General features: G+C 37.4%; 2 protein-coding genes across 8 annotated transcripts in view; one reads left to right on the top strand and one right to left on the bottom strand.

The window, feature by feature from the left end:
* Positions 1-5,180, bottom strand: part of LOC115924572 (solute carrier family 15 member 4-like) — a 5,809-nt gene extending 629 nt beyond the window's left edge. The window contains exons 1-5 of the mRNA XM_030987044.1: positions 4,760-5,180; positions 3,912-4,098; positions 3,169-3,369; positions 1,867-1,998; positions 1-591 (exon numbers count right to left, since the gene is read on the bottom strand). The exon at positions 1-591 is cut by the window's left edge and continues 629 nt beyond it. Coding sequence (XP_030842904.1) covers positions 326-591; positions 1,867-1,998; positions 3,169-3,369; positions 3,912-4,098; positions 4,760-5,146 — 1,173 coding nt within the window. The 5' untranslated portion in view covers positions 5,147-5,180 and the 3' untranslated portion in view covers positions 1-325. The remainder of the gene's footprint in view (positions 592-1,866; positions 1,999-3,168; positions 3,370-3,911; positions 4,099-4,759) is intronic.
* Positions 5,181-19,989: 14,809 nt separating this feature from the next.
* Positions 19,990-69,308, top strand: abcb4 (ATP-binding cassette, sub-family B (MDR/TAP), member 4). 7 transcript variants are annotated; one of them, XR_004064286.1, is made up of 27 exons: positions 19,990-20,115; positions 38,466-38,691; positions 40,071-40,131; positions 40,865-41,143; positions 41,787-41,920; positions 42,751-42,827; positions 47,735-47,829; positions 48,422-48,546; positions 49,040-49,156; positions 49,426-49,594; positions 50,614-50,850; positions 51,872-52,075; positions 53,268-53,438; positions 54,166-54,346; positions 54,743-54,873; positions 55,373-55,537; positions 57,700-57,879; positions 58,259-58,342; positions 60,375-60,578; positions 61,392-61,492; positions 61,982-62,122; positions 62,642-62,798; positions 63,362-63,559; positions 64,126-64,329; positions 65,456-65,602; positions 66,378-67,717; positions 67,983-69,308. XR_004064286.1 is itself a non-coding variant. In XM_030986486.1 (27 exons), exons 3-27 carry the CDS (start codon positions 38,564-38,566, stop codon positions 66,582-66,584), a joined length of 3,897 nt encoding a protein of 1,298 aa, XP_030842346.1. In that variant the 5' UTR covers positions 23,166-23,299; positions 27,101-27,291; positions 38,466-38,563; the 3' UTR covers positions 66,585-69,308.
* Positions 69,309-72,089: the final 2,781 nt, after the last annotated feature.

Genomic DNA, 72,089 nt, shown 5'->3' with positions numbered 1-72,089 from the left:
ATTTTCCTTCAATGTTTATTACTTATTCAAGCACATTAATGAAGAATCAAAATTACAGCATAAAACTATCCTCTTTTGTTAATTAGAAGTTATATGAAAATTAAACCTACTTTGTTCTTAAATGTACATAAAATTAAAACACTCGCAAAGAGAGAAACCAACTCGATAAGTGTCTTAAACGCAAATCGAGAGAGGAATAGAATATAGGGAAGAGAAAAGGATTTTAATAGAGTCAAGAGGAAACGAGGGATAAAGAATTTTGCCAATAATCGATAGCATGTACAACAATATCTTGGAAAAATTACAGTGTTTTTAATCTTCATCATCAGTCAGCCGTAGAAGGCGTCCCTGTCGCAGATTGAGGAAGCCCTGTTGGTGCAGTGGTGGTCGTGATGTTTGCAGTCGTCGTTGTCATCGTACCGCCCGTCGCCCCGTCAACCGTATCTTCATTGCATAAATATTTACCCGCTTCTTCGTAACCTTTCTCTATGAGACAGAAGATGATGAGATTGGCCAGGCTCATGCCGGTCAAGACGAGGAAATAGTAATTGAGATGTCCATCGTTGATCTCGGGTGGATACCATGGGTCAGCTAGATTTTAGAAATTGAAAGTTGAAGAAAAAAATACAATCAAACCTGCATTTAGTGGAAAACTCTGTATAAAGGCCATCTGTCTATAGTGATCACCGATATTGTCTCCCTCTAGAAGGAAATGTGAGTTGAAAAACCTTTCATTAACAAAATTGTTTTTCCCTCAGGCTGCCTTTATAAACAGGCTTGGCTGTAGATAACTAGGGAATGAAATAGGTGTTCTTATCTGGAGTTGCTTGAAAAATACCCTACATGAGATCTTGTAATAGATCAGGGGGCGTTTCACAAAACTTATCATCAGTGACAAATAACAATTTGTGTTATAAGCTACTCAAATCCTTGCTTCTGATTGGTTATCAGATTTGTCACCGAATCTTGATATTTGTCATTGAAAAAAAAGGCTTTTTGAAACGCCCCCTGGTGAAGCGACAACAATACGAAAGAAACTGTCTAGAAGCACTCGGGGAATTATGATTTTAGAATGATCACAATGAACAGAAATTCTCACAAAAGTCAAGTATAATTCACACATAAATGTAATATGGTAAATAACCACACATGTGGCATGAGAGTTTGGTTAAAATTCTTGGAGTAATCCTGATGCACACAATGCGTTTTTCATTTCAGTAAATTATGAAAACCGGGGGGGGGGGGTGTTTCACAAAGATCCTAAGTTGAACTTATCTCTAAGTTGGACTTCACAATTATGGACAGCCATTAGCATCCTTGAAAATATTTGTAAAAGTTATTTTAAAAGGCATAAATGTTGATTCAAATCATTCATATTTTTTATCATCATGGGAAATTTCATGTTCTTGATGTGGAATTTATGAAAAGTCTACAATATTTCAATTTTTTGCTTTTGAATATATTTCATTATAAGACTACAAATGGCTCTCCATAATATTTAAGTCCAACTGAGAGTTAAGTTCGACTTAGAATGTTTGTGAACCCCCCCCCCCCTGATGATTGTTATGCAGTAAACACAAGGTCCCTACAGATCGTTATGACTTTTGCCAGAGTTGTCACACAAAATGTTTTGTATACCACGTTGTTTTATTGTTCATTTCCCCACTTATCTGTAGTAGTCTATGTTGCCTTTGTAATTATATCTTAAAATGCTACGCTATTAACATGAAAAGCACAATAAAAAGACGTTTTAGGATAGTGCGCTGTATAAGAATTTACTGAATAGTATAGTGTTTGAGTGGCGCAATTGCAATAACGCCTCGTGTGCTTCATGAATTAGCAAGACTATATTGGAATGAACCTTACCTGCCGTGACCATGTTTATAAGTGGTACGAGGAGTATGCCCAAAATTTGGCCGATGGTTGCATAAAACAAGAAGATTCCTGTCACCATAGCTTGCATGGTTCTTGGGGACTGCCTGAAAGCAAATTCCAGACCTGATAAAAGAAGATGACACGACATAAAAATATGTTTGGATCACATGTTTAGGAGCGGTTCTATATAGTAGAAGTTTGGTAGGCGGGAGGCGAAGATGGCGCTTTTGTTGTGGTTTCGTCAGAGCCATCTTTACACAGAGTTTGGCCAACTTGGTTTCACTGGGTCACACATATGGCTCCGTTTAGTCTCATTTCACGACGCCCCCTATCGTCAGAGCATGGTCAGCGTCAGCAGCCTAACATGTTAGCCTATGGACGTTTTAAAAAAAAAATCGTTAAAAATTCATTTTTTGTTTAAACGAAAAGCACATCCACCCCGACGTACGTTATCACTAGCTCTTTCATTTGAGCCCTCATGTCTCATTGACTTTTGAAAGTTCACCAACCGTAATTTTTCAAAATAGGTTGCAAGCTCGCCATTGCCTATAATACACATGTGAAACAAGTCTAACTTTGGACTCAGTTTACCAAGCGATTTGAAGATTATAGGTCCAGCACACGAAACATAAAACGCATGAATTATCATAGATCACTTCTGCCTATTTCATTTTGTCCATTTCATCCAACCCCCCACCGTAATTTTTCCATTTAGTAAAAGCAAACATTTTGCCGAGTTTAGCAAAAACATGAATATTCATGAACGGTCAGACAATACAGCCTTTTAGTACGTAACGTATAGTGAATGGGAATGTGCGATGATCCGTTCAGGAGGTAGAGGTCAGTGGTTTGTGCTGGCAATGTTCACGCGAGCGAAAATGAGACAATCGGAGCAATATGACATGGCGTATATTCTTTTTATTTTGTGCTTGCCCAACAAAGCAGTAGTAGTAGTTGCATCCAACTCGAACCAGGTCGGCCTAACTCTGTGTATAGGCGGCTCCGGGTTTCGTCACAAAAAGGCACTTCTCTACTTCAAAGAACTAAGAATGTTTGGTAAATGGCAGTGTGCAGAAATAAGCTATGACTGGAACCTTTTTCAACAACGGCACTATTACAGATATACTGACTGCTATGTGAGACCTGGCTATTTTTCATAGGCTCTAGATTTCTAAACAGAGGTATATAAAGGTATTGATAGGGTCAGTTGCAGTTCATACGCCAAATAATGAAGAATAAAGACATTATTTTGATGCCTGATTCCGCATTTGAACAACGAACGACGTCACTTACTTGCGATATATATGAAGATATCAGCTCCACCCATCAGTACATACTGCGGTATCAGTGTACCTATTGTAAGATTCGAAGCGACCACGGTTTGGTTGTTGACATCCTGGTCGAAGAACTGGCCTCGGTGGATGAACGTCATCCGAGCCGTCTCCACGAAGGCGGCAAATAAAACCGCCAAGGTGGCAAAGACGATCCCAATCTCTGAATTGAAAACATAACATTTTATGAGAACATGGCGGCTTCTTGGGGGCTGACCTTTTTTCGACAATGAAAGCTAAACCCTAACCTTTCTCATTCTTTGGACGGAGGACCGATGAGAGTTAAAACTAAAGCAAAAATTGAGCATGGAGGCAAAACCGACAAAAAAGTTTTAAAAGCCTTACGGGTGGTAGGACCATAAGAACAACGGGCTAGTGGAAACAAGGACCACAAGTTTGACGGATAATGGTCATGGAACCATAAACCGGATCTACTAATAATAGGTATGGACCAAACGTACGAAGGGTTTAGATGTGTCAGAAGACCAAACGCATGAAGGGTTTAGATGTGTGAGAAGACCAAACGCATGAAGGAAGGAGTCGGGTCTAAAGGATAGCAGGGCAAAACAAACTGATGGCATACATGTACGTCATAGGACCAAACGTGAGAAAGACTAATGGGTCCAGGGCCTAATGGAAAGCGGAGAAACGCCCTCTACGACACCCCAGCATTGTGGTCAAACTTTGTCGAATACGCGTACTTACTCATTCGGTTGGGCATCGTCATTGTAATGAACCTCTTACTGATGTAGGGGTAGATGTAAATTTCAAAGACTGGAGCGAGTGCAATACCAAGCAGCGGAAGATATCGATGGAGGAGGGCGGGATCAATATCTTTTCCTAGAACCGTCGGCCTCATGCGTTCAGCCTGACTGATGAAGGATGAGGAGATCTACATAGTATACAACAATAATGATGGGCTTAACAAATATGTCACTGTTAATTATGATTATAATTATGATGAGGGTGATAACAAAAGAGTCGAGATAAAAATTATAAAATTCTTTTTGAAAATGATAACAAACTTACCACAAAAGAAATAACAAAACTAGAATGGTCTTTTTTTAAGGTAGGTAAAAAATAGAATGGTGTGTTATTGATCTACTTTACACTTTAATTGTTGTTTTTCAAAATTTCCATTGAACTTAAAAGCTGAGATGCCGTCTACGCCAAGAAAACCTAAACGAAATTCCATTTTATCTGGCTCCGTTGCATTTACTCTATCTGGGCAAACGCTAAATATCACAAGGTAACGATACATGAACAAAAAAATCCTAAGTTAATAAGTAGCAGCGCTCCCAACATTTATCCTTTTTTAAAAACACTTGCAGGGTTCATTAGGTATAAGAAAATAATTAATCAGCGAATAGTGAGTACCGTCAATCAATTCCGAACTACTGCATGCAGAATAAACATAATGAATTAATAAAAGGTTCATGTTAGGATTATGGAGTTTAGGATTAGCGTTCAGCCTAGGACCGGGGATAAAGTTGGTTGTGTGGAGGGGGAGGGGTATTCTGCGGTTTCCAAATTTAGTTTTCTCAAATACCGACCTGATAACGCAGGATACTGTAGGGCACTTGGCAGGAGAGTAGCAGAATGGCGCAGCAGACATACAAGGCATGGCTGGCTGTTTCTGGAAGAACTTCTGTTCTTTCCTCTACGCTCACTTCAACAGTAGAGGATGTTTCTACGGAGGCACCTCCCGTTCCCGAGGGGTTGACAGATGTAGACAGAACCGATGCTTTCACATCAACAGTCCCGTACGAGGTAGATGTTGTAGCTGGATCCGTGGTCGAGGCTACCGAGGCACTTCCAGAGGGGCCGGCTGCTGTAGACAACTTCGTCAGTGTTTTCTCAACAGCCACAACCCCTGCCCTGGTCGAGGAGATGGACTTGATGGTGCTCTGACTAATCAGCTCCATGCTTTCTTCCTCCATGGCTTGGACGGAAGAGCGGAGGTTGGTGCAGCAGGGGCAAATTATTGACAGTTTGGTCATAATGGCACCGGCTGCTTCTCTCGTCACCTTCGTAGCTACTGTCTCTCCTGAAAATCGGGAAAATGATTAATCAGTTAAATACGATTAACCTAGATACTACTCTGCATGTTAGTTCGGATTCAAAGACACTAGCACACTACCTTTGCTCTTGACTTGGCAAATTCAACTGCTCTGATGTAGCCGTCTGTCTGCGTCTCCTCACACATTCAGGTATTGTGGCTTTGTTTCAGAGTCATAAAGCAAAAAGAACAACCTTCCCGTTCGTTCTACACCCATGCGGGATGAAATAAATCGTTTGTTGCCAGCTACTTTATAAATGAGTACCCAAAAATGAAAATCACTGTTGTACAAAGCAAGCCTGCAAATTGTTTAAATTTATACCTAGAACTTTCTGTCCATGCATTTTCTTTCCAGATTTATAAAATAGAAAATGCACTAATGAAAAGAATATCGGTGCCAATTTTGCAAATCTGAAAAGTCCTGCATGTGAAGAAAATGGTAATAACATGATATAAACCTCAGATGAAGATAAAGGATCCGTAAATCTTCAACTCATTCAAAAATAGAAAACTTTAAAGCATGGAGGCATTAGACCTCCCTGCGAGGTCACTGGCAGGTTGTTATTTCATCAAATCAGCTCTCAATTAACTTAAGAAAAGGGCATCATGGGGGATCAACGGGTACAGCTTATGCATGATTGGCTGTATAGAGAGCGCAAGTAGCTAATATGATAAGTAGTGCAATGGGGCTTTAATTTGGTAAACTCACTGTGATCGGTGTTCAGATGAAATTTCTTTCGGCAGTAGAACAAGCAGTACATACTGAGGAGTTTAAACGCCAGGGTAGATAGGTATCCAGAGAAGAAGGATATGTTGAGTTGGATGAAGGCTAGGCTTGTGACAGCAAGCAGGTTAGCACTTCGTACCGCCATGTAAATGCTAAGGAAGGGGTGAAAAGAAGTAATTTGATAAAACCCAGGGATCAGATTTATTTTTAGATATGAATTAACTGTGTTTTTTCCCCCTGAATTAGAATATGTTTTTTTGTTGTTGATTGAATTGATTTCTGCGTTCAACAACGGAATACAAATAATTGAATATGACAGAAAAATATACAAGTCATGTATATATCAACACATCTTTAGACATTTAACAAATAACTTTTAAACACATATAGAAAATACACCTGTGGGACACTAACATTCTTTGCAAAATTTGTGAACAAAAAATGTGGGCTAAAGTGAAAAAGAAAAGAAATGATAGATGTATATAAAGTAACTGTTCCTTATTCTATGATCAGATATTAGTGAAAAGATAGAAGTAGGTCTCATACATTATATTGGTTATACAGACTGAGCTGTTGCCATGTCAGGCAAATCTCAAATAAAGCACTGCCCCTTCGTCTATAACCAAATAAGAAGAAAGGTAGACCTATGTTTCAAATGTAACTGGCATTGGGACTGAGCTGTTGCAATGTCAAGGAAACCTCATGCAGTACTCACTAGTGAAAGCAACTTTGGACGCTCGCCTTACCATACATCTGAACCAACCTGCCTGCCAAGGGTGGGGCCGTGGTGTTGATGCCGGTGACTCCCAAACTGATAATGACTCGAGCTGTGTAGAAGACGATTCGACGAATTGGGATGGATATAACATAGGAGGGGCCGAAGACGGACCAACTGTAGGTAAGCAGGGGTAAGATGAGGGTACCTAGGAGAAGAATATGCTTTTATTAAATTATTGTTCTGGTGTACTGGAACTCATTGGACATGTCAATCAAACTGCTGCCCAATTTAAGCACTTTTAAATATCACTTGAAGATAAACTTCTACTTCAGTATGAAAATGCTTAAGAAGGTCATCATGATGGAGTTATCATCACTCGTTGTTGGCTGCACCAAACACCCGTTTTTGTTCTTCTTCAGTGTTGTTTTTCGTTTTTATATATTTTGTAACAAATGTAGGCCTATTATATACAGGTAACCTTAATCAAAGCATAATGTTGATGCTGCAGATTATTGTTAGCATCATTTGTATTTAATTACTTGCATAAAATCATTTATTCTGTCGAATATATGTACATGTTTTGTTACCTTGTATATGCGTTGCTTTGAAAATTCTTTAAATATGCAGTTAATGTGGAAATAAAACCTTTAAATATATATATATATATATATATATATGATTTTAGTTCCCAGGGCAACCTCGTTTGTTATACTCCTCGTCCTGAAGGTATTGCAATTGCTATTATGGCAGTTTAATAATTGAAGAAAACAAATGTCATCCACCAATTTCGTATTTAGGACACCTTGAATTGGTCGAGAGGGACAACGTGGGTAAAACATTTTGTCCAGGGGTGTAAGCACCGAACACGCATCGAATTCCAGATATCTCGTATGAAGGTAGAGACTCGAGAGCCCTCATCAATTGTGTTCTAGTTTGTTTCCAGTTGAAATTGGATTACTTATCGTCATTTAAAACCTCTCTAAGTGTTGAGAGCCTAAAATTTGTCAACAAAGTATGACAACAAAAAAACACATTTTAATTGTATATTGATGTAAAAGAGGATATCATTAAACACACCCTTCTGCAATGATTTTCAAAGCAATTGCGTTTGAAGACGAATATTGATGAAAAAATACCATATTTAGGTTTCGTGTTGTACGCAGAAAACCACAGTTTTGTATTTGTTCGTTAATATTCATCTTCAAACATATTTGTTTTAAAAATCCTTGCAGAAGTGTGTGTTAAGTGATTTCCTCATTCGCATCATTATACAATTTAGGTGTAATTTTGCCATCAAGTTTGTGGGGGCTCCCAATATTTTAAAGAGGCTTTAAGATTGTATTATTACAAATAAGTTTCATTTCTATTTTATCATTTGTTGATGTTTTGAATGAGTTATGGAAATAAATTTATTTGAATTGATAATTGAATTAAAGTGGGGTTTCCTCCCGCCATGCCTCCAGTTAATAAAATTGATTGACTAAAAACCCCAGCTATATCTGTCATTCCATGGGTTATTTTACCCACTCCAATCGCAGCATGATCTAATTTTGTCGAGTCGCCCAAACATGAATGATGAATAACCACACGTGACACGGCTACATGACCTACGCTACCCGCAACATGGGATAATCTTTACCACTGTTGCCAATTGAAATATCATGAGAGAGTAATCAATTACGACCGTCAAAACTAGTCCCCTGACGAAATGCAAGACAAGCACGCAGCTGCTCTTGGCATCCTGAAGCACTCTGAAAAAAAATGGGTAAAACTGTTTTACACGGCATTTACGCCCAATTAACGTAGACAACGTTTTGCTCAATCACGCTTACATTATAGCCATATAAATTGAGCAATTAAGTTGGCCAGATTAGGGTATAGTTTTTTTAATTGAATTGCCCAAAAGCTGCCTAGATTATATTTGGCCTGCGTTTAGTCTACGGAGCCCGTATCCTGCCCGTGTACCCTTTTCCGTGCAGCCTCCGTGCAGGAGGCAGCCCTGAGATATTCGTACGGATTCACGGACTCCGCGGCCTCTACGATTTTATTTTACGGGAAGTTATACAAATTTGAAAAATCGTAAGCCCGTAGCCCGGAGACATGTCGTATGTGGCATTGCACGATCCCCGCACGGGCATCCCGCGGAGGTCTCGTGTTGAGCGTGCAGCAAACGCATGATTTTGGGATGAACATGGGGGCAAAAAATCGCTCAAAAACGGCACGGCGGCTGCACGCTCACCGCGCCTTCTCGCGCAACCTCTGCACAATAGCGGCACGAGCTCCGTACGATTCAGTCCGGAGGCTGCGGATACTGCACGGCTACTGCACTGCAATTGCACGATTTCCGTACAATCTCCAAGCAGCCTCTGTACGAATAATCCCCGGCCTGCCCCCGAGGGCCAATACAAGAAATGGCACGATGCTCGAAGATAATGAAAGCACAAACATCGTAGCCCGTAGCCTCCTACGATGCCCTAAAAATTGCACAAAAAATCGTAGACCAATTTATCGTACGGCGCCAGGGGCAAATGTAATCTAGGCATTAGCGAGCCTTTAGGGACTACAATAATACAATTTACTCACATTTTAAATTAAATTTCTTCTAGATTTTTTTTTTCTGGGGGGGGGGGGGGGGGGGTTGTGATTGTAACAATCCTATGACAGATCGAATTTGCCACTGTTTTTCTTTGGTTTCGGTATAGCGTAATTACAAAACAAATGTCTATTAAAACAAAAAATATAAACGTTATTGTCATCATAATCCGATAATGACATGTTTCTTGCAGAACTGGTAAAATCAATATATGTTTTCAGTAGAAAGATAATGATTTTGAGCAATATTGGACAAAGGAAAGACTTTCATGGCCCTATCGCAACAAGTGCCCCTCAAGTAGATCACTCCAAAGAACTACCCAAAGCTTGCCAAATCAATGAAGAATGTATAAGTCAATATGTAGGCATGTTATTGATATGTGTGAAATTATGATGACATTTTCTCATTGATTCGTACTCACGTATCTATTCCAGTTGTACTATTTCCTCTACTTTTTCGGAGACTAATCTTTACCAGTGCAACTACAGCTATTTTGCACTCTTTTAGTTTGTAATGTCTTGTACACGTCTTGCATTTTGTTTTATTGTGAATTTTAATGTTTTGTATTTTCCACATTTGTCATTTATGTTATGGGTCCACCCACTTCTCTCAAGCCATTGGCTTTATCGGGTGAAAATGATCCAGCACAATTCTCAATGTAAATATATTGTATGTGATTTTTTATGAAATAATAAATTGAAATTGAATTGTCTCTATTTTGATGTCTTTTCGGATCTGATTCTATGGCAAATGCTTCGGTAGCAATTGCTCAGCGGTCAGTCTCGAACACTAATTAACCTAATTACCGATTTCCCAACTTCAATTCAGGACCAATCACTATACCCTACCCTAACTCTTCACTTATACCCAACCCACATCCCATGATCTTCGACGAATTAAAGTCGTTATAAAATAAAATTTAATGCATAAATCTGTGTTAAGTGCCTCGTTTAAATAATTTCATAATTGTATTTCAATAGTCAGAATGGGAACTGCGTACATTTCGTGCTGTTAGTTAGGATGAGCCATAGTTGTTGTCCTACCTAGCAACAATTAGTGTACGCAAACATTCGCACTATTAAAATGCAAATATTCATGACAGGTAAATGAAATAATTTGTAACATGGCGCTTAAAGTAGATATTCATTGATTTTAAAAACTAACTTTATTTTCATTATTGCAACATTAAAACTTTGATTCGACAAGGTTATCAAAATTCAATGCTTGGAAGCATTCGAAGTAATGATTATTATGAATTACAAAACGCTTAAATACAGCCCCGGCATAGCACCTAAAGAGCTCTCCGAACGCTGCTGAGATGTGTGAGATCACAGTATGGACATGATTTGCACAAGCAGGCGATATCCCATGACATCTCACACATTTTCAGTGCCTGTGTTTTCATCTTCTCTTGAGTTCTTTCTCTTACTTCACTACCGTCAGGCTAAATGTATAATCTATTGCCCCACTCTAAACCCCGTGCATGGTTTTATTTTGATGACAAATGCAACGATACAAAAATAAAGGAATCTGTCGCTTGTAAACAAAATAAGACGCCATTGTATATTCAGCTGCACACAACGCGGTATGTTCGGCGTTTCAAGAGGAAACAAATGCTGTCCTTAATATCATTCCGGGGGTTTTCAATATAAAAGTCTGGTTTCTTTGATTATTATTTAACCCCTATCCTGTGTATTTACAAGCAAAAGATTTTAGTTATCAGAATCGGGTCATATCCCCTTCTGAATGGTTTGTCATGCCATTACATTAATATACACTAAACTCATTATAATTTGACAAATAATAGCTTTACAATTATGTTCATTCTTATGGGATGTCGTCTGCTTGGGCAGTATTGGTCCATATAGTGACGTCATTAAACATCGTTATTTTTCCGGCGAATCTCTCGTATATCCCAGCTGCTATGGAGGAGGTTGTATTTGTATATTTATAAATCACCCGATATGTGGTTGACCTAAAACTTGTACGATGGCCATCTGTTCGCTTACCAGTTTGTAGTGATACATTAGTTGACATATTTCTGATTTTCTATGTATTTCACCTTTAACGAAGATGTATGCATTAAATTTGAAGACATTACGAAAATGGTCTATTGCCGTCAGAGAAAATATCGGGTTCCCCCTCAATGAACCTACCTACAAGACAGATTACACTGTAGATATGAAGGGCTCGATAGTACTTTCCATAAACATCCGTCAAGCACCCGTTCAGCAAAAAGAACGCGGCATCGACTCCGGACATAATCAACATCGACTTATCGAGCTGGGCGCGGTCGTAACCTAGAAACTCCTCTCCGAATTTGCCGATATTGACGAGGATGGCGAAGGCGATGAAAGTCGCTGTGAAGTCGGTGAATATGACGCATGCGGTGGCCACCATGGTTTTCCTTGGGATGGTCTGACCGTCGGCCGTTGTAAAGTCGCTGTCCAGCATGTCGCCGATGTTGCCGAGGGTGTTCTTGAGCTGTCCTCCGATGACGGGAGGCGTGGTCACTGCAGCCTGGTCGACCACGGGTTCGTTCTCGTCATTGACATCGCCTGATGGCTCAACCGATGTCAACGAAGAGGTAGCTTTGCCTTTTGCAGTCGCATCAAACTCATTCAACATGGTGGAGGATAATGATCCCTGTTACTCCTTTAGCCAATCGATGATCAATTCTAGGTCTGGTGAATTCGCCTAGCGCCACTAAAGTCCTTTCCTTATTTCAAATTTCTATCCTCAACCTTGTCTCCGTCAAATGAGATCATTTAGATACCTATCATTTTTTTAAACTAACAATTCGCAGATATCAATCATTCACACTTGGTTTACGAGAGACTATATTCATTCGGAATATAATGTTCCGCTGAGACTACTTCTGGCTCCTCTAGATTCCTCCCTCACAAGTTGTTAAAAAGGTGGTATGAACTCCTTCTAAGAGCACGATTCTTTTCTGTCTAGGTTTGCGTTCGTTGTCTTTTCCATACCCTTGTCCATAAAGGCAGACATCTCGGGTCTTTGACGGTCTTTCGTCAATTTGCCAGAATCTACATCCGAAGAGTCCGTCGACTGCTATGTGTTTTTGGCTAACATACTTGACGTGGAATGAATCGATCATGTGATGTAACACCTGCAGGCCCTCACAAGTATCTATGTTATCGAACTCTAGAATACCTAGGGGTTGTATGAGCCTGACCTAGTAGGCATACTCTTTATGCCGACTATACAACCAGGGGGTGTTTCACGAAGATCCCAAGTCGAACTGATCTCTTAGTTGGACTTAACAATTATGGAAAGCCGTTAGCATCCGGCAAAATATTTTGTAAAAGTTATATTAAAAGACTTTATATTTTGATTCAAATCATTCATATTTCTATTATCAAGGAAATTTCATGTTCTTTATGTGGAATTTATGAAAAGTCTAAAATACTTCAATTTTTGCTTTTAGATACATTTCATTTTAGGGCTATAAATGGCTCTCCATAATGTTTAAGCCCAACTTAGAGACAAGTTCAACTTAGGATCTTTGTGAAACACCCCAGGGATGTCCTTAGAGAGTCGAACACCGCCCATTCCGAAAAGACTGTCGGCTTTTTTGCAACCTTTGACGGCAAACCTTATCTTGAAACTCTAAAAAGATTGTCTACTTGTTATTTCCTCTTTTAAATCGAGCCGCAAATTTTTCGGCGTATGATGTGGTCTAACATCCCCACCCATCAAAATATGTCCCCAAAATGCCTTTATTACAAAAGTACTTTCACTTTTGTTTCAGGTGTAAATAACAGCCTCACAAATTAAAGTACAGTATATATATACCAGCAAAAAGAATAATCTTCAAATAATGTCAAGTGGATAATAACTGTAACAATAACCCGTAATCACCCGGAAGGTGAGAGGGGTAGAGGGAGAGAGAGAGAGAGAGAGAGAGAGTGAGGGAGGGAGAGAGAGAGAGAGAGAGATTGCATCTTGACCGCATTGACCTGTCATTGAAAATCGAAAAGTGTCCAACGTTTAAAAAATGATGGAAAAAAAACGTTGTCCTCACGGCATCAGAATCGCAAAGAGTTAGTAAATTATACTCTAAGATCTTATGTTTTGATCGAAGTGTGAACGAGCGTTTTATTTTCATGTATGGTATATTTTTACCATCAAATATGTTGGGTAAATCCCTTTAGGCAAGAAGGGAACAACGAAGATCTTTTTTCTTGGGGGGGGGGGGAAAGAAAATTTAAGATGATTAGTGTGGTTATTTTTAAAGATAGAGTTAAATCAAGAAATTTTCATTTTCAATCTTAAAGAAAATTAATGTTTCATTCGTTTTATTAAAAATAAATACACATTTAATCCTGAAATAGCAAATGGGGGCTATAACATGGGCCATCCGAAATTTTCGCGATTTCTAAATTCTATAGATGCTCTGGTCACAGACCATAGATCTCTAGAATCTTTCAGCTCTCACGGCGAAAACTAAATTCGTGGATTGCGCCATCTTTGTCGTGGAGCAGGTAGGGGATGTTCTGGAGAGATTGTGGGCTGACCAACGCCCCCCGCTGCATTGACATAGAGCCTGAGCCGCCGACAGGATTATTCATAACAAATACAAGGCACAAACCGTACAAACTGTACAATCGACGCGGTTTTATTAACAATTAAAATAGGCCTGTCGGTAGAAAGCCATGTGACCCTGCGTGACGTAAATGTCAGTCTGATAGTACAGAATTTATGAATTTCTGTAGAGAACGAAAAGAAAAATGTATTTTGACTTGATCTTTGTAAATCACGTATCATTTCAATCGTCATGTCATCTGATTTATCTGATTTGTAATTGTCATCTGATTTATCTGGAAAATAACTCAGACATGTATCAGAATGAAAGCCGAGTTAAAGCAATACAAAACAACGAAAAATATATCGATAAAAAACAATAGAATATGTAAAAGATACAGAAAACTAATGAAATATATAACAATGGCAAAATGACTTGATTATGTGCTTTAGCGTAGTTAATTGAGAATACTTTGATCAAAAAGGCTACTCTTCGAAAGCTGTGTTCAATCAAATATTAACTTAAGATTGTATGACTATATCTTGTTTAGATTATGCTAATTGATACAAAATTTAGTTATTATTGAAAAGGTGAAGGGGGAATAAGATAATTAATAAATAGTGCGGTATTGTTTTAGAGCCAGTGGTCAATTGGCGGACAAAGTGTTCTTGGTGATGGCACTAAAGGGCCATCATGTAGTTTGCAAAGTCTTAATTCGTTCTGCGTAGAGACAGTGTCTGTACTTGTGACTAGACTTTGACGGCATACTGCCTAAGTTCTTCAGAGCACTGGGTGCATGAGCGGGTGCCTGTTTTGTAGTTTTAAGATATTTTATATTATATTGTTGCTTTTACTCTGTTAATTTTTCAGAAATAACAATAAAAACAGAAGGAAAAAAAAGTTCTTCAGAGCACGGACAGGGACTGACACAGCTAGGCTCTGCTCAAGGTTTTTATTGAGGTAAAATTTAAAACCAGGGTCTGTGCCTACAGACTAGCCACCATACATGTCAAACCTCGCGAGTGTAGACTTTGAACCCTCATATAAAGCCTTTGTGTCCGATAATTTTATTTCATTCATTTATGATGCCCATAGACGATAATTATTGTTCATATTTACATTTACAACCTTGCTACATAGTAATTTCACAAGTACAACATATCATTGAGAATCATAAGTACTTAATTAAATACATGTGTAAACAATTGTATTTTTTGTCATTAATTCTATTTAAAGGTACTATGTCCCTTTTGCAGCCAACCTCAAATTCTGTAGAACTTTGCAGGAATTATGAATATGTCTTGTATGTCATATCTGTGAAATTTAAACGTTAGCAGTGTCCTCATATTCAAATTATGCAAGGAAACCCGTTTACTTGCTAAACTTCACTGTCAGACACTATTGAGTGACTGACTGGCTTTTTTTTCTTCTGTGGTAATAACATATCATGAAAAGAGTTGTAAAGGGTACATGAGCATATGTCTACATCAATAACCCACTTTGTGTGATGGCCAAGATTAAACTCATTGAATCATTGCGCAGCATAAAACGTATGACCGTTCGGTACAATTGTCTGAAAATCAAGACTATTACTTTAGGGCTCTATAGCTCTAAAGTCGATTTGACAACTAATAGTCGTTATTTTCCCACTTTAAGACATTTTTAAGCCCCACCTTTTTAGGGAAGTTCTAAATTAGTATTATCTTTCAAATGCAGTTGGAATTTAACTTTTTCATTTTTTGGCCTGCAAATGGGACATAGTACCTTTAATCTCTGAACTTATAATGAAACATGTAATCTTCTGATGTCTCATTATGTACATAGTTACGGTTTATAATTACATGACTTTTTGTATATGAACAATTTGTATGCAAACGGAAAGAAACAAAGGAAGCCCTATCTACCCACCCCCTAAAATGGTATTACGAAATAGTTCATGAAATCACCAGTCTTATTGAATTAACAGCCATTCAAGTAATAAGAGAAAAAGAGAGAGGGGGAGAGAAAAATAGAAAGAGAGAGAGAGAGAGAGCGCGCGCGAGAGAGGGAAAGAGACAGAAGGAGAGAGAAAGAGAAAAAAGAAGAGGGATGAAAAGGTAAAAAGAGAAAAGAGGGAGAAAGAGAGACGGAGCGAGGAAGAGACAGCTGGATAGAAATAGAAGGAGAGAGAGAGAGAGAGAGAGAGAGAGAGAAAGAGAAAGAGAGAGAGAGAGAGAGAGAGAGAGAGGTGGGTGGGTGAGAAAAGATAACGTAACCCATAAGCGATAAGTCGGTGATAAAAGAAATACATTGATCCCCTCGTTACCAAGTATGTCGAGCTAGATGGAGAGTAATGGTCTATAAATAGAACATGACGTCAGGTGCATTATGCTAATTGATACAAATACGAATGATTGAAAAAGGAGGTGGGGAAGAGAAAATTGACAGTGTGGTATTGATTCAGAGCCAATGGTCAATTATTGACGGACAAGATTTCCAGGGGGGGGGGGGGCTGATGTATTTTGCAGGCACAAGGCATTATCATTCATTTTCAGGTGTCAATGAAATATGGCCTGCACATATTGTATGCACATGAAAACCAACTACCATCTTTCTCTAACGAAGAGATCGATCATAAACCTACACTGACATCAGTAGATATACTGCAGGATATTCGTTTCATCATGAGTCTAGACGTACTATGACGGCTCTGTACATCGGGCACGCCAGGGGAGTATTTTATCAACTAGAATTAATTTCGATTTTAAAAATCAATTCAAGGCCATTAAAATCGATCGGATCGACTTTAAGATCGATTTTAGGGTTTAGTGTAACTCCCCCGGGATTGACAGAGCTAGGCTGTGCTAAAGGCTTCAGGAATTATGGTGAAATTTCAAATCAGAGTTTGTGCCTGCAGACTTGCCCACATGCTAGACCTCCAGAGTGTAGACTTTGAACCCTCATAAAAAACCCTTTTCTTGTCATTAATTCTACTTAATATGTATCTCTGAACGTATGATGAAACATCACATGAAGTCATGATTCTTCTGATGTCTCATTATTTACATATAGTTACGGTTTATAATATGAACAATTTGTACGCATTGAAAGAAACAACTGAAGCGTTAACCCTATCTACCCAACGCCTAAAAATGATAATACGAAATATTTCATAAAAAAAGCCTTTTTGTTGTCATTAATTCTACCTAATATGCATCTCTGAACGTATGATGAAACATCACATGATTCTTCGGATGTCTCGTTATTTACATAGTTACGGTTTATAATATGAAAAATTTGTATGCGTTGAAAGAAACGAAGGAAGCATTAACCCTATCTACCCAACCCCTAAAAATGATAATACGAAATAGTTCATAAAAAAAAGCCTTTTTGTTGTCATTAATTCTATCTAATATGCATCTCTGAACGTATGATGAAACATCACATGATTCTTCGGATGTCTCGTTATTTACATAGTTACGGTTTATAATATGAACAATTTGTATGCATTGAAAGAAACGAAGGAAGCGTTAACCCTATCTACCCACCCCCTAAAATGGTATTACGAAATAGTTCATGAAGTCACGAGTCTAATATTGAATAACAGCCACATACAAGTAAAGATAGAGAGAGAGAGAGAGAGAGAGAGAGAGAGAGAGAGAGAGGGGAGGGAGAAAGAGAGAGAGAGAGAGAGAGAGAGAGAGAGCGAACGCGAGAGAGAGATAGAGAGAGATGAAAAGAAAGAAAGAGAAAAGGGGGAGATATATATATATAGAGAGAGAGAGAGAGAGGGAGAGAGAGAGAGAGAGGTGGGGTGGGTAAGAGAAGATAACGTAACACATCAGTGATAAAAGATTTGCAAGGTCTCCTCCACGTTGCCAAGTATGACGAGAAGGAGACTAATGGTCTATAAATAGAACATGACGTCAGGTGCATCACGCAGGCTTCTGTCCACACAATAGTGCATTCATATCAAGTAACGTAGTCTACCTACGAGGCTCGAGTTGCTTCTTTCCCATACAGAGTCGCTCGTTTCACCAAAAAAAAAAAAAAAATACACAATGTTTTCCCAGTGGCAGTGATAACACGCATGTGAGTTTTAACATTCAAACTTCAATGGGGAAAGTGTTGGGACAATGATTTCTTGAGAAATGGAATGTTCCAACATACGTTTCTTTTTGAAAAGTAATATCAATATAAATGTTCACCAAAAAAAAGGAACCAAAGACATAGGTCCTTGAGAGAATTTCAACTTCCATGTTTTTTTCTCGGTAGACCATTTGTCTAATTGAATAATTTAGAGAAATGACAAACTAGGTATATTTGTTTTGTTTTTGTATTTGCTGTATAAAACTTCATATTAGTTAAATCGTTTTGCGTTTATTTGCATGTATTCTTTTAAAATTCTTTTGGAGAGTAATTAGAATGGGATCTAAAAATATATTTAGAAAATCAAATGTTTATAACTGGTTATGCTAACGATTTTATTCGATTTTTATTCCTTCAAAGTATGATCATAATCATATAGATCAATTAGGAAAGTTAAAATAAAAGTGAAAAAGAAAGAACCCCCAACATCCACATAGGGTCCATAGTAGGCCCATAAACAATCATGTTCATCATAATAATTTATTCTTTCAATAAAATCATCGTCTTTCTTTATAGATAGATAGATAGATAGATAGAAATGGTTTATTAAAAAGTTCATCGCAGCCAACGGCTGAATTGCGATCCATTTCACAAAGATACAATACAATTGCAATTAGAATTAATACAAAATATGACCGTATATGAAAAATCAAACATATAGACATTCCATAAATTTATTGATCAAATTAATTTATTTTTAACTAATTAAAAGGAGAGGTGTAATAGGGAGATAGATAGAGAGAGAGAGGGGGGGAGTGAGAGAGAGAGAGAGAGAGAGAAGGGGGACGAAAAAGAGAGAGAGAGAGAGAGAGAGAGACGGACAGAGAGAGAGATGGAAGGGACAGACAAAGGGGGTCCTTATATTACAGATGAGGGGAGATGGCAAGAAACATTCAGAAATGCAGAAAATCGAGATAAAAACCATCAAAAATCATTCATAGTCATCCTAGTTTCTCATACGAAAACGTTCTTACGAAATATTTTGAAAGTATGACGCATCCTCGAGAAGAACGACAACTAAAGAAGAATAAAGATAATCGTGTTTGTAAAACGATAAAACCGAGTTGAGCGGAAGTGTAATGTTAAGAAAGGGTATTAAGAAGTTAGTGGGATTACGTCATCGGATAATTTCGAGTTTTCTCTTCACAAACGTGAGGCAGCCGGAAGTTATGAATTTGGGTCCAAAATGCTGTGAAATGAGATCGCATTATTGCTTTGGAATAATACTAATCCTCTAACATTGATGTTTTTGAGGCACTCATATTTTTCCCTACCGTAAGTGCCTTCCCCCTTGGGGCACTACCCAAAATATATCATGGATAGCATATTTTCATGTAGGGCCTCTAAAGAGCAAAGACTCTTCTGAGTCTAGATCGCGTTATTTACACTTTGGTGTTCATAATTATGTTTGCTGTATGGTCAGGCTTTTGGTCACTCTGACCATGCTTTGACCAGCCAGTGAGTCATACTTTTACTCTTCTGGCAGCCTGCCAGTCTTTTTCGGGGATTCCCCGACGATCCGGTTTTAAGGATGACGCAATTATTGAAACAACAAATAATCAAACAAACAAATTGATAGACAAAATAAAACTAAACAAACAAACAAACATCGGGAAGAAATAATTCATGTAGTATGCGTGTATTTGAACAGCTTTTCATAATCATGTACAGCAAGAAGGAAATCTTGGCTCGGCTTAATCCCATGGAGGATAGGTTTGACCCTTTCATATTTTTTTCGGGGAATTAAGAAAGTTGTATGACCTATAGTTGAGATGCAAGTTTGAATAGTGCTATTACTTACACCTATTTTTCATTACAACTTTTTTAACCTCGACCTTTGACATGTGTCATATGGCGTGAGCCGTTCTCAGTAAAACTATGACTCATCAGTCAAACTGACCAATAGCCGAGCTCCTATAGGCCAACGGGGCCCAACCCTCTTCTAACATGTTGCTAAGCAATATGTTATAAAGCGACGAATGACATTTGAGGACACAGACTTCTCGAGAAATTTGGAACTGATGGCCCCTATCAACATCTTCTTTTCAGCCAGTACGAATTCTACGCCTAAGCAGACTAAGTGATATATTGAAGAGAAGGTTGTTCAATGAGTTTTTGTAAGAGGAGAAACATAATTTGTAAGTTTAAATTCTTATACTTTTAGCGCTTAGAGACTTCGGTGGTAGGCGCTTATTAGCACCGTTTTTATATTTTATTATTATTATTATTTTATTTTATAACTATATTAGTAAATTTTATTTCTTTTTTTAGTGTGAAAGATTATCATGAAAAAAGTCGGATGAAAGGAATCGCTCTTCAAATGCCCGCATATTCGAAATAAATTATTACAAGGAATATAAATAATGTTTGAATACATTCCAACCCCTGCATGGACTTATCTTTATGCCATATAATTATACGTGTATTTCCATACACACCTCTGTGTTTAGTCAGTACGGGGCATGTAAATTTCAGCATATAGGCCTAAACAAAAGAGATGTATAATTGCCTTTTAGGTGCCCCAAAATGGGTCGGTCGGTCGGATTTTTTTTTTTTAAAGCCGACCGTAGATTTCAATGTTTGGGGGTCGGTCGCAAAGGGCAATACAACGTCTTTTTTTAAGGCCTTAGGTAGATGCTTTCAGCTAAACTGAATCTATTCCTAATCACTGTCTTGATGATTAAAAGAACCTCAAAGTGCTACTGCTACACGCCCAAACTTTAATAACAATCTCTTCTAGACAGGTTACTGTTAAAGTGCAATCGCATGACCAGAACTCAAATTTATCCTCATACTTGCATCGGCATGGAGAAAGCATCAGTATCATGATTGATTGATTTGTTTTATTTTATTGTTTTTTCAATACTTTACCTTAGCTTTCAATCTTACTGTCTTTAATAGCGCATGCAGAGTATGGTGGATATCCACTCGTTCAAGAGTCATGTTCATGATATTGGGGGTTGATTTATGTTTTGATTGGTTGAATCCACTCCGAATTATAGTGGAATCCACCCTGAAGTAGTGGTTTGAATTTCTATTTTAGGATTGGATTCCACTGAATTCCTTTTTTTTTTTCTACATTAAATTTATTTATAAGTAAAAAAGTAAAATTGTATTTCAGCATGATAATAATTTTATATTTGCTAAGTGGAGTCAACAAAGAGCAATAACTAGTTGAGGTTTGCCCCCAAAACGGACCCATTTTTAATGGTATTTTTGTTAAAATGGGACCCATGTTTAGGGATTTTTGTGAAAAAGTTACCCATTAGAGCGACACCCCCCCGTATGTCTTAATATGCGAGTACCCCCCCCCCCCCACCCCGTTGGATACACTATCTATGATAATAAATAAATGACTAAGCTACATGTAAGAGTAATCATTGAAACATAAGAAGTAGAATTATATATATAAATATATATATATATATATATATATATATATATATATATATATACATATGAATAATAATTAAAACAATTGAAATTAAAATCTTTGAGAGGGAGATCTTTTTCACTATGACCGGTTTCAATTTTATTTCTTCAGATCACGAATTCAAACTTACAAATTACAAACAAGTGCAACGAACTGTTATACAAACAATACGTATAATCAGCGCATTGTGCTAAAATGGCGCAATATCATTTCCTAAATGAGAGTAAACATATATCAAGATGTGCAAAAGGAATAAATCCAGAATTTGAATTCGTACCTTTTTATATAAAATGACGGACAGAAACTGAAACTTGGCGTTGGATTAAAGAAAAATATTTCATAACGCATTAGGTGTACATATTTTGTTGCATTTGTTTGTAATTTTTATTTTAATTATTTTGAATTCACTATCTGAAGAAATTAAAAATGAAACCGGTCATAGTAAAAGAAGAGAACTCTCAAGGATTGTTTCAATTGTTTTAATTATTATGTGTATACGTGACGGAGGATTATCAACATTAAATTATTTATAAATACACGTATATATACTAGAGGTAATAACTCAAACATATATATATTATTAACATTAAAAGTAGTTGTACCCTCTGATAATTCTGTTAATATTATACAATTTTTTAATAAACGCATTAATAATTACATGTGATTGAAATTGAAGCATATTCTTCAAGAATGTTTTAAAGTCAATGTGGTGTTCCAAAAAAAAGTGATCATAGTAATTATGACTCCTAAACAGAGTAGATTTTCACTCACGTTGACTGCGTGAATATGTTGCTCGATATTTTATGTTATTTGTTTGCTTGATCAATGTTCATCAAACTTTTGAATAATTTTTTTGTCTCGTGATATCAACGCTATAAATATCACTCCTTGAGCATGGCCGTGTATGCGCATCTATTGATATAATGTTACAGGTCAGACACAATCTTTTTATTTTATTTATTTACTTCTGATATTTATACAGGGTGGCACATATCACCAAATTGGTGGTCTTCCATGAGGCCCTGTTTGGTAATGATAAAACAAATAACAGCATCAAAAACAAAATAGATAAATACACAAGTATATAAACAGGTAAAATACAAATTAATTGGTATCGCCATGAAATATTTACTGATCATTCAAGAATCATCCTTGATCATTTACAAGAAATATGTGAATGGAATATCCAAATTAAATACAATTTTTAAAAACGTTCATAAGTATTATGATCATAAAAAATGAGAGATTCGAAATGTGTCGTAGTAATTGCAATATTTATCTTTGAAAGCTAAATAAAAATGCATGTTCTATTGGTCGGTTTATGATATGCGAGAGTAAATACGTTTCAATTCACCGATATGTATAACCATATATACGAGCGAATATCAGGCAATACTTTATTTAGTTTGAACTTTGGTCAAGCCCGGTCTTACATGCAGACTTTGCAAGTTACAAGCCAGATGTAACGCCGGGAAGGGCTATTTACATTGTGCAAATAAAAGAGCGATAACTCGACAAATACCTTCATTTCATTCGGCATTACATCTCATTTTGGCAAGGTGATAAGGTATATTATCTCACATGACCCTGCCTCTGCACGATATATTTTATCGTGCATATTATCTAATCTGTATTTAGATTGTGACCTATAGCGACTGCGCGCGCTTTTGGGGAGCAAGTTAGTATGACCAGACGATCCTTGTTAGTGACCACATGATATCGATAAGAGTTTAAGACGACATTTTGTGCCGCATTGCATAAGTTTATCCCGCGCTTTGACAGTGGACGCATTTCAAAGGAGTTGTACATTATAGAAATTGGCATAATTTCATTGAATGAACAAACAGGATCGCATTTTTAGCTGTGCATAGCCGAGGGTTCGAAATAAGGTAATATCAATATCATATTTTGTTTCACAGTAATTGCTACTAGTAAAGATGCAGTTATTCTGAATTCTGCGAATTATTATTTTTTTGAATTTCAGGTGTAACTGGTTATTGTACAGGGTCAATCGTCATATTGTGTCAATCTATCTTTCATAAATCCATAATGATAAATGCTACGCAGTTTAAACTTGACATATGAATAGACCATAATGGGAGAAACATTTAGTTATAAGATATGAAATCTTGAACATGCATCCTTGATGTAAAATATGAGGATACGTTATTAGTCGAAGCGATGAATTCAAGTCTAGTTATTTGAATTTGAATTGTTCTGCAAAACCAACAAATCAAATTACATTTCAATGATACAACATAATTAAACAAAAATATCATATTTTGAACGTAAACATAATATAATAGTAATGGAAATGTTGGCATTAATACAAAACGTAACTGATAACACACTATAAGAATTATTCATGAATAACTCTTAAAAAAGAGGGGCTATCATAATAAGCATTCGCTTGATAGCGTGATAGCCCGGGGGGGGGGGGGGGTGGATGATTAAAAGAATTTAAATAAGATGATGGTGGTGATGATGATGGTGAAGATGTTATCAATGCTAATGATGATGAGAATGAATATGAAAATATGTTGATATGAATTATGTCTGGCACAGAAATTACAGGAGTTATGAAGTAAGGATATGGATGCTTATAGACATCTGGAAATAATATTGAATATCTTATCAGCAATGGGAAAAGACCAAACAATGTACTCTGACAGAAATGTTTTGAATTCAAATGAATTTAAGGTTTAACATTATTTCATTGAGTTTGGGAGTGCATAGATCTGGACCATGATGTCTTATTATCATCCATGGAAATCGCATCATTGTCATATTTCATAAATATTTTGCTTTGTAAAGGAAACATGGCATAAAAAGATCATACATAATAATTTTGATCAAAGAAAGTTGAAAAATGTATTCGCAGCAACCGTGTGTTAAATTATAAACGCGTTTTAATAAAGAAGTTGTTGAATTTCAGTTTTATGTTTCAAATGTCACAATAAGTGATTTATTTAGTTCTTTAAAGCCCGTCTGTACTACTTTGGCCACGGGGATTATACCTCCATGCAAGGTCACTGACAGGTGGTTATAATATCAAATCAGCTCTCAATTAACATAAGAAAAGGGGATCATGGGGGACCAAGAGGCACCGATTAGCCATTGTTTGCTATATAGAGGGCGCAAGTAGCTATATAGTGCATTGGGGATTTAAAAGACTCGAACAATCAAAAACATGAATATAGAATAAAATGCATGTATCAAAAAGACATTAGGCTTTAGTGCCGCCCTTGTTGGAGAGGTTTAGATGAGATTTGTTTTGTATGTAAATAAACCTTAGGCTACAGAGAAGTAAACGTTATGCCTCACTTGTATTTTTTTGTCAATCGTATATGAATCTAAATGCCTTCAACTTGGCGCATATTTGTATAACAGAGCAAATTCATGACAATGAATATTTATGACTACGTCTGACAACGTTCGTAGTGTCTTCCTTATAGGGTATGACAGATGGCAGCGCTTTTCCATATACGGTTATGCCTATTCTTATACTTATTTTGTATTTGTTTATTATTTTTTGCTTATATCATGAATATCCGAATACAAACTATAATTTTTATATGAGAAGGAATATAATATATGGATATGAATATGATAGCATACCGGTACCATTGCATTTTTTTATATAAGAAATCCCGTAACTAACATATTTTAAGCCATACGATAATACCTGTAAGATCATATCTTAAACACTGTCCGTATCTCTCTCTCGCTCTCTCTCGATCTTTCTCTTTCTCTCTCTCTCTCTCTCTCTCCTCCACTCTTTCTTTCTCACATCTCCCTCTTTTTATGGATATTATCTCCCTACCCTTCCCCTCACTGACCTATCTTCCTACATCGCCTTCATCTCTTACCCCCTTCTCTCTCTAGTCTCTCTCTACCCCCTCTCTCTACCCCCTCTCTCTCTCTCTCTCTTTCTCTCTCTCTCTCTCTCTCTCTCTCCATCTCTATCTCACTATCGTTATGGACAAGGGACACAATATTTAGATATCCTTAGCCTTTTCCCTCCCGTTTCCATCCGCATGATCCGTCAATGTTATTTTTTTTAAATAAATTGTTATATATTATTGTAGGGAACTAACATGGCATTACATTTCCTGTATCATCCGTTTTGGAGCAAATTAAGAGGAAATAAATCAATAATTAAATAGTTGAATAGATGAATAAATAAATAAATAAAGAAACACGTGAATAAATAGGTAAAAAATAAAATAAACTTATTAATAGTCAAATAAAACAATAATTTCCCCCAAATCAAACCAATAGTGGCGATACCTGTCCATGTTGATAGGGCATAAAAACATTAATCGGCCGGGTGGCAGAAGGGCGCTAGCGCGCGAGCGACTCGAAAACTACTTTTCGAATTATTCGCATTTAAAAATTTGTTTCATATTAAACTACTTTTCGTCCCGAAAATTGGTTTAGAACATAAAAGACTGATAGAAATGTTGTAGTAGAACACGGACACAATTTTTTCTCGGAAATAAGTCAGTTTTATAAAAGTTTGAGGCGATTTAGTATTAACGCCCTTCTACTTAAAGTTTCATTATTGACCTGAAATTCGAGCTAACGCCCTTCTGCCAGCCAGGCGATTTATGCGAGGCAGGTGTCTGAAAAGCAAGACTAAAGTGAACAAACAAATAGGCCTAGATACGCTACGACATAAATTCGTGTATGACAGTTTGTATGCACAAACCTTCGTCAGTCCGTACATCAGAGAGTCTGCGCTAGGAGACTAGATTACAATACATAGGCTTTGCGCTGTAGCCACTATGAACATAACGACAAAGAAAGCGGACAAAATATACAGTTCCTCAGGTAGACAAAGGAACATCCCTTCACTGCTATTATGTAAAAAGGTGAATATGCATGTGACACCTGTTCTACACATTGTTACATAATGGCAGTGAAGGGATGTTTCTTTGTCTACCTGAGGTACTGTATATTTTGTCCGCTTTCTTTGTCAGTCATGTTCATAGTGAGCTACTCCTGACTGACATGACAAGAGGCTGACAGAGTTAGGCTCGGTTCAAGACTTTATGGAATTGTATTAAGTGTCAAATTAGAGTTTATGTATGCAGACTATTATTTTGACTATGTTCTGACAGTGTATAGCACATTTCAAGACGCAAAACTGAAAATAGAGAAAAATTGAAGTTTCTGAATTTCGATATTTTTTTGTAGGCCTATAGTTTTTTAGTTTTTTTTCGGAAATATTTCATAAGAGGCAGATGACTGTCTTTGTACTTCGATGCCCCAAAACATTTATCATAGTTCCTAATGTGTGATCTTTAATAGATAAAAAATATAGGCCTATTAATAGAACAACACAATGATCTGATTCATATTTTGATGTGCTCAAAAGAACGACTAATGATCTAATAATCCCTCAGTCAAAATGAAAGTTGTTGTCTTTTTGTTGTTGTTTTCCTATATATATGAAACATAACTGAAGATGCATCTGGTTGCTAAATGTCCAAATATGGTCTGAAATTTTAGACTACCATATAAGTGCTGGGGCATCGATATTTGGAAGCAATACAAATATTACGTAATCAGAGAGATGGTTGTTTCCCCGATCCTGCGTGTGTGCATAGACGTCTATGGTGTGTGGTACGCTAGCTACGACACACAAAATAATGAACGATGCGATTTGTGTACCGTTATATACCCAGGTAACTGTATTTCAAGACAATGAACAGCATTCGCTCGGCGCCGCAAAGCAGCTTTACAGTAACCATCGGCCCCGTACAAAATAGACGGAGACTGCACATAGTCAATACGCATGGACAGTCGTTTTGTGAGGATTATATAACGACTATAGTCTTCAAAGCCTAAGTCTTGGCTTAACTAAAATTATATGAAGGTAAGTGATGTCTAGATTATTTGGGGAAATGGGGAGGTCGAATGGAAAGTGTCTCCCAAGTCCTGGTGAGAGGTTACATTTATGTTGTTATCTTCATGAAGCTATAGACCGCGCACTGCCAGTAGGCGTACATGACGCTGTACTCGCTTCGAGTTCTAACTTCGGAGAGATAAGGCCAATTTTCATTTGCACTACCCTCAGCTCAGCACATCATCATGTTTGCTTCACGTAATGACCATTTTTATTATTTTGGGGAGGAGGTTATATTGTATTTATTCGAAATTTTTAGACCAATAGAGACATGTGTATACCCGAATTGGTCAGTTTTTTTTTTCCCACTGGTTATTCCGGTAGCCTCAGCTCATTGGTGTGTAATCTTATTGTACTCTCTCTAAACAAAAATCGAGTGATCACGGACGTCACTCTTCTGGAGAGTGAAAATGTAGTGAAAATAGAGTGAACATTCACTCTTTTCTTCTCAGAGAGCACTCTAAAATCAATCGATATTCACTCCTAAACAAGTGATCACTGACGTCACTTCCAAAAAAGTGAAAATAGAGTGAAAATTCACTCTTTTTTTTAGAGAGAGAGAGAGTATGCCTGTATATATCAAAATGATCCTTATTTTTCTACCGAATATATATTACCCGATATATACATGTATAGCACCATCGCAAGTATATAGGAAATTTCAACATCCTAATTGTAATCTTAGTATACTACGGTGCCAGACGTGTATGCCTGTATCAAAATGATCCTTATTCTTCTACCGAATATATATATTACCCAATAAATACATGTATAACCCAATCGCAAGTACTTAAGAAATTTCAACATTCTAATTAATTGTGCGTCATGATCATCAATTGAAATTTGCGATCATTAATATGACTATTCGTATGACGTAATCTGAACATGACATCTATGGGACATTGAAACTGAAAGTGCCATTGAGTTGATTTTTCGGAAATAGAATGATGCGATGGCATTGTATATTTCTTTGCTTGGAAATAAGTATGAAGTCTGGTGAAGGCGTCCAGTGTGTGTCTGCAATAATGGCGCAGGATTGAGTAATTTGCATCTCGCCTTTTGATTACAATTCATATTGGGCTCACTCATTACACGACAACCAGATGCTGGTGATTGTACGTCACGGACAGATACAGATACAGTACAATTTTTACTCGCACGCAGTTTAACCAAGAAGTAACTTCTTGGTTTAACTGTACGTTTTATCATACATTGCACATAATATTACATCTGCATTGTACCTCAACAGTACGACAATACACCTGACAGCGGCCTGTAGTACTGCTACTGAAGAAGAAGAATAATTATACGGCTCTCTGTGTAGACAGAATGCTAGCCTTTTCTATGTAATACAAACAAAATACAAATAACAATGCTGGGTTCTAGATAGCGCTCATCAGACTTGACGCTCTTGGTGCTACACAAATACCCTGGCTCTAGCATCATGCTGCCATTATATGGCGCTCTAGCATTTCAAGGAATTAATTCCTGCCAGTCGACACAGTGTATTTCAACAGATTATTACGTAGAATAATGATATATTACTCTCATAGGTCAAATAGATTATGTTGGTAACTTTGTGGTTTCGCTCCTGCACTTTTTATCCAAGTAAAGCCTATAGACATAATTATTATCAGAATATGAATCTTTGCTTGTGATGATTGATAGATAATACAGTTTGATCACATGTACTGTAATAGCGAAGAGATATCACAACGAGCTCGCTGTGATATGTCCTTGGTAATACCACTGTAAGCATGCAGTTCCTTATGATTATTGGCCTACTTTGTACATAATGATGAAATACACCACAACTAACACATCATTTATATAAGTGGTATCATCAACATATTCTTTATAATATATTAAGTGGTATAATCAATATGCTCTTTATATTATGTGGTATGTATAATTGCGTAAATAGTAAGGAAATAGATACATTCGGTTGACATACTTGACTTGCATTGCCTATTTGCCATTGAATAATGGCATGCCATGACGTAAAAGTCTATTGTAGCTAGCCGTGGTATATGGGCTGATGGACTCATAGAAATGATAGAATTGAAATCAATGCATGAATAGTCAACGTCATTTGTGCTATCATCGCGCTAGATATTGCTTTTGAGAGTATGCCAAATGAAAACACGCTTTTCCCGCATATTCGTGTACACCTGTGCCGCGATATAGATTTGTTATTGCTGCGAAGTGCAATGCTATTAATAGAAATAACACAAGGTTTGTCAATGGTGTGTGTCGTGTTGTGATGTCCAACTTTCACAACCTCTTCCACTAAAGAGAAAAAGAAGAGTACACCCCCCCCCCTGGATACGGCGCAGAAGCAAAACAACATTAGTTTTTCAAATAGAAGAAAGGAATATTCCGTGCAACGTTCCCTTTTTCACATATTTCCTGCCCCAAAACTGAAGATTTTCGAGATATAATCACTTAATGATGGCACTAAGTATCACTTCCATTAGTAATATAGTGTAGTCATACCAGTTATCAAGGCATTTTCCATTCATTTATAGAAAGGTGTGTCGTTCAGGACATAACTGCACGGAATCCAACAAAAGATCGTTCAGACTTCAGTATTGGCATGAATACAAATGTATTTTTTTTTTATGGTTTTACAGTTGCGTACTTCACCTACTTTTCTGTTTGGGGAAGACTAAAGAAAAACATGTTGTATTGCCCTTTGCGACCGACCCAAAACCTTATAAGGAGGGAATGTTAATTCATTTTAGAGTGCTCTCTAGAAAAGAAGATAGTGAATGTTCACTCTATTCCCCCCCCCCCCCATTATCACTATCCAGAGGAGTCACGTCAGTGGTCACTTTATTACTATTATTATTTTAGATTGAGAGAGAGAGAGAGAGAGAGTGGCAGATTTGGTTTGATCAGGGGAATGGGGTGGGCGGTCCTTCTTCCGTATTATTGTTATAAAGTTTTATAAAATATGGTAATTTGACAATTCATCTTTTAAAAAAATAATTGGCATGTATATTTGCTTATTTAGGACTCATTGTCAGAAAGTACGGCTAAATATATTGAATGTTTGTTATATTACCGGAAGTTGTATATGGAATACAAAAGAAAATAAATCAAACCAATTTTAGATGTTCTGTGATAATATAGGCTCATCTGTACAGACTCTACAGAGATAAAGTTTTAGTTGTGGTTCCTATTATTATTTTTATTTTTAGAGGGGGGGGGGGGGTATGATCAGACACACCCCTACATCCTTCCCATTTATGTACTCGACGGATTCGTAATTCATTCACTTAGCAACACTGAAAATCGATCTTAAAATCGATCAGATCTTAAAAAAAGAACATCGATTTTAACTTCAAAATCGATTTGATGAAACTGTAGTTTGGAGGAAATTCTGTATGGGAAAGAGGAGAGAAATAAAGGAAAATATCAATTAATGAATCATGTTTTAATTCTTGTTAAATATCTGATTTATAGAAATAGAGAACTTAAAAAACCACCCTCTTTTAATGAAATAAAGAATAGTATAATAGGGGATAAAGTAGAAGAAAGGAAATTGGCAGCAATGAGGGGAACTCTCACTATTCATTTTTCTAAATGGGAAAACCTGAGTATTAGACAAACAATTGGAACCCAGAGCCAGTCGTCCACCAGTTAAGAGGGGGAGGGGGGGGGGGGGGGGAGGGGGATAAGGGAGAGGTCGGGTAGGGTAGGGTTAACAAAAAGAGAAAACTTTTTTCTCAGGACAACAGTATAAACAAAAGTATAAGTTGCTACATTGTTAAAACAAAAAAAATTTGGATTATACAACTGCATATGTTTTCTTTGAAAATATGAATTTTTGTTTCAAATATGATGTATAGGAACTAACTATGTAAGTTTCTTTTGAAGCCGTTTGTAAGACAAAAATGTATACTGATTTATAATGTCATCACATTTGCAGTGAGAGTTACATATGATAATTGTAATTTGTACTATGATTATAATTTGTTTCAAGAGAGAAAAGAATAAAAACTGACCTTAAAAAAAAAAAAAAATCAAAAGTATCAGTTTTAAGCTAAAGCTGATTCGACCTTGATTTTTAAGGTCGAAATCGATTTTAGTTTATGAAACACCCCGCCCCCTCCCCCAGGTTCCCCCAAACTATACCAGTGCCCCCATCAATGGCTAAAGCCACGTTACGCCACTGCTCATAATAATGATAATAGGCCAATGATCATTTCTAGACCGTCATGACATTTACTTTTAGAATCTGTCATTAATTGTGACAGGACAGTTTCGGATATCCTTCAGTCAGTCAATCATTGACAATATCAACTCGAGTGGTGCACTTCAACGTAGTACATCACGAAACAACAATTTGTTCACGGCGACACAGCAATGGACACGCGATACTAGTGTGAATACAGTGCTTAAAAGCTTACATTGGCATAGCCACAACGGGTATGCATGTGGGGGGGGGGGGGGCACATGCCCTATTGAAGTGAAAAAGGGGGAGGGGAAGGAGATTGATCGGATGTGAGGGGGGGGGGGGCAACGTAGATTTCCGGCCCTTCCACACCATCGCCCATTCTGACGGTCTCGTTGCTTGGTTGACTGGTTGCTTTCCATGTTAGAATGAAGGGGGGGGGGGGGGGGTATACAGCTATCAATTTTGCCTCTGGATTTAGCGAAATGTATGCACCAAAAATAGCACTAACCATCACGTTCTTTAAATATTATCTAACTTCTTCAAAAGTTCAAATTACCGTTTGTAATCGACTGTCCGGATAAGCAACTTGCCCGGATGTAGCCTAGGCTATAGGCTATCTCTTCGGATTAAATAGCGTCAGTAATAAAATCTATGCCAAGATAATATTTACAGTAATGCTACTGAATGATGTTACATTGGAGCTTAGCATCCCCGCCATAGCAATTCTCTGTTCACACAATGGTGTACATGTGTAGTAAAAGCATTGTATGAACACGGCTTTACAGTCTGCGTAGGACGCGCTATTTTATTTGTTACGCGCAGATTTCTATGCGTATGAACATGCCCCCATCAGGAACGTCATTATGAATGGGGTTGTACGTGTAGCTTCAATTCAAGTTAATTTGTAGCTAGCTAGCTGGGAGAGTTTGAGGTTTTATGTGGATAATAATTGATAGAAAACATCTTTGGACGGAGAACATGAATTGGTGAGATAAACAACTAGTTCGTGATATTATCACCCGTATAAGATAATAATTAGTTCAATATATTATTGCATGTTGCTAATTTTAAAGTTTTATTTTATGATTTCCAAAGCATTCACGTTGTTTATAGAACGTGGCAGATTTAATAAATATATCCTGTGACGGAAAAATCCGTCTAGAGTCTAGTTAAAGATATTTTTAACATGTTGTTAAAGGCTTTGGTAAAGCCAGTCTATGTCGTGTCAAGCGGAGCACATATCAACGAACGAAATACACTGATTTTCGCTCTATTTCAAGTAAAATTCTCATCTTTACTTTACTTGAGGAATTCTTATGTTTCCTGTATGTTCCCGTCACTGACTTCCAGTGAATTTATCTAACCATCTTTTCCATAAACTTGTAAAATTTAAAGCGATCATTTAGTTTTAGATGTTTGACCGTGATAGGAGGACATTGCATCACACCTGCTCGTCTTTTAGAACGCTTTTAATTATTATGAACTTCTTGATGATGTCGGTTAGGCCTTCCTTAAAAACCAGTTTAAGATACCATATGCGACTAATGCGAGCAACCATTGCGACTTTCGTTACATGGCCTCGCCGTATACTGGTATGTCTTCTATGCTCGTGTCCGGACTGTTTGGTTATCTGGACGGTTTGATGTAAAATAAAAAGTTATTTTAAGAAGTTAACAAGACGTTTAATCGTTATATTAAGACAGTATGAAGGACAGAATTGGTTTGCGTTAAACCCGGACAGGGTCAAAGAGAAGACTATATTTTTGTTGTGTCCGGACACACAACCCTTCTCATGAGTCGCTTGGTCGAAATAGCGAAGCTTGCGAGTTACAAGGTAGAATTTCTCTCAGGATTAAAGGTAAAGACCAGTATTGGAAACGCCCCAATTTCAAAAAATGAAATGGAAGCTCTCATTACCAATCATGTGAAAGAATATGTTTTGACTAATACATGATGATAAAAAATTTGCCGGGAAACCGCCTACTAATTCATATATTTGGTAAATTTGTTTCTCTCATGGTCTGTGAGAGATATAGGGTAGTCCCATATACATCTTTCTGTGTATAGTGCTTGTAACTTTACGAAGAATGGGCCAAATTTCTTATCATTTTGATGATTCCAGAACCTTGCAGATGCTAGATGCTAGATGATCAACCTTTTCTGATCAATTCCACAACGTTTCTTTCACAATGCAATCGCATGACCATAACTGGTCTTTACCTTTAATGTTGTAGAAGGGTCTAGTTCATTTGTTTGTTTGACGCCCCCCCCCCCTCCCCACCCTACCCCAAAACAGGCATGGGGGAAATCCTACCGGTCACCGGTTTACTAGCGTATATTCAAATTGTACGCATACCTTTCGAACACAGGTAATTCTTGACAACCCTTCTCCGACGCTTGCCTGGTATAGCAACAAGTTGTGTATATAATGGAATACCTTGTCACTAGGGAAAGGAACATCAATACATTTAAACAGTCCTATCTTAGTCAACGTTCTATAGTTAACCACCGCAAAGACTCAGATCAAGAAATCAGTGTAGTGGGAATTTGAAAAGTCAATGGTAGGCCATGAGGGGCAGTTACACTGTCATCCAAACACGCCAAAAAATGCCAAACCGGAGCCTGGCCGCGATGTTACCAAGGGCAACTACGCTTTACCGGCAGACATGCCAAGCCCCAAACATTCCAAAACGAAGTGTGATCTTTTGGCGTGTTTTGGCGTGTTTTGGCGTGTTTGGCAAGTATAACCGCTCGCAGTTGTAACATCGCGATGTTAGGCACGTGTCTTCCGGCACTTCCGGATTGTTACCCGCGCTCTTTTAAACCACGTTCTTCCCGTGTGATATTTATAGCATTTCCATCGTCGCGCGTGTTATCCGTTCATTCAGCTCCGTTTGTTCCAATTCCGTTAACTCATCCTTTATTCAATCTTCGTTATTCCCGTCTGGCCATATCTGTCTAGTAGTAGTATTTGAGTGTTTTGTTAGATTAATTAATTAATCGACGTCGGCGAATTCTCATAATTCCAATTAACAACGATGATTTTCTTAACCTTCCCATATCGTTTTTACTACTAGATTTCGATTGAATTTGGGAAAACTGAATCAGCAGCCGTAGTCCGTACTTCGTAACTTATCCACTTTTGCCTCAAATACTACACGCGAGATAAACAAAACATATCGCATGCATGCGCATGGGATGAATCGCTATTTAGCTAGCTATAGCGCTAGCTGGAAATTGCGCGCGCTAAAAATCTTATAGCAGGCCGGGGTCAAAGGTCGGGAAGACTGCACATGCGCATTACCAACCGAAACACGCCAAAACATCGCTGAACAGCTCCGTCGGTGATGTTTCAGCACAAGTGTAACCGGGTGCACGAAACATCGCGACTTTTCAAAATGAGGTATTTGACAGTATAAATGCGCCTCATGTCTGCAACTCTGCATGGTGCCTAAATTGGTGTTCCGATTATGTAATTAGTCCCTGAAACAGTCCCATATAGAGTTATGCCCATTTAGAAGATGACGCAAAGTCTCTTGAAATGTCTTGGTTCAATTTTTTCAGAAATTCGTTTCGATCATCAGTCCTTATGCACTTCGTTTCCTTTTCAAACTTTTAGTTTACACCGATCTCTAATGAGTCTGATAGGACATCTTACGCCTCTTACGTTTGATAGTTGATACCGATCTCTTATTACACGTCATGTGAATAAAAGTGAAACTCCTTTATCCAACGTCATCATGTGTGTCAAAGGGTAATGTTTATTTTATCACTTCCCCTCGTTAACTTTAACACAATTAACTTTTTGATTGTCCGGCCTTCCGTTATTGTCTAAATATGACGAAATATCACACATTATTTCCCATGCAATGCAGCAAGGAAGTGATGAAATGCTCGTCGTGTAAACAAAATGAGGATATTTAAACTCCCGCTTGTAAAAGCCCACTGCACTACTTGTAGCTACTTGCGCCCTCTAGATAACATACAATGCCTAATCGGTGACCATCTTTTTCCTATGTTAACTGAGAGCTGAGTTGATGAGATAACCACCTGTCCAGACAGTCCAGTGACCTTGCGGGGCAGTCTAATCCCTCCTGTAAACTACGGCAGATACGCTCAGACAATACGAAACTAAACGACGCAAGAAGACTATTCAAAATTAGTATGCGGGACTAGCTGTGTCGACTGTTTGCACGAATTCTAAACTCTGTTTACATTATAGTCACATTTTCTTTCTGTGACATACGAACTACAGAAACGCACCGACAACTCGGTTGCTGTGGAGTGATAAGGTGTTCCGAAACTTGAATAGGCTAATTTCTTTTATATCCTGCATCAAAAATTTGTTGGCTTCTGATTGGTTGAGAGCTCGTCACATGACCAAAAATATTTGAGCTATTTTTAGAAAGTACTATATGAGAGTACTATTTTGGTTTACTATTTGGGAGTTGAAAAAAAATGTGAATTTTTTTTTTGAATTGAATCAATTTTTTTTTTCAAATCTTAATTTAATGAAAACAAAATATTTCAAATCTTTTTAGATAAAATTTAACATTTTTTTGTTCTAAATTTTTTTTTTTTTTTTTTTTTTTAAATAATTTTTTGTTGCAGGATATAAAACAAATATACCATGCCTTCTATTCGAAGTACTGGTTAAACTATGGGCCTCGGTGACTCCAAAAGTACCATTTGCTTCGGGGCTGCGCCCCTCAGCAAATAGTACTATTGGAGTCACCTCTTGCGCATAGTTTTAACCAGAACCTCTCAAGGCAGTGTATATTTGTATACTGTATACACTAGAAACTCGGTGAAGGCGTGACGTCATCAAACGGTTACTTCTTTCTTTTTAGATGGAGTTGTGCTTTCTAGTGATAATACAAAGCTTCGGAAGTTACTGTGGAATGATACAGGTTCCTTGAGTCTTATATAGGGCGAATTTCTCTTGTGGAAACCCGTTGGTTTAAGAAGGCCTAACATTACTAAGGAATCACGGTGACTTCTCTCATATCTTTCTTGAGTTGTGATTTCGTCTTCGAATGGTTAACGCACGGGGAGTTACTGTGTAAAGATCTGATGTCGTGGAATACTTACGTACGGGCCTTCGATTTTTGTGCGTGACGTCAGCATTGGATTCAATATCTTTCATTTGAATATGGAATTGGGGCTCCAAGTGATTCGGGATTATTAAGAAATACTTCAGTAAAGATAATTTGGCGGCACCCACCATGGATAAACCAGGTTAAATAATTTGTATTTTGTATAACTTTGTTATGCTCATCGTGTTTGATACACTACTCTGAGAATTAGTCTTGTAATTTGTCTATAAAATCAATCTTGAAATTAATCTCAAGCTTCTATATTCTTATAACATTATTTCGTTCCTTCTCCCCGCCTTTCTTTAATTCTTCGCCCCTATCCGGCATTCTTTCCCTCTCACACATATTTGTCATCGTTCTGAGCCCCGTTGCATAAAACCTACCAATGATGATGACTTTGCTATCAATATTAATTACCATGGCAACACCACTCAACAGCCAATGAAAATGAAATCAATGGCAAAGTTACCATTGACGCCAAGTGTTATGCAGTGTGGTGCCCTGCTCTGCATTCCAATATCTTATCATTACCGCCCTCCTTAAAATCTCGTTCATACAGTTTTCCCCCTCAAAGGAGGCACTAACATCGGTCTTTAAAGGCAGATGGTCTACACAGACCACCATAAAACAACTCATGACTACATTTCAACCACAACGAAATGCACTCCCACTGCACTTGCTCTTTGAACTGCTCCCTCGTGACCTATTACGTCGCCCTTTCTACCTTGCTTGAGGCGCCATCGACATCAACTAACTCGCTCATGATGGCTGCGTTTTTGTTAAATGTAAATTGTTAATATCCCATACATTTTCTTTATGCGTTTAAACTGACGTAATGTGGTGATGTCTGAAAATGTGTTTATATAGTTTTCTGTAATTTTTCAATTATTTTGTATTTCGTTATTTAACGCAGAAATAAACTTCATTCAAAGAGACAAACAAACAAAGATTGTCGTCTCTATAGACTGTATAGGTTCGACTTTATAGATCTAGGTATTACAGGACTGGGAAAAGTAATTATTATTGAAAAGAAGCTAAAACTGGAAGACATTGAAACAACCTGTTATTGCGAAACATATATATACCAAGGTGTTTATAACATGGAGGTTGTATTGCTCATTCACCAATGTACTTGACTTTTGGAATGTCTTGCATAATGATATCAAGAGTCTTCTCAGCCAAATTAAAGGCCAATAGTACAACATGATAACGTTTGTAATTTGTGAGTTAAGTTTTAAAGACGTGATCACTGATCATTAAAGCTAGAATGCTATCAAATTTCAGAACTCGTTGATGCGAACGGAAATGTTCACTCTATCTGCGAATTATTCATCCAACCGCCCGTACGAGGCGATGCCATCTAAGGGATGCAAGGGTATACTATTATGTACATTAGATAAAACTTATCGTGAGCATGTACGAGGCGGGTCTTGACCATAAACAAATATAGGGCGCGGTGCGGTACTGCCCCCCCCGCCCCGCAAGAATGTTAACATTTCTAATATTCTGGCAAGCTACAACTCATATTCGGTGAGCGAGGTGATCTATGTGTAGTTTTTATATATCTTATCTAGTACATTTTCATCAAGAAATAACATTAATAATATTTTCATATTAAACATTGTCAAATTATTTGTTCAAGAACACAATACCGTGACTAATCGTGCCCTATTCAGTTAATTTGTTTATTAACGAGTCTCTTCAATGCCTCCAAGTTCATTTTCAGCTCAATTTTCAAGTATTAACTATGTTATAGATAATTCAAAGAACTTGCTGATGATGATTAACCATCATAATCACCATCTTCATTCCATCATCGTTGTCATTATTTTATTTTCATTTTTATCATTTTTATTTTTTTACAGGTGAATCGCCTGAGCGCACCCCATTGCTCCAACAACAGAAAGCACGAGCAGCCGAACAAAAGACGATATTAGCCGAAGAGAAGCCGAAGACTGCCGGGATGGTGGTGGAAAACGGACATACGAAAGGCCTCGACGACGACGGCACTGAGGTCGCGTTCAAGAATGGGAACTACGGTGCAACCAATGGAAAGGACACCGCCAACGGAACCATCAAGGGAGAGGAAAAGTGAGAAACTGACTTTTCTTTTTTGATATTCTTCGAAGTGAAAAAGTTTACTCTCATGAATTTGTGATGATGAATTATTTCAAACGAAAACAAAATAACTATTTTTCCCCCTCATAATATGACAATCGAATGACATTCAGTGAAATATTCTGTGACACAATAAATAATTCAAATCATTCAGCCAGATTGGCAGCAAGTAGCCCAGCCAATCGCAAAGTTACAACATTATGGTCTAAGATGATCGTAGCGGAGAGTTCCGGGACGATACATACCCATCAGTGGACCACCGAAGCACAGGAGCACAGAGTTTCCAAGCTAGAGACTATTACGACTCGACTATTATAGTATTAATGACTGCTTTGAGAGAAATAGTTGTTTTATTACGCTCAAGGGAAGGTTAGAATTGTGCTATTCCCCGAGGCTTGCCGAGGGGAATAGCCCAATTGTAACCTTCCCGAGAGCGTATGAAAACAACTATTTCTCGAATATTAAAGCAGTCATTAATACTTTTATATGCCGAAAAAAAATAGACTAAAAAATGAAAAATTAAAAATATTTATCATTTTGTCGAAGACGGGATTCGAACCCTTGCGTACAACAAGAGGTGTACCGAAAACCAACGCTTAGACCACTCGGCTATGCCGCCGTTAACATGCTTGGCAGTTTTCTCCAATATATTCATTAAAATGGATTGAAACCGGCTTCGCGTGTGATGAATGCTTCGCAAAAGCTCCATATACGGACTCTTCTTTTACTTTTGCAATGCATATTGGCACGAACTTAGATCAAGATCTATCGGCAGATGTTGTTTTTTTGTTTTTGAAAGTTTATTTTCGTCTTCATGTCAACAATGCAAGATAAAATTGTCGGTAAGATCGATCGAGATTCAATTGTATTGAAATTACCGACCAATCCTTCGCACACATACGGCATCCTCCATCGCTCAAACCATTTTTTAACATGTAAACCTATATGGGGTAACCATGGAGGCTGACCAACTGTTTTTAATAACCATGGTTATTAAAAATATTGAAATGTTTTATGCATGGTTACCGAGAATTTTACAGGAACAGTTGAAGTTTATGAATGCAATTCGACCAATCAGATGGCTGGATTATAAACCTCACTAATTACACTTAAGAACCAGACTATAGGCGTCTATATGACCCTCTTAAAAGAGTCACTGCTTAAAGAATAAGGATATGAAATATCGATATATTACTTCCATTTGATGTTCAGAAAACGTTTGAGTATTAAAGCTAAGTAGCTCAAGGCTTCTGAGCAGTCGGGACTTTCACACCTTTCAGAAGGGAATTAATGGGGTAGAATACCGGGCGAAATTCGATTGACTTTTTGATTTGTGTGTGATCCGTTTTCAGGAGTGATGAGAAGGAAAACGAGAAAGAGGAAGAGAAGCCACAGGTCCCTTTCACGAGATTGGTGAGTATGATACTTTCTATGATCGAGTTTAGTGACATCACAACATCGTCATCATCATTGTCATCAACAACATCACCATCTTCAACAGTAGAAGCAGCATCATCAGCAGCATCACCATCACCATCACCATCACCATCACCATCACCATCATCACCATCATCATCACCATCACCATTACCATCACCACCAGTATCTTCATCACCCCCACCACCACCATCATCATCATCATCATCATCATCATCATTATCATCATCATCTCCTCATTTTCCTTCGCTTCACCTTTAACATGATAAACTTGATTGTCACTCCGTCCATAATCACCACTACCCCTATCATCATCCGCTCGTGGCATTTTCACTGTGTTGTAACGCTTTAATGTTATATGCTCTGTGTTGTCATTTCTACCTGGAAATCAAATAAATAAATCTATTTATCTATCTAAGTATCTTCTCCCAGTTCGGAGGTTGATTGCAACATCTCTCCATTTCACTCTATCTTCTGCCATTCTGGTGCACTCTTGCAGTTTTAATCCACTCCAGTTCTTGACATTCTCTTCCCGGTTGATTCTGGGTCTCCCTCTAGGTCTACTTCCTTCCTCTTTATTCCAATAAATAAATAAGTGTCATCAATATCATCCTCATTATCGCACTACTATCAGCATCGCCAACTTAAAAAAACCCAATATTTTCACTGGTAAGTGGTAACCTGCGTGTTTTTGTTCTTTGTGCAACAGTTTCGCTATGCTACGGGTCTCGACGGCCTCTTCATGTTTATCGGCTGTTTTGCCGCGGTCTGCCACGGCTGTGCCTGGCCGGCGCTCAACATCGTCTTCGGCGGTCTCATCGACGAGTTCGTTGATTTCGACAAGTTGAATACCACGAACACCACGGATTTCACGGCTACTTTACCGCCGGGTTTGGATCCGGCCAAAGAGTTTGATAACCAGATGCAAATGTACGCCGTCATATTCACCTACATTGGCATAGGTGTCATGGTGATGGCATACCTGCAGGTGAGCAGAAAGTTTTGACCACGGCCCTGTTTCATAAAAATTATTTCAAATAAAAAGTTTCAATAATTGTCATAAAAGATACGGAAATCGTGGCATTTGATTGGCTGAGATCAAATTTGACCTGGAAAGTTTGCGTTTGTTATTGATGGCAAGTTTTATGCAACAGGGCCAAGCGAGGTCCCGTAACAAATAGTCTAGAGATTAAATTTTGCGATTCATCGCGCGGATTGATCAATGCAATCAGTCGCATTTTTTTTTTAAAATTGCACAATCAATTGCTAAGTTTTGTGTCACGGGGCTCAGGAGACTTCAGATCAGGATTTATATTAAGATTTCGTAATAGAACCCTAGTGTGTGTGAGAGGAATTTTGTACAGAATTGTATCGATCAGATATACTGAGTAACTACGACTGGAGACAGACATAAAGTTGCACAATCCCAATCTACAATCGGTAGAGGGTTACAAACCGCTTGTCAAAAATGAAAATAAAAACAGTTGTTAGCGTATGTCTTTTGTTGGCAATATTAGGAACGGTAAGATTTTATTTTTTCATTAGCTCATTTTGAAAGTTCTGGCACACAAGTCATGTCGGCAAATTCGGTCCTGTGTTTTCTAACGATTCATCATCTGTATTCTTAACAGTCATCGATGTGGACTCTTGCCGGCGAGAGGCAGATCTATAAGATTCGTCAGGCCTTCTTCAACGCCATCTTGCATCAGGAAATCCAATGGTTCGATGTTCACAAGAGTGGTGAACTCACGTCCAGGTTGGCCGAGTAAGTTTGCGACAGTTTCGATTATTTTTGTCTTAAAGGGATCGTTTAACAATGTAAAATCTGAGATACACGGCCCTACGTGTTATCAGTGTCTGTGGTATGGTGTAATATTGAAGCCCTAAAAAAATCGCGCTTCAAAATGATCAAGAAGTGCCTCAAAAAAGTAAAAATCTTTGAGTGACCGGTTTTACCATACTCGTTTTCCCCAATAGACTGTAGTGTTATGAAAACCGTCCGGCGAACGGTTTTCAAAATTTGTAATTCCAATCATAAATATCTTGATAATCAGACAGGCGATCGGCTTGTAAAAGTCATGGATTTCCTGACTGATCTAAAGGTTTATAATAATCATTGCAGCATGAGCTAAATCCAGGATTTTGTTTCAGAATCTGAGACAAAGTTACCGGATCCCTTTAAAATGTTCGGGCAAATGCTACCTCTCTTTCCCGTATGTAATCTTTTAAGTCTCTTATTTTATATATTTTGATAACAAGATGACAGTGTCACTGTAATTAAGTGACGATTTTTCCTCTTTCTATGCGCGCTCCCTCACCAGGTCTCAAAATCTAGAAGCTGGAAAGTTGATTGATATTCGAGCATGAGACGGACATTATAGTAATTCTAGTTTGTTTTTCTTTCTTTCCTTTTAACCATCATGATGTGGAGCTGGCAATATCGTGTTTTTTAATATTTTTTTTTATTAAAACACGTCTCTACAAATAGATCTGTAATGATTCTCACTCGTGATTTTTCCATTCATTCATTTATTTATTCATTCGGTCATTCATTCATTCATTCATTCATTCATTCTTTATTTCTTTCGATTACAGCGACATGGAGAGAGTGAAAGATGGACTCGGAGACAAGATCGCTCTCTGCCTGCAATCTCTCTCTCTATTCTTGGCTGGTGAGTGTCATGTCATTTTTATTGGACGGCTATAGGCACAGAAAAGAGGGGTCTTCGCAAGGACGGGAGGAGGGGGGGGGGGGGTGGGGGTGCTTTCATGGAAAATGGGGCCCAGGATGACCAAAGTAATGATGGTAATGAAGTATACTAAAAGTGAATCTATTATGCAACTTCATTTCATTTTCATTTGAGCGTATGAATCATATCTTCATCCAAGAAAGTCGAATTTTTCATACATGAGTGATTATCATTTTGTTTCATATTTATAAATGAAGTATAATTATGGTAAATATTTCATTTTGTTTTGAGGCTTCATAGAGTGATGTGGCAAGTATTAATTAGTTTAAAGATATTCAAGGAAAACAAAAATCATCGATCGATGAAAATACAAATAAAAAAAATCTCTATTTTTCGTCAAAGAGATTGGGGAACGGATTTCTAAAAGAAGCGCACGTCCGACTTTTGCGTTTTTATCCTCACTTTACCAATAGACTAGTGTCTGTGTTTATTTGATAGCTCATGCAGTAGAGCAATGATCCTACTTCATATCATATGATAATTTCCATGTTGTTTAATGTAAATCGGCGACACACATGACGAATAATTAAAAAATAAACACTATGTAATTGACATTATAACGAAAAATGAAGAGTCTGAGAGCTTGCCGGTGTTTAATATTTAATTTGAAATCCAAGCAACTACCCTACTCCCAAATTACCACTGTTTGGCATGTCCTAGTCAACCCATCGCTAACTGACAATGAATTATTCTGCTACTTCGCGATGTCCATTAGCTGGTATGGGGAGCATTATCCCTCCTGACTGCTCTCTGCAAACTAGAATATATACATTTCACGTCACACTAATATTTAGAACACGTCAGTAGGAGATTTATCCATCGGCGATGGAAAAGTTCCTTGTTAAACAGAATTTAGAGCCATGATCAGCTTTTTTCTTCTTGGGGGGGGGGGGGGGGATGGGGGTAGGGGTGAGGGGCTGCTCATGCAAAATGTAACGGCCCTACCCCCAAATCGATGACTGACATACACCGCGATATGTTGTTACGGAACAAAATCTTCAGACAACATTTTTGACAAAAGTATCAGGAATTGAGGAGGTGATATGGGGATAGGAGGGCCTGGCCCTTACTTATAGCCCATCCCTCGCTATTTACTACGATGAGGGAGATGCTCCGAATGCACGGAGACTTTGTACTTCCTGTACGTAAACTAAGTTTATTGGAAGAAATGAGGTTATGATAATGGTGATATTCTTTTGCGTGTTTGTTTGTTTAGATGTGCGAATGATAGACACTGTTTGTGATTAGTATTACAATAGTTAATGATATAGTTGATGATGCAAATAAGTCTCATTCTCATTGCAATTACACAATATTTCTGTAGTTTCCAATAGTTAATCAATGTGATTTGAATAGTATAAGGCCTGATCAGTTTAGTTTACGTGACGTTGGCGACAAGAACGAACTCCTTGATATTGCAAGTGAACGATTGCACAGCGCGTATATTACGTCCGACATTGTCCGTGTTCTTCCCGTAAACAATTTTATGTGAGAGAAGGCTTCACATTTTTACAAAAGCGCAATCAAAAGAAAATAAACACGTAACAGAAGTGCATCCTGACATATATAAACAGAGCTACGTCCGATGTAGAGTAGGTGAGAAGGGATAGATGCCGGGGATAGATGAAAGGAGGAAAATCATGACTGCGTCACTGAGAGAAAACAAAGAAATGTTACATAAAGGGGAGGAAAAACAGGGGTTATACTTGAGTCACACCGACGAGACCGATATCAGATCGACGCAAGATCGACAAAAGACCGACCAAGTAAATTATATTATCCCTATGGCAAAAAAAGAACAATATAAGAAAAATATAACTATATAGTGATATAATAAGGGTGATTAAAATGAAGGGGACTAGATGGAAAAGAAATTTGTTAAAGAGATAGCATTGGACAAAATAATTTGATGAGACCAAAATATAAGATTGAAAAACACGAGAATAGACCGAGCGAATTTATGACAAAATAATAACGTAGGGCCTACTAATGCGACTCTGATGACGAAAGCAATGATGCACTAAAAAAAAGTTTTGTGTAACGGGTCCCATGAGGATAGTGAAGAAAATCGATTAATGAAACATGGGGCAGGAAGAAGTAGTAATATTCCCGGAGTGGGAGAGCGATATTCCTAGAGAGAAGAAAGTCCGACAATCTTTACGTGGAAAAATGGATAGAATATAAAAATTGCGATGATTACGTCTTTTATTTTGTGTGACGGTCGTATTATTTTGCTCAGTTAATCAGAAATTTAATGAATATTGGTCAATAAAATGTATAACCGCGGTGACCTTTATAGTGATATTCTGTTCCACTGTCCCTCTCTCGATGATGACTCATAAACAAGTCAAATATCATTATTCACATCTTAGGAAACTCAGAGATAATGAATTATTCATGCCCCATTCATTGGCCGAACCATTACCAAATACAGATATCCCACGACTTTATCAGTGTCTCCTAATATGGTAATCCGATACGATCGCCATCTTTAATTCATGAGCTAATTTGTTTGTCGTGTGAGAACAAAAAAGTGCACAATGATGGTGCGGTAATATTTGACGTCTGACTGGGTGTTTGCCTAAGCAAACGGTCAACGTAGTTTTAGCATTAATAGCACGGATATGCTGCCTTGAATCGAACAATCTTTGAACAAGACAGACGTTTTTTTAAATCTTATTAATTGTATTGTATTGTATTGCATTTATTTAATCGCGTTAAAATCTGGTCTCAGGCTAGAAGGTGCTTTTCAACAAGGCATCGTACAGAAGTTCAAACAAAGCAATGCACTCATGTACTTAACATGGCTACAGAACGATATACAAGAAAATCACATAAATTCATACAACAATAACAAAATTTAAACGACATCGGAAATAAAACGGCATTATTACAAATAAAGCGACAGTAAAAGTAAAAATAAAAAGTACATAAATTAGTTTATCATGACCAGTAACAATTAGCGAGTGTGTGGGTGTATTTAGGATGGGAGAGACTTCGTACGAATGCTGCTATTGTAATATATTTTTGCCGGTAGGTTCTTAAAAAGCTTACAGGCTGAATACAATGGACCGACCTTCTAAAAAGGTTTGTATGTGGCCGTGGTAGTTCGGTCTGATACGTCATGTTATCATGTTTAGTCTGATTTAGAATATAACGTCAATGTGTGAGGTTATTTTTCTACCTTTCGAGAATTATTTTTAAATGCAATAGTACATTTGATTTTAATTGGTCAGAACTCAGAACCAGATATTCATCTTAAAAAAAGAAAAGAAAAAAGTATTGGTCAAAAGTTGATTTTGCAACTTTTGGAAGCTCTGCGTTTTATTGTACATATACACACGCGCACCCTCACGCAAACACCCTTTTCCACACACTCGCGCACGCACATAAATGATACCCCCCCCCCCCCCCCCCATCCAAGGGATTTACGCCCTTGGCGGCATGAAACAAACATACATAAATTTCACGAAGTTGCGCAAGAACCCAAAATGGTGGCTCGTTAAGAAGTTCACGAGGACAAAGTCTTTCTGATAAGATCTTTATTAGTTTATTGGCAAGATAACAGATGAGGCTATTACTCATTAACGTAACAAATCGCCGAGTAAAATACACCTCAAAATGTAATTACACTATAGTATTGGTCCATTGCATGATGAAAATATGAACCAAACAAATAATTAAAAAAAGAAACTGGTATGGAGATAAAAACAAGATAAAATGTTTGTGAGTATTTTACGTGCTTTTAGTTTATTTTACTTTATTATCTGTTATTGTTAATTTTAATTTACTGGCAAGATAACATAAGAGGCTATTATTTATCAACGGAGCAAATTGCCGAGTAAAATACACCTAAACAATTGGTCCATTGAATGATGAACATATGAAACAAAGCAGATTTGTTCAAGATGAAACTAGTATAGATAAATTATAGAGATAAAAAAACAAGATAACACGTATATGAGTATTTTCATGCTTTTAGTTATTTTACTTTATTGTTGTTATTTTTAGTTTATTGGTAAGATAACAAAAGAGGCTATTATTCATTAACGGAACAAATTGCCGAGTAAAGTACTCCTCAGAAATTATACTATTGGCCCATTGAATGATGAATATTGTTTTTTTACGCTCATCTTTTATGCGAGGATAATAATTGAATCAGATGAGGTAACAAAAGGAAGCTAAGTTCTACCCGTGTTATGTAACCAAAGTTTCCGTTACGTATGTTTTATGACGTGTGAAGTAATAAACGCTGTTATATAACACTGCGCCATATATCACATGCTTTCATGCATGGCTGTACAATAACGAGAAGGGAATTCATATGACGTATTATTGAAGTAAAAATGATTGAAAGCATTTTTTGCTTCAATTTTGTAATGACCTCAATTTAGATTTTAGAGAATTACCATGGAAAGGATGGGACGCGTTATCCCCCCCCCAATACCATAATGCACATGAAATGTTATAAGTCATTCATTTTGACATGTTTCAAATATATCTCGCTCTGTTTTTCATGGTAGTTACATGTAAAAGTTAAAACATACCGTGATACAACCCCCTCTCTGTCTCTCCTCCCCTCTCTCTTTCTTCTCCACCTCTCTCTCACTCTCTCCTTTTTCTTGTTTTCATGTACTTAAATCTTAAAACATTCTATAACCTTACTAAAGTCATAATTGTGATATAATTGTGTTGATGCAGTCGAGTGTGCTTTAGTACAATATGATCCCGAGACTGTAGAAAATATTTGTTTTCTTTTTAATAATGTGCTTACCCATGAATTCAAAACAAATGTTATGAATTTAATTATGTGATTTCTTTGACTGCAGGTTTTGGTATAGCCTTTTGGAAGAGTTGGGAATTGACCCTCGTTCTTCTATCCACGACCCCTCTACTAGCAGCAGCTGGGGGCTTCATGGCTTATGTAAGTACATCAAGGATAGGTATTTAAAGCAGCACTGTACTATTTGTAGCTACTTGCGCCCTCTATATAGCAAACAATGCCTAATCGGTGACCATTGGTCCCCATGATCCACTTTTCCCCATGTTAATTAAGAGCTGATTCGATGAGATAGCCACCTGTCAGTGATCTAATCCCTCCTAGCCAAACTAGTACAGACGGGCTTTAAAGCTTTCCTGCATGGTCCATGCTCCCCATTTATAAAAGATGTTATGTCTCCTATTTGTATTACTATCTTTATAATTTTGTTTTCCAGTTCGTACTAGATAACAGACAAAAAGAGGGCGATGATGTAACACTAGTGGTGTGATCCCTTACCCCTCCTAAACTCTCACACCCCTACCATGATATTTATTTATTAATTGTTTATTCCTTTTTTCATTTAATTGATTTTATGAGTAAACAGGATGGCTCATTTCGCCTTTAAAATTGTTATTCCCTCAAGAAATTTTTACAACATTTACCCATTATATGTATTGAATTAAATTTCATATTTTATTGCGACAAATTGGCAACACCAGTGAACCTAAACGTCTTACTGATTATGTTTCTCTAGTTTCTGACATCCTTCGCAAAGCTAGAGCAGGAGTCGTACGCCCAAGCCGGGAGTGTCGCGGAGGAGGTTTTGTCTTGCATCAGGACTGTCATAGCATTTGGAGGAGAACAGAAGGAGGTCACTAGGTAAAATATAGTTTTCAAACTGTTATCAAATGAAGGTTAATATACTAAGTAACAATATGAAAATGTCAACTTCTAACAAAATTCTTCTCAAGCCATGGTAGAGACATTGGTCATAAGCATATGAAGATGATAAACTAAAGATGATCATGATTTACATCCAAATACTTTTTCTTCTTCCAAATGTTTACAAATTTATATATAACAGCAAATAAACAACTTATGCAATATCAACATAATCTTTAACAATGCAAGTGTTTTTGCATGACTTCAGATCTTTACAAATTTACAGCCTAAAAAGTGTGTCCTCCGAAAAGACCCATCATTAAAAAGTCTTTTAATAAGGTGTTTATTAATGCTCAACTCCTTATATTTACAAATCCCTTGAATGTTCATATATTCCCCAGCAATTTCAAAGGACCAGCTAATTTATAGACCTCTCATATATTTCTTTTTATCAACCCTTCATCTTTTCTCCATTCTCTCCATTCCTCAGGTACGAGAAGGAGCTGAAAGAAGCCAGAGATGTGGGCGTGAAGAAGGGCGTGACTTCGGGCGTCGGCATGGGTATCACCATGTTCATCATGTTCGGGTCCTATGCACTTGCTTTCTGGTGAGAACCCCATTGGATTAAGGTTGATGCATGATTGTATGATTGAACTCTCATGTGTTTTATTAAGTTAGAAACATATTGGAAACATCACACCTATACGTATTGCTTGGAAAATTGCTGTTCATTAAGTGGTTTCTTGTTCTACACAAACGATGGTTCTAGGACAATTACCTCCTGGAAAATATAATTGAAAAAATAAAAATAGCAATACCTGTAATTGTAATAATCTGTAATTGTAATAATGCGTAATTATTCATCACCATTTCAAGGTATGGGCCTAAACTCGTTGCCGATGGGCGTATAACTGGTGGTGACGTCATGATCGTATTCTTCAGCGTCATGATCGGTTCGTTCTCCATCGGCAACATCTCGCCTTCCATGACAGCAATCACGGCAGCAAGGGGCGCGGCAGTGACCCTCTTCGACGTCATCGATGCTGTAAGTCCCTGCTCTTGCCACTCTTTCAATTCCTGTGTTCACCTCTTTTCTCGCTAACATTCTCTTTCCCTATCTCCATTTCTTTTTCTTTCCCTCCCCCTCTCGCCTTCTTCCCATTTTTGTGCTATTTCTCTGGTTTCCCTCCTTTCCCCCTTTTCTTCATCACCCCTTCCTCTCCCTCTCTTTTCACTTGTTTCTCTCAGTTTCAGTTTTCCCCAGTTTGTTTATATTCTGCTGGTATAAACAACCCAACAATTGAGAATCCCTTCATTTTCGAAATGCAGAACCACAAAATTGACTTGAAGTGCATAATGAGCCATTAAATGGTTCTAGAAAATGATATTGTTTAAAGGTCAGGATGAATGCCAGATAACTTGAACTACATTGAAATGGGCAGACCCCATTTCTTGTAATCTTGAACCGGGATATCCCTTTAGACTGACAGCACATGAGACTTTAATAATGCTCACAAGACCAACGATGTTGGTCTCGTCACGAACCCTCAGAAAAAATTATCAGAGGTCCGCAAAACCAAAATTTGGTTTTAAGGGCTGCCAATCTGGTACTTCGTTGGTTTAGTGAACCCTCATAGCTTCAGAAGGTCCTTAAGGATTATGGCAATCTTGAAATGTATTGTTTGCATGTTTGAATATATAAATCATACACAGCGGTGAGGGCATTAGTAAGAATTACCCACACAGTACCTTTGGAACAGTCTAACAGCCGAGGGTGTTTGGACTGCTTTGAAGGTACCGAGTGTGGGTTATTTTACTAATGCCCAAACAAAATGATGCGTATTATTTGTTTTATAAGATTATGTTTTATAACATGATTTTGATAATATGACTGATTATTACCATTGGATAATGACCGGTCATTAAATCCAAGTTAGGCAAAATAAATGCCTGGTCACGTGTACGCTTTCAACCATTCATTTGATTAGGATCCACGTCAACATCTTATAAATGAAAATCAGATAAACAACCAATTGCTCTCTTTCTTTCTCTGTCGATCACCAGAGGCCAGCTATCGATACTCGCTCCAAGAAGGGGATCGTACCGGCAGAGATGACGGGGAACATAGACTTCCAAGGGGTGGAATTCTCTTACCCCACCCGGGACGATGTACCGGTGTTGAAAGGTGTAGACCTGAGCATTAGGAAGGGGCAAACAGTGGCCTTGGTGGGGTCCAGTGGATGTGGCAAGTCGACCACTATCAACCTGCTCCTACGATTCTATGAAAAGTTGGGTGGCAATGTGAGTAAACGAAGATTAACATTCACACAAAAAAATGTTTTTGAAGTGTGCAGGGGGGAGTTTCATACAGCTGTTCGTAAAGTTACGCATGACTTTACGAACGACTTGTATATGAAAAGCCAAATGGGATGCTCAATCATTATTACCTGCATCAACTAAAGTTGAACTGTGCAGATATAGATTAACATTCTTATTATAACAAACATTTTTAATGCAAAGTATATTTTTTGCCATAATTTAATTGTGGTTATTGGAAATATCAAAAAAACTTTGGACATCCTATCTGGCACTTCATATACAAGTTGTTCGTAAAGTCACCCGTAACTTTACGAACAGCTTTATGAAACACCCCCTGGTGTGTTTGGTCTTTCAAGTTTCTTCAATGCTATTGCCAAAGACATTCTAAATCTTTCCTTCTCTATCCCAGCATTTCTGATTTAAATAAATTGATTACACGTTGTATCCTCGAATCTAAAGATATGTGTCAAAGAACTTCCCATTTTGTTATCTCTCAACACAAACAGTTGTGTTTCGATCCTTCAGAATGTTTGTTCAACTCAAGTACAGTGGTTAAATTACCTGTTCATACTATTACTTGTACTGTTTGTCCCAAACTAGGCACCATATCTTTCTCTTTCGACCCATGCTACGTAAATATTTACCCAGTGAAAAGATATTTGTTAGTTATAATGGCAACCTGATGAGAACAGTGCCCCATTTCACAAAACTTGTCATCAGTGACAAATGAGAGTTTTTGTTACAAGCTAGTGAAATCTTTGCTTTTGATTGGTTATCAGCAGATTTCTCACTCATTTTCGTCATTTGTCAATGGAAAGAGGCGTTGTGAAACGGGTTCCAGGAGGGATATTTCAACACCCTGTGTGTCATTGTGTGATGGATATGAATGCTAAAAAAATGCCGACATTGATGTTAGGACTATCTCCTTACATTATCCTCATTTGAATATTACCTGATGATAAATACCCGTATTGGTTCTATATCACTCTCATCTCATCTAAAGATCCTAATCGACGGGCATAAGATTGAAGAGCTGAACCTCCACTGGTTGAGGAGACACATGGGTGTGGTCAGCCAGGAGCCGGTCCTCTTCAACTGTTCCATAGAAACCAACATCTCTTACGGAAGAGACGGTGTCACCAAGGAGGAAATCATCAAGGCTGCCAAGATGGCCAACGCCCATGACTTCATCTCAAAACTACCCAAGGTGGGTCTGACATTGTCAAAGAAAAATCAAAATTGGGTCTATGTCCATTTGATTTAGGGTGGTCATCAGAAATGATGTAGTTGACTTTAAAAAACAAACAGGTTTAGGTACATGATAATAAAGAATATCGTCAAGGTACATTGACTGCAAATACACACAGACTATTTAGATCAGTGGGAAGAGTATTGATAAGGGAAATGGAAGACCTTCTCTGTATTATGGGGCGTTCCAAGAAAGCTGCAATCAATTGCGAATCCCCCAAATCAAGCATAAGTCTTGATCGCAACTCAACTCTCTTTAAACTCTCCATTAATAAGAGAGAAAGAGAGAGAGAGAGAGAGAGAGAGAGAGAGAGAGAGAGAGAGAGAGGAGGGAGAGGGGGGGGGGGAATAAAAGCTAGATCTAGTTAATAACTTAATTTGATTGTTAAAACTTCAATCCTAACAAAATCCTAGGAAATTTAGGAGACCAGTAGGAGGGGGGGGGGGGGGGGGGGTTGCAAGAAAGTTAATTTGCAATCGATTGCAAATAGTAGTTGCAAATTTTGCAACTTGCAATCAATCGCAACTTTTTTGCTCATTATGCGAGCATGCTTGCCGATCCATCTACAAGATAGGGGTAGAAAGTAGCGATCTGCATCCGTACATATTACTTCCTTGAATACACAATTAATTCAATTCCATTCAACTGAGCTCACTTTATTTCAAATCAATTAATATATATATATTAAAGGGAAAATCATGATATAAAAATCATAAAAGTATAGACAAATGGAAGTTGCGGTTGGTGGAAAATAAACACCCCCCCCCAAAAAAAAAAAAAAAAAAAAAAAAATTAATAAAAAATGAAAGGTTTTGTTAGGGCACCAATCTTTAATTTTTAGCGGGAATGCTTGACCCTTAAATCAATGACCTCGACTGTAGTTTTGTCAATAGATATCATAATATCCTATTAGGGGCGACTACCATGGTCACAGGGCTCAACAGCCAATCAAAAGCAAGGTTTTCATGGTAGTTACTATTGATGGCAAAGCAATGGTAAGTTTTGTGCAACTGGCCCTACGTTTTATACTATATTTCTAATTTCAAAGTTTATGACATGGACGTTTCATAAAGTGAAATGCGGGCATGATCCTACATGGTGAGGTTGTGTACATCTCAGTCATAACGTCTCTGTCAATTTCATCGTGCAGGGTTATGATACGATGGTTGGTGAGCGTGGAGCCCAGCTGTCCGGTGGTCAGAAGCAGAGAGTAGCCATCGCCAGAGCTCTGGTCAGAAACCCACCTATCCTTCTACTGGACGAAGCCACCTCAGCCCTGGACCGAGAGAGTGAGAAGGTCGTACAACAAGCTCTGGATAAGGTAAGACTGGTAGCTAAAAAAGATTAGAAATATTGTTTTCTCCCAAGAATTTTTGTAATCATACTTGCACCCTATAAATAGTTATTTAAACACTGTTTTTATTCAATACCTATATGGAAAAAATATATATTCCGTCATGAATAAGGAAAAGAATTGTCACTAGAGAAACAATGATGAACCCCTGTAAATGAAGTTTTCCTGGCATCTACTGAATGTTTTTCTGTACAGACCAAATTGGAGAGGAGCTCACAAGATACGTCACAGTGTAGCCAATTTGTGTTTGATTGATAGTAACTTCAATAACTCATAATTTTGTTTAAATGCTAATTTGCTCAAACATTCCCTGACCTGTTCCTCTTATTCTTCTGCTTCTAATGGAACCAACTTAGTATCAGGATGGATTTCCCCCTTAAAGTACAAATTAACAACACATTTGCAGATCCAAGGGGAGATTTATTGATTTGCTGGCCAACACTTTTTTAATTTGTTTGGTTTTTTGCATTTAGGGAAACCTTACTTAATTCACTTTTGTTCTGCCATTTTCTCTTTAATTATTCTGATGTATAGAACGTAACGTTAGGCTCACTAAATATGATCTGCATTGCACTTAAATCTTAAAGTGCAAATGTATAAAACTTGATTATTTACCCTGATTATTTATTATGGAGTGTTTTCAGATTTCAATTGTTCTGCCATTTTCTTTATCATCCTGAATAAACTTGTATAGGCTTCGGAAGGTCGCACAACCCTCGTGATTGCTCACCGCTTGACTACCATCAGGAATGCTGACGTCATCTACGCCTTCGAAGACGGGCGGGTCGTCGAGTTTGGTGATCACGCTGAGCTGATGAAGAGAGACGGGGTCTACAAGCAGCTTGTGACCCTGCAGACTCTTGATGGTGCTGGTGGTACGTTAGAATACATGTAGGCCTATCTATAGAGAGGGGCGATGTATGACACCTCCCCCCCCCTTCATGACAAAAACGTTATCATTCCAGGGAAAGGATCCTACCTCCCCCCTCCCATGCCCTTCGACTCAACTGAATTCCAACAATCCTGTTCCTTAGGAAAGAAATTACTTTGAGCTCATTGTGTTTTGAGCAAAATGTTGTTGGATCATGAAATCATATACATGTACATCCAAAGTGAAGAAGATTAATATCAAAGGTTGGTTAGCAATTTTGAACAAGATCTTTGGATGCTATTATTGTTATTTATTTTTTAAGGAAGGTGCTGCTACAATCAAAGATCCATATGTTTAAACGTTGGTGCTGTTTTGCATCCCCCCCTTTCTTTTTTTACAGAGGAATCAACATCAACTTCAAAAGAAGTTGTTCGAAAAGAATCCATCAAACGACTACCATCTCGTCAAATGTCTCGTCAGATCTCACGACAAATGTCCAACGGCAGTGGCAAAATGGAAGAAAGTGTTGAGGTAAGTGAAGGTTTCTTACTACCTGTACATTTACATGTGTGTTTTTTAGGCTCATTTTTTCTTAGCTCGGTCTCTCACTCAGTACTGCAGTCTTGCATGTCGGAATACTAAAAAATTAGGCACATGCCAGATTCATTTTCTTGTTTCATTTCATTTTACAGATATTTTTAAGAGATGTCAAATGTGATCGATATTTTATTTTATTTCTGCATTTTTCCAAATATATTAACAGAATAACAAAGAATATAAAAACATGAGGTATAATACAAAATATAAAAACAATGATAAATTCATGTGCAAATGTTTTTCTTTCTTTTTTTTTTTTTTACATATGTACATATAATAACGAAACTTGATATTTCTATAACATATAAATTTAAAGTATTATCCAAACTATCAATTGAAAAAGTGCAGAAGACCGCGATCATAAGCGAAGCTTGACTAGGATGGCGGCCTCAACAATATTAACCACATTCCTATTTTTTATGTTGGTTCACAGGTAAAGGAAGAAGTTGAGGAGGAGGAGGTGGAGGAGAGAGGTTATCTTGAAATCTTGAAGATGAATAAACCGGAGTGGCTTTACATCGTTGTCGGCTGCGTTTTTGCTGGAATCCTTGGAGTCGCCATGCCTGCTTTCGCTATTCTTTTCAGCGAGGTCATCGCGGTAAGTAGATCGGCAAATACGTGTGTGGGTAGAAAACAGTGGAAGCATCAAGATATTTTGCTTTGGGATGCATGGTAAAAATTGCCCCCATGGGTATGATATTTTGGTTAGTTGACAATTAAATCTATCAACAGCATGATTATATATAAAGACTAAAACAGTGATGGATATCTATACTGGGAGGAGCCTTATCAGTTCAATGGCCTTTGCTATATACTCCCTCACATCCACTTTATCACAGTGTTAGCATCCTTTCTCATTTTTATCATTTTTCTAATTTCTGTACACTGTTGTTCTTAAATTGTTAATGTCTGCATTCATTGTACTTTTTAAGAGATGTGAAATGAATAAATTTGAAAATGAATTTGAACTTGACTTTCAAGAAATCATCATTCACGGAAGGGGCATTTCAATAGCTTTGTGCGTAATCTACTGAAGCCACATTCTACTAATAAAACCCCACTAGTGCCATTTTGTGTCAGCTGTAGCAGTATGGTCCACTAACTATATACTGCGCTTTTTGTTCTATATTGCATCGAATCCTCTGAAATTGGGTTACCTGCACAGTTAACCATGTGATGATGCTGTACAATAAACAGCACGCTAGGGCAGAGAGTTCATCAGTTCAGTAGCGCTTTAAATTTTTATGCCTCCGCCACCGAAGGTGGTGCCGGAGGCATCATGTTTTCGGGTTGTCCGTCCGTACGTCCGTCCGTCCGTCCGTCCGTCCGTCCGTCCGTCCGTACGTCCGTCCGTCCGTCCGTACGTCCGTCCCGTTTGACCGTTATCACAATATCTCAAGAACCATTTAAGATTTAAACTTAAGACTCGGGAATAGTATTTATCACCATAGGAAGACGATCTGATTAGATTTTGGAGTACGTAGGTCAAAGGTCACAGGTCACAGAGGTCAACTTATGAAATTCCTTGTATTGAGTTTGTTAGCGCGATATCTCAAGAACCATTTGAGATTTAAACTTCAAACTTAAGGATAGTATGTATCACCATAGGAAGACGATCTGATTAGATTTTGGAGCACGTATGTCAAAGGTCAAGGGTCACAGAGGTCAACTTATGAAATTCCATACATTGAGATTGTTATCATGATATCTCAAGAACCACTGGAGATTTAAACTTCAAACTTAGTGATAGTGTGTATCACTATAGGAAAACAATCTGATTACATTTTGGAGCACGTAGGTCAAAGGTCAAGGGTCATAGAGGTCAACTTATGAAATTCCATACATTGAGATTGTTATCATGATATCTCAAGAACCACTGGAGATGTAAAAACTTCAAACTTAAGGATAGTATGTATCACCATAGGAAGATGATCTGATTAGATTTTGGAGTACGTAGGTCAAAGGTCAAGGGTCACAGAGGTCAACTTATGAAATTCCATACATTGAGATTGTTATCATAATATCTCAAGAACCACTGGAGATTTAAACTTCAAACTTAATGATAGTGTGTATCACCATAGGAAGACAATCTGATTAGATTTTGGAGCACGTAGGTCAAAGGTCAAGGGTCACAGAGGTCAACTTATGAAATTCCATACATTGAGATCGTTATCGCGATATCTCAAGAACCACTGGAGAATTTTCACTTCAAACTTAATGATAGTATGTATCACCATATCATAATATCTCAAGAACCACTGGAGATTTAAACTTCAAACTTAATGATAGTGTGTATCACCATAGGAAGACAATCTGATTAGATTTTGGAGCACGTAGGTCAAAGGTCAAGGGTCACAGAGGTCAACTTATGAAATTCCATACATTGAGATTGTTATCATGATATCTCAAGAACCACTGGAGATTTAAACTCCAAACTTGTTTAAATTGCTCTATGGCGGAGGCATCATTTTCGACTGCGCGCAGTCAAAATTCCATCTAGTTTGAAATGTAATAATGATTAATGATTTATACATGTAATACAATATAAGATCAAAATGGCCCTTGGGTTGGTTTCTCAAAAGTGTTTTTTGATGGTGGTATTCAAAAGAACTTCTTTGATCTAATTTTTTTACTTCATTTTTGTTCTCACTTTTTTGCTGTGATCAATATTTAAAGCCAGCTTATTTGAGTTTTAAGGTCTAAATGTAAAGACAATTATTTGACAAGAAATTCTTTGGCTCGATCACCTTTGCGCTTCAGATCTTCAGTTTGCCCGCTGACGAATTGAGAGAGGAATCTGTTTTCTGGGCCCTGATGTTCCTGGCCCTCGGAGGAGCATTCTTTGTGAGTAACAGCGTCACCGGTTACTGCTTTTCGATCTCTGGAGAGGAGTTGACCCTGAGGCTTCGCAAGAAAGCGTTCTGGACCATCCTCCGTCAGGTAGGCCTATATCTTGATCTCTATTGAATTTGATCATGCTAGCTTGCTGCACGGAAGTTATCAATACATTATTATTTTGATTTATTTGTATCCAACATGTGATCGCATTTCAACATAAGCTGATTTTCAAAGTGGTCATGATTTGCAACTGTTTGAGAGAGAGAGAGAGAGAGAGAGAGATTGAGAGAAAGAGAGAGACTGTTAGGCCCAGTCACAGTAGGATAATATTCAATCAAAATTGTACTTACATGGCAAAAGAACAATTCAAATTAAACAAAAACATTTTCAACTGAATAGAAAGAAATTCATGCACTTTTCAGTCACTGGTTGACATTCTTATTAATTGTTATATATATATATATATTTTTTTTTTTTAAAGGACTGTGCATATTTTGACCAACCAAGTCACAGTACTGGTGCCCTTGCTACAAGGCTATCATCAGACGCATCAAATGTCAAAGGGGTAAGTCAAATTAAAGAAATAGAAAGGATGTTTTGAAACCCTTTATATGTCATGCATAATATTGTCCCTGTCCCAAATGTTATTTATCGTGGGATAATATTTATCGTGGGATAAATATACCAAAGGTTTCAAGATTATTAAACTGTTTCCAATGCAAGATTAATCTATGTCAGTGTCAAAAGAGTATTGTTTAGCGCAATATCGCATGCGTGGCAAATTAGCGACTATGCAGAAAGGTAAAAGAAGCAACTTTAATTTCTTTGAACATGTTTAATCCATAATAAAAAAAATACAGCATTATTGCCAGTGAAGCTGAAATGGTTTTATTTGAAAAAAATATATAATTGAGGTAATTATTCTAAAAGATCATACAATTCCCAGGCTAATTGTGAAATCTATGTAAGAATTATGTTGTATATATACAGGATTTAGAATAAGGAAGGGGGCACAGCTGTTTCCAACATATATTTCTTAAATTTGTTTTAAATGCTTATAATTGATTTGTAATGTTTGAATCTGAATTTGAATGGAAAAAATCTTAAAGGCCCACTGCACTACTGGTAGCTACTTGCTCCCTCTATATAACAAACAATGCCTAATTGGTGACCATTGGTCCCCCATGATCCTCTTTTCTTATGTTAACTGAGAGCTGAGTTGATGAGATAACCACCTGTCCAGTGACCTTGCAGAGCGGTCTAATCCCTCCTGTAAACTATGGCAGTTAAGCTTTAAACAAGCATGAAAAATTAAACATTTCAAAGGGGGTCTACAAGCACATATTAATGCCTCCTTCTGATATGATGTGGCAAAACTGCATTGGTTCTTTTATAATGACATACTTAAAGGTAAAGACCAGTATTGGAAACGCCCCAATTTCAAAAAATGAAATGGAAGCTCTCATTACCAATCATGTGAAAGAATATGTTTTGACTAATACATGATGATAAAAAATTTGCCGGGAACCGCCGGGAAACCGCCTAATAATTCATATATTTGGTAAATTTGTTTCTCTCATGGTCTGTGAGAGATATAGGGTAGTCCCATATACATCTTTCTGTGTATAGTGCTTGTAACTTTACGAAGAATGGGCCAAATTTCTTATCATTTTGATGATTCCAGAACCTTGCAGATGCTAGATACTAGATGATCAACCTTTTCTGATCGATTCCACAACGTTTCTTTCACAATGCAATCGCATGACCATAACTGGTCTTTACCTTTAAAGCGTAATACATTTCAAACTTCTATAACACAGAGCTAAGGAGATGCGCACAGGGCCTTTGTTGTGTGAAGTTTCCATTCATTTTAAAGGGATAGTTGAGTTTTGTTTTCAGACCGCAAATGCCTTCAAAGTGCATGGTTATTGCTCTTATTCTTATCTATGACATTTATAGTGCCCTTTTAGAACCTAAAATTGCTATGAAGGTAATTTTAGACCCCAAAATGTATAAAATTTAGCCAACACAATCATACCAATTCAGCTCCACTTAGAAAAAAAACATGGTGACCGTTAATTAATTATTTACTTAAAATTAACAATACATGAGCCAGCTAATTGTGGGTAATATAAGCAACACGAAAATGCCAACAAAAAAGCCAACATCGGCATTGACTGAAATACGATGTAAAAGGGGTTATTTCTTTTTTTTCAACGTTTTTTTCAAATTTGTCAAAATATCTAATATTTGTGGTGGTACACAAGTATTAGAAATTGTTATATTTCAGCCGTCTCTGAACCGATTTTGATCAGACAAAGATGATTTTGTCATTTAAATTTCTTTCAAATTTGACAGTTTTTCATTATCTCACAACAAAATTATTTTGTATAGTGCCCTCTGCAACATAACTCCACTATCCCTTTAAGTGTTGCATTGTTTTCTTGGGGTGGTTTACCATGTGATATCTGGAAGAGATTAGAGTTTACTTTAGTATGAACAAAGGGCATAAACTAGTTGTGCCCTCCCTCCCCCCCCCCCACCAAGTCTTCAGTTGTCTCAATTTAAGTCTCTGCCATCCTCCTCCGTCTACGCAGGCCACCGGAATGCGCATCAGCACCATCGTGCAGGCTATCGTAACCATGGTCGTCGCTATCACCATTGGCTTCGTCTTCGGCTGGAAGTTGGCTCTCCTCATCTTCGGTTGCCTCCCGGTCCTGGCCCTCTCCGGTGCTCTTGAGATGAAGATCCTCCAGGGTGGGCATGAGAAAGACGCCGCCCTCATCGAGGAAGCCGGCAAGGTACGGACTCGTTCAAAATCTTTTTTTTTCTCCATGCAATTTTGATTCGCCATGTCAACCTTAATAGAAAGTCGGGACACCTTTTATCTTATATCCCACCGCTGCCACCATGACTTTAACCCATTGCTTACTGGAACCTGGTGGTCTCTGTGTTCAGTCTATGGGAATTAGATAATTCAGTAGTCAACGGGTTAATGAATGACTTAAAGAAATTGATTGATTTTCTAGAAAGAAAAGATAAAGGGTAAGTTTTCATAAATTCATATCTCTCATGTGTAGGCCTATCACACTTTTATATAAACTAACTATTTTTATTCTTGAAATGGAACCTTCTTTTTAAAATTGGATATCTATTTTAACTTTAAGTGATAATGACTTCTATTTTTTGTTCTCTATATGTTTGTTTATATCTGTACATGCCCAATGTTATAACAGCATCAACTAGTATTTGTACAAACTTCATTCCCCTGTTTTTAATAGAGTGCAATTGAGTATACTATTTGTTAATGTCGACTGGTTTACTCACATATTGCTTTTCTCTTAACCCGTTGACTACTGAACTCTCTATTTCCCATAAGCATAGTACAAGGACCACTCGGTTTCAATTTAATTTATCTATATCTATCTATATCTATACATAAGTGCCATTTAGAGCTTACATTTTTTCTTCATATATAAATTGAGATCCCAGCACGAAACTCTGAATACAAAGAGAAAAAACGTTTTTAGTTATACATGTAGGTCTCTTTCGAGTTTCAAAAATTGGTTCATACCTTTTATACCATCATCATTCCTCTTCTCTTCACTCTACAGATTGCCGCCGAAGCAATTGAGAACGTTCGTACTGTAGCCTCTCTCAACCTTGAGGATAGGATGATTGCGAATTATACTGAGCAGCTGCAAAACCCCTACAGGTAAATGGAACGATCCAAAACTATTCTTAACTATTCAGAGAAAAAAACCTATTATCCTTCAGTTTAACAGAACGATCCATGTTTTAGCAGTTAGAAAACCCATAAATGTGATGTGCCTACATCCTTCATTAATTAATATAGGGTCTATATATATACATATATATATATATATATATGGGTCTAGTCATTGTTAGAGGTCCACTTAAATATAATTTGCTTTTAAAGCAGAACTGCACTACTTGTAGCTACTTGCGCCCTCTATATAACCAACAATGCCTAAGTGGTACCCATTGGTCCCCCATGATCCCCTTTTTCTTATGTTAAGTGGGAGCTGATTTCATGAGATAACCACCTGTTAGTGACCATGCAGAGAGGTAAATCCCTCCTGGCCAAACTAGTGCAGACAGGCTTTAAATCTACTATAATATCATCTGTATAAAAATCATTAAATGGGTCCGTTGTTTTCTTTCCCTTGATCACTTGTTACAGGCAAGGAAAGATTAACAGCCAGATTAATGGTCTGGCCTTTGCTGTCTCCCAGGCGATGATCTTCTTCATCTATGCAGCATCCTTCCGTCTGGGAGGATACTTGGTATCCATTGGTGATATGACAGTAGATGAGGTCTTCAAGTGAGTGTTTAGTGATTCTAGATTCAACATAATGTAAACTGGATTGGTCCATGGTCAGATGGATAGATATATATAGGCTTTGGTGTCTCACAGAGAATGATCTTCTTAATCTATGCTGCATCATTCAGGCTTTAAGGGTATAAGACCCGCTGGAGAGATTAGCAGAGATGATGTTTTTAAGTGATTGTGTGATTCAAGATTAAAGATAGATGGATGGATAGATGGATAGATAGATATATAGAGAGATAGATGGATGGATAGATAAAAAGCTAGATAGATGGATAGATAGATAAAGCTTTGGTGTCTCACAAGGAATGATCTTTCATCTGTGCCATATCATTCTGTCTATGAGAATACCTGGGTCCAGTCTTACAAAGAGGTGTGATTGATCCAAATCAATCGCAAGTTTATAGTCTCCTATCTCTTATTTCATAATCAGTCTCAAACAGGTGATACATTCTTAATTGTTATGTCATTTTGTCTTTGGTGATAAAACCTTCATTCTTTTATTTACTATAGAGTTGTCTTTGGGGTTGCTTTTGCCGGCATCTCGGTCGGTCAGTCACTGGCTTTCCTCCCAGACTACGCCAAAGCTCGCCACTCAGCAGATCTTATGCTCCACCTGTTCAGCATCAAGCCGCTCATTGATAATTATTCCACGGATGGTGCTCAACCGGTAAGAATTAAAAGTGGAAGGAGTACCGTAGAAGTAGGAGTATGAGTGATAATTATTGTAGTGGATTTGATATTGGTTTGGTGATGTGGGAATGGTCTTGGTGGGGGATTGGTAGGGGCAATTGCAGTGGTGGGTAGTAGTGGAAGGGGTAGTGGTAGTGATGGTAGTGATATTGATGATGGTAGTGGTAGTGGATGTGGTGATGTCTTGAGAAGGATGGTAGTGGTGGTGGTGGTGGTGATGGTGATAGTGGTGATAGTGATTGTTAAAGGTGATGGAGGTGATGATGGTCATGATGTTGGTGTTGGTGGTGGTGGAGGTGGCGATGGTGATGGATTTGTTCAGGAAGAGATGATGGGGGTGATGGTGTAGTAGTGGTAGCTATAGTAATGCTTGTATAAGTGTACTAGTATGTTCAAGTGAATGTTTGCTCCTCATCAATAAAATTTAATAGGCCTAGCTGCATTGAATGATTCAGAAAATATCTGTCAGATTATGTGTTTAATAGTTAATAAAAATTACATTTTTTTATACAATCTGGAATTATTTTACTTAAATAACAGCAAAAGGTGGATGGTAAGATCGAGTACAGTGGTCTCAAGTTCTCCTACCCAACTCGACCTGACGTCACCGTCTTGAAAGGGCTGAGTCTCACCATCAAACCAGGCCAGACCGTAGCCCTGGTAGGAGAGAGTGGGTGTGGTAAGAGTACTCTGGTGTCACTCCTAGAAAGATTCTATGATCCTGCACAAGGTTCTGTGGTAAGATATTAACTTATTTAGCTTATAATACTTATTAAACTTAGTATACCTCCCCTGCTTCTACAAGTAGTTTTTAAGTGCAATTTTAATTGTTGTGGCTATTCAAAAATCAGATATATAGAAATGAAAACAAATTTGAAGTGACTAAGGGATCAAAGAGTAAATATATATTTCAAGGGGATACCAATTCATTTGTATTTTACCTGTTTATATGCTTGTGTATTTATATATTTTGTTTTTGATGCTGTTATTTGTTTCTATTATTACCAAACAGGGCCTCATGGAAGACCACCAAATAGGTGATATGTGCCACCCTGTATAAATACCAGAAATAAATAAATAAATAAATAAATAAAGATTACAATTACGATTAAAAACTGTATTGATGAGGTTAATAGTGAAAAAATATTGCCCCATAAATTTTGATTGAATAATCTCACAATTTTCTGGAGTAATTATTAAGCATGGCCTGTAAATCTCAAGACCAATGAATGAACTGTTTTTTTAATAAAACAAAAAGAGGATAGATTAATCTACTACAACCTTTTTTTTCCCACTACACAAAGGCTCTCGATGGGACGCCTGTAAAAGACATCAACATCCAGTGGCTGCGAGCAAACATGGCGATTGTGAGCCAAGAACCAATCCTCTTTGCATGTTCTATCGGAGACAACATCCAATATGGTGTCGAAACGCCAATGGAACAAGCGGCTATTGAGAATGTCGCCAAGATGGCCAACATTCATGATTTCATCGCTTCTCTTCCTCTTGTAAGTATTGCAATAACAGTCTTTTCTTTTGGGCTAGTAGCCATGATTTACCCTTCCTGTCTGTTTCCTTTTGATATTTAGCAAAAATATTGTTTAGCATTTATATAGTGGTTAATTCATCTACAAAGTGTAAAGGTGCTTTACTGAGATGCTATTACCTCAGACAACATATTCACGCTTGCCTGTGCACATTCTCTTCTCCCTGGTGAACATTCCAGCCAACCGCCATCTTACAGATACTCACAATTCTGAGCAAACTCTGATGATGTTTGCATCCTACTGAGTACACAATTAACACAATGGACACCTGGGTGGAGCTGCCCAATGTATATAATAAGAAATCCCATGCTTAAGAACATTGTTGATATGGGGATTGAACCCACACCCTTCGTATCACCAGTCAAGTGCTTAAAATCTCGACTAAGACACTTTTTTTCGCCTATCGATCCCACCGCTGCCACCGTGACTATAATGAACCACTATAATACTAATACATCACATTTATAACGCGCCAAATACTTTGTTCCTAGACACAGTATATATTATTACCCCAGTCTTCTGATTCAGGCTTACTCACACACCATGTATGCACATTCTCCACTCCCTGGGGAGCATTCACTATATATTAACAGTTTACAAACCGTTTCATAAACCAATGACTTCATCATTACTGGCACTGCCGACAAGTGGCTGACAGGAAAAGGTCGAAGGTCATACATCAATGAATAAGCATAATCCTGAATCAAGAGGGCGGCAACACAGTGGCACCTATTTATCTCCTTGTCCCCCTTTCCCCCTCCTGTTACCTCCTTCAATTTTTTGTAAATATTTTTCTCCATCACCTTCTTTTCCTCTCCTTTTTCTTTGTTTTTTTCTTGCTAATGAGTTAATTTGAAGAACAAGCTTCCTTTGCTATTATTTCTTGAATAACAATGATAATTTCTCTTAAATTTATCTTTCTAAGTAACTCTCTCCTTCTTTAAGATTGAATTTTTAATAGAAGCACTTATTTGTTATCCATCTCATGATATTCTCATGATTACCCTGGCTTTTGGCGATGGCATTACTAACTCGGCAGGGAGTGTAACTTTGTTAATCTAGTATCGTTTTGTTCTTATTTTCTTAGGGATATGATACTCTTGTAGGAGAGAAAGGAGCCCAGCTGTCCGGTGGTCAGAAGCAGAGAGTAGCCATCGCCAGAGCTATGGCTAGAAATCCTCGTATCCTACTCCTGGATGAAGCTACCTCAGCACTTGATACAGAGAGCGAAAAGGTAAGAATCATGCAAATTCTTGGTAGTAATTTTGCTGCTTGGTAGATATTTTCTTGCTGGTAAATTATGACAGAAGTTATGTCATTTGAAGATGATGGGTTTAAATTTGTCCACTTGTCTCTAAAAGACTGTCTGGCACACAATTTAGCAAGAACCAAGGATTATGGGGATCGTTATCCTGCATTGACCATTGCGTCTTATTTTCAGATCTGAATTCCCAAATAATGAAAGATTATCTTTCACTGATATCCCGAGTTGCATATTAGGAACAAAATATCCCTAAAGAGCTGATAGTAAATGTATCCATGACAACAAATATTTTGATAATTTTTGTGTGTAAATTACGCAATGTTTCATCATATGTGTGTGGTGGAGTGCTCTCTATTTTTTAAGGTGGCTTGGTGTGTGGTTCAATGTGTGTTCAAAATATGTGCAGTACACCTTGTTACATCATGAAATTACATTAAGTAATCTGGTAATATTCCTGTAATAATCTTATGAATGCCATCCTAGATATTGTGGAGACATTTGTCAGTGCTCTGAACACAGGCAGTTCTGTCCTTCTTTCCTCCTGGGACCCGTTTCACAAAGCCTTTTTTTTAATGACAAATTTCAAAAATCAGTGACAAATCTGTTGATAACCAATCAGAAGCAAGGATTTCAGTAGCTTATAACAAAAACTGTCATTCGTCACTGATGACAAGTTTTGTGAAACGCCCCCCTGTTCCTCTCTTTCTCCCTCTTCAACCGTTATGTTCTCTTCCTATCAATCTAGGTTGTCCAGGCAGCCCTTGACAATGCCATGCAGGGCCGAACATCCATCGTCATCGCCCACCGTCTCTCCACCATCCAGAACGCTGACACCATTGCTGTAATCAGAGAGGGAGTGGTCGTCGAGAGCGGTAGCCACCAGGAACTTCTCCAAAGCAAGGGACACTACTTTACGTTGACCGGTGGCAAGATTGATGTGGAATCCGAATAGACGGAGAAAAGCAGAGATTGTCTTTCCGAAACTAATACAGATTCAAACCAGGAGTCTTGAAATGCTGACCAAATACCTCTCAGTAGGTGCTGGTTGCAGAAGTTGTGTTAAATGATCAAATCGTAGAGCCAGATATGGAACGATTGATTTGGTCAAATTCCAAAAAAACTATTGAATGGCCAAACGTGTAAATCAGGAGCGTTTTTGTATTCTTACTAAAGTTTATAAACATTATCTTGTATATTTATCATTCTAAGAGATAGTGGAATCATAACCATTGTAGCACTGATTGTATTTGTTGTGAGCCTGTCGTTATAGAACACTGAGGTGCCTAAAATAGGTTTTGCTATTCTAATCAACCCCTCGTTGGGGGATCCGCCTGACAAATTTCATACCATTTTATACATTCTCTGACCCTTTTCTCTCGAGTCTTGTCCATCTTTCTTGTCTTGCACATCTTTTGACTTGTTAACAACGGTTACAACAATTGACGGTTATAACAATTGACTTCTGTTTCGATGTCACAAATGCTTTCGTGAACTTGTACATCTATGCATCGAGACGAAAATGGAGGATTCTTATGCATAAACAAATAGGATACTGCTTTCTCTTTTCTTTATTCTTTGTACGCTTGCAATCAGGTGAATTTTAGTAAGAGGAACTTCAAAGTTTAAACGGGCCTCTACTTTACTTTCTCTACCTCTTTCTGTGAATGATGTAATGTAACCTAATGCATACCAAAGTATTTTCGAGGTTAGTATCTGGAAATAACAGTGCCTTATGATATTGTTTATTTCATTTTGTTGCGACTGAACTGTACGTGTGTGTCACCGTAAGTGCATGACGGGATAAATGGTAAATGATAACTCCCCCACACATGCACTAACACATCAACAATATTTGTTGTCGCAGAAACATTAACTACCGGCTCTTTTGTGATATTTTATTCATGGTATCTTGTAAAGATAAAACTGACAATGACAACCTCATTATGGAATGGAACAAAAGTCATATTGTGTTTAATGGTAGTTAATGCAGATATCTTTGAGAAGTGTTTTTTAAAGACTGGTGCAACGATGCATTTTTCTCTTCTTAACTTGAGATTACTTTTGCCGAGTTAAATTGCCTCTACCGTGTGAATCAAAAAAAAGTTTACACCTAGAAAATTGCTAATTATTTGTAAAATCATCTATGAACAGTAAATTATGATACATCTTATGAAAGAGTGTTTAATCCCAAATCATTTGGTACCATTTTTGTGTGATATTCCACCTGTTCATCCAAGCGTGAACAAATACCACACAAAAATGGTACCAAATGATTTGGGATAAAACACTCGTTCATAAGACACAGTTTAATGTTCATCAATGATTTTTTAAATAATTAGCAATTTTCTAGGTGTAAACTTTTTTTTGACTCACTCTCTATTCCACACGTGTTTACTTAATATTTTTGGGTGTGCATCGTAGCATAACCTTGTCAATTTGGTACCAAAGTCGGATTTTCCCATTTTTTGTGTATATATATATGATACATGTAGTACCCATGTAAATATTTAAATTATTCATAGAATTGATGGAATTCAAATCAGCTTTGAGTCGATATGATAAAAAGTGTGTCGCTTTTCCAAATGATGTCATGAAAAATTTGTATAATTTTCACGGCAAAATATGAATAGCTTTTTTTTTCGGGGCTCATGTTGGCAATTTTGGTGGCATTAATCCTATGTTTTTCATTATTAAAAAGAGTTCATTATTAAGCATGTTATCTTAATCATCAGTTGTATTTTATACTTAATTAAAGATATTATCTTTTACAGAAAGTGTTTATGCATATATGGCACATAATGATCTTTTATTGATAGCGATAGAGATGTATTAATCAATAGTGAAATTGGTGATTTGGTTTCTTCAATACCACCTGTAGCCTTTAGCAAATTATGTTTGCATTTGATAAAAAATATATAATAGTTTTGTTTTACTGAACATGTTCACATTTCGATGTAACAGAATGCAGGATACATTTAGTTTTACGTTCACATCAACATTATCATTTTATCTCTATAATCATATACATTTTATTGTAAGATATACATTTTTGTTATCATGACATTTCCTATATTTGTATAATATATGCAGGGGCATTCCTAGCCCATCTTAAAAAGAAAGTATCACTTTTCTTTGTTTATCAGCAAGGTGGTGGGGAAAGGTTGTTACCCACAAAATCCCCTCTAATTGCACTAAATCTTGCGTCTCACCATTATATCCCAAGTCTCAAGGATGGCTTAAGGATTCTTGATAAAAAAAAGGGGGAGCGCACGGGTCAGAACATGAATTGACTACCAAAGAAGAAATGGTTATCAGATTTGTAGGATCGAAGTTTAAGAGCCCTCTGGGGCAAAAAAATGATGGCAGGGAGGCGCATTTCTCATTTAAGAAATTTTGGTACGCCTCCTACTGTTCTTCACGCCGTAACAAGACAGAAACCCGCCCTCTGCTTCCCCTAACGATAATCCTGCACCTCTCCTGACCTTTTAAATGTGTGTTTCATATTCCAGTCTTTTGCTTTCATGCAATAAGTAGTCACCTATTATTGTATTCATCACCCCATAGTAAAATGAAGTATTCATATATATATATATATTTTGTTTACCTGTTGTAGATCACATTTTATGTGAACAGTCGATAGTACCGGTCAAATAAAGTATACTACTTTTAACACAAATTCATCCTGATTATAATGATGTTTTAATTACAGGGGGAGGGGGAGAGGGAGGGGGAGGCAGGGGTCCAGTACCAATTGTTGCATATGAAAGTGTCGTAAATATCACTTTCCTTTGCCCTTCGATCCTACTAAAAAGTGTAGTATCTATGAATAAACCCCACATCATTAGAAAAGATGTAGTCATAATAATGATAAAGATTTATTCATTTGTTTATTTGAACAATTCATACTGGATTAAAAATTAGGAAAACAAAAGTTCTAGGTTATATGAAATTCATGACATATTTAAATACGTGAAAAGGGGAGATTTGTGTATTTTATAAAAGATGTAAATGAGAGAAAAAGAAAGGAGGATGAGGAGAAAAGAGAGAGTGGAAGGAGAAGGGGGGGGGGGGGGGTCCTGAGGCAGCTAGAGCAAGACTAGTAAGCGGTAAGGGAGAGAGAATTAGAGGGACAAGGGAATGAAAGGGGAATGTAAAAAAATGTGTTGGTCAGTTTGATCTCATTTGAAATTACGTTACCCAAATCCTACAAATTTTAACAATGTTAGTTTGGTACTCTGTATATTTCTGCTCCATTTCTTGCAATCTCTCTCTCTCTCTCTCTCTCTCTCTCTCTCTCTCTCTCTCTCTCTATGTGTCTTCCACTCCCCCTGCCTCTCCCCATCACTCTCTTTACAATAAAAAGAATGTCATGAATAATAAACTTTGACAAGATTTAAACCTTTAAATTAAGTGAAGTTGTTTGAACTCTATCTTTATTATGATATAAATGGTCGATTTATAAAAGGCAATTCAATTAGAAGCAGGAAAACCTTAAGAATAACAGTAAATCGTACAGTAAATTTCACAAGTATAATGTACTTTACAAACACTGTCTATGAGCACCCTAATTGACAAAAGGAAGAGGTATGATGAAGTGTCCAAACAAGTGAAAATACGAAGGCAAATATTCCTTCCTTTAGATTTTTCCCAAAACAATCATTAATTGCACATTTGTATGGCAGAATATAACATCTTACAATTTAATTTCAATGAAATAATTAGACGTAAAGTTGATCCAATATCGATCTCACCAACCACCAGGCTCCTTGGATAATTAAGGTGTCCACTTTAATCATATCAACAATAACATACAGCTCTAAATTTTAACGTTAACCGAAATACCGACAAAGTTTGCCTTTACTCATCATCAGTACATTATAAACATATCGAAAAATCGGGGGAATCACTTCTAGAGCGCGCTGATATTGAGTTTTAAAGAATCCCATTACATGAAAATGAAATTCAAATTGATTATGAATATTCATCATGACTCGACACACAGTGAGGGAATTGTGGCACCAGGGAGCTGCAGCCCCCCCCCCCAATAATAAAAATAAAAATACCAATACTCTGGCGATCGTCACTTATTAAGGCTCGTTCATATAATTATGGCGGTATAAACGAATGGCAATTGCGCTCAACAATGGACGTGAGCTTCACGGTATTCAATAAGCTCTGTAACTGTTATAAGATCTGTGACTCGTTTCACAAAGATCCAAAGTTTAACTTATCTCTAACTTGGACTTAACAAGTCCGTTAGCGTCTTTGAAAATATTTTGTAAAAGCTATTTTAAAAGGCATAAAATGTTGATTTAAATCATTCATATTTTCTATTATAAAGGAGATTTCATGTTCTTGATGTGGAATTTATGAAAAGTATAAAATACTTGAATTTTTGCTTTTGACTATATTTGATTTAAAGGCTACAAATGGCTCTCCATAATTGTTAAGTCCAACTTAGAGATAAGTTCAACTTAGGATCTTTGTGAAACACCCCCCCAGAAATGTGAGGCATGTTACACTTTACGTCGTCTTGAATAAAACCCTTGCGGATTTCTCGCGTCATATTTGAACGAGCCTTTATTCGGGTGGCGGGGCAATTGCTTGTAATTAGAATACCATGTATACCATATCTACATGTAGTAAATTGCAAAGAGAAAAAGCACACTTCACTGATTTATGGGATAGGTAATACAAACAGCTTATAAGTAGTATGACGACTAGAAGTATGTCCTAATACTCTCTTTTATCATGATTCTATAGGTTTCTTCTGATCAGCATCATCAATTTTAAATAACTAGTCTTCCAGTAAGCGCTAAAAAAGTGCCCTCTCTTCTTAAAGTATCTTTTATAAATATACTGTAAATTTTTGCTATGAGTGTGCTCTGGTACTTCTTTTATCACTACGATGTTATTATTTGATTGATCACCTTGATCAACTATAATTTGTTTTTATTTAAAATTCCTTAGTGAGCGTACAATGATACTCCCCCTCCTAGCTTAAGTAGCTTTGTTACAATATTTATAGTTAAAATTGGATTTGTTTGCTTTGGGAATGCCCTGTAACTTCTGTTATGATTCTAGAAGGTTCTTGCAATCCGTGGTATCAACGACAAGTCTCCCAGTGAGCGTAAAGTTGTACCCCTTCTTTTTAAGTAGCGCTGTCACAAAGAGTTTTCGATCCCAGAACGTATTCAATTCAATTCAATTCAATTATTTTTCCTTTTTCAATTTTTCATACTTACAATGATGGTACATTTTAACATATTCACATATTCATAATCAATTTGCACAATACAATTCATTAAAGGCCCACTGCACTACTTGTAGCTACTTGCGCCCTCTATATAAGAAACAATGCCTAATCGGTGACCATTGGTCCCCCATGATCCTCTTTTTCTTATGTTAACTGAGAGCTGAGTTGATGAGATAACCACCTGTCCAGTGACCTTGCAGG

This window comes from Strongylocentrotus purpuratus, unplaced genomic scaffold, assembly GCF_000002235.5.
Source record: "Strongylocentrotus purpuratus isolate Spur 01 unplaced genomic scaffold, Spur_5.0 spur5_scaffold_16, whole genome shotgun sequence".
Classification (NCBI taxonomy): domain Eukaryota; kingdom Metazoa; phylum Echinodermata; class Echinoidea; order Camarodonta; family Strongylocentrotidae; genus Strongylocentrotus; species Strongylocentrotus purpuratus.
The sequence above is the reverse complement of the archived record's forward strand: the minus strand, read 5'-3'. Positions and strand labels throughout refer to the sequence as shown.

Excerpts from the sequence above, each read along its gene's own strand:
- abcb4 (XM_030986483.1), top strand. The coding sequence starts at position 20,085 with ATGAGTTTTTGTAAGAGGAGAAACATAATTT. Across the intron at positions 40,132-40,864 it reads AGGTCCCTTTCACGAGATTG|TTTCGCTATGCTACGGGTCT; the intron begins GTGAGTATGATA and ends TTTGTGCAACAG. Across the intron at positions 65,603-66,377 it reads TTGATACAGAGAGCGAAAAG|GTTGTCCAGGCAGCCCTTGA; the intron begins GTAAGAATCATG and ends CTATCAATCTAG.